We start from the raw sequence: 66,264 nt of genomic DNA, 5'->3' as shown, positions 1-66,264 counted from the left end.
CAAACTAAAGATAGCGGATCTTATTTCGCTGAAGTTGTAGTGGAACAGATCAAAGCTACGAGTTATAAATCTTATCTCCCTAAAGTTGCAATGGAGCAAGTTAAAATCAAACAAATCTTATCTCCCTGAAGTTGCAGTGGAGCAAATTGAAAATAGGCTACAAATCTTATCTCTCTGAAGTTGCAGTGGAGCAGATTGAAGACAGCCTACAAATCCTATCTCTCCGAAGTTACAGTGGAGCAGATTAAAGCCACAAACCTTATCTCCCTGAAGTTGTAGTGGTGCAGGTTAAAATTAAACAAATCTTATCTCCCTGAAGTTGTAGTGGAGCAGATTGAAGACACAAATCTCACCTCCCTGGAGTTGCAGCGGAACAAATTGAAGCTACAAGTTTTATTTCCCTGAGGTTGCATTGGAGTGGATCGAAGCAACAATTCCTATACATTTGAAGATGCAATGGGTTGAAATAAGGCTACTTAAAAAAGATAAGCATAAAAATAAGTCGAAGCTCGGCAAGACCAGGCAAAATTAGCCTTTTCAAAAGTCTTTGCTCCATTCCCGTTACACTAATGAGCAAAGAAGAGCAGCTTTAGCAGACCAATTTTAGCCCGGGCCCATAAGGAAATAAAAACCTAATAAAATATTAACAGTCCAGTTATTTTTACAAGAAAAAAAATAAAAAATAGGCCCAAATACAAAAAAACCCTAACGGCCAATTTGGCCCAAAACATAAACAAAAAAGAAGGAACCCTAGCCCCCTAGCTTGTCTGTTGCCGCCCCTAGGCCTACTGCACTGCCTCTGCCCACTGGCCACCGCCACTTGCAAAATCAACAGTAGAAGGACAATGGACAGTAGCAAAAATAGAAAATATTGTATTGAAATCGGGCTATAAAAACCTCAAAAAAATGTAAACTTTTTTTGGGACAGAATCAAAACAGAAACAAAAAATTTTCACAATAAAAAATAGCAAAACCGAGAAAGAGATCGAATCAGACCAAGAAGGTTTTATATTTTTTATTTTTTCTTTTCTTTTCTTTCTTCTTCTCGAAACTGTTTTCACACATATATATAATAATAATAAAGGGAAAAGGGGGTTTACCTTTTTTTTTCACCGGAAAAGGGAAAATTTTGCGATTTTTTGGTGCGCCGTCACCGGCGACAGGCAACAGGTACGGCAGTCGATGGCCGGAGCTTGGCCGGAAGGGACAGGTATTTGAGAGAGAGGAAAGAGCTTTTTTCAGTTTTTTTTTAAAACAAGGGCTAAATGATTTTTTTTGTCAAAAAAGTAACTTATATAGACTCTCAAAACGACGTCGTTTTGGGACTGGCCTCAAATGCCCAAAACTACGTCGTTTTGCATGACCTGATTCGACCGGACCCAAGACCGCCTAGGATCCGCGTGTTTTTGGACAAAGTGGCTATTTGCGCCTTTAATCCTTCCGCTTTTTTTGTGTTGTTTTAATCTAGTTCTATTTCGGTTTTATTTTTATTTTTAAATTTATCCCGCCTAATTTTAATTTTTCTATTTTGGCCCCCCTAAAAGTTGCGCGTAAGGACCAGGGATATTTTCCCTATTAGTCCCTATTGTTTTCAGCGCATTATTTTTTTTTAAATCCTTAAATCTTTTTTAAATTATTTTAATTTATACCTTTAATTTTACTTAAATTTCAATTCAATCCTTAGTCTATTTAATCTCAAATTTCATTTATTATTTTAAAAAATATTTCATGCATTATTTCATTTAATCTATTTATTTATTTTCAATTTTTTAAATCAGACTTTTATTAATGCGCTTTTTTTTCTCCTTCATTATTCCTTAATATTTTAGATTAGCTTGTATTTTATTGTGCGTTCTTCTTGTTTATATTTTTATTTATTTCTTTTATTATTATTATTATTGTTATTTATTCACATACTTATTTATTACTTTTTTTATTTATTATTGCTATCTTTATTATTGTTGTTATTAGTATTATTATTATTATTGTCATTTTCTTTATTTTATTATGCATATTAGCATCGTGATTTATTATTGTTATTATACTTTATACCTTATTACTATGCTGTTATCACTACAAATTCATGTTACATTAATTTTTACCCGATATATAAAAAAGAATTTTTTAAAATAGGTAATGTTTCGTATTTATTGAAATGTCGTTCCCTAACTTACGGGGTTTTGATTTTCTCGATAAATCTAAATAACCGAACATCCTTCTTTTTTAAAAAATATGAGATTTTAATTAAAATATTATTCGGAATCAAGAAAAATTATGTTATAACTTACAGAATATGGTTTCTTTTTGAAAACCGAGACAGTCAAATCTATTTCAAAAAAATAAAATTTTTCGTGTTTATTCTTGTTTCGAAAATTTAAAGCATTGTGTCCTAACTTACGGGACGTGATCCTTTTTCTCAATTAAGTTAAAAATAAAGTCATTTTCGTGTTAATAATGTTTTAAAAAAAGGAGCGTATTTTTAAAATTTCCTCAAATTTTTAACTTTCGACACTAAAGACACCAAGTGATCAATTAGGTACTAATTTTGGGCATATCGAGGGTGCTAATCCTTCCTCATGCGTAACCAACTCCCGAACCTATTTTCTGGATTTTGTAGACCAAAAATCATCGTTTTAGTAAATTTAAACTTTTATTAAAATGATTGAATTACGATGTGATCCAATCACACCTAAATAAAAGGATTGGTGGCGACTCCCTTTTTTGTTTTCAAATAAAAAGTCGACCTTTTCAAAAAAAATGGTTTCGACAAAAACTAATTTACGAAAATCCAAATTTAGATTGTACCACAGTCTTTATAGATGTTTATAGTTCAAAATAGTTCACAAATTTAAAAATCTGAAAAGTCCTTTTGTTAGTCCGGCTTAAAACATGTTACTCCGAGACCTCCAGCATGCCAAGTCTAGCTACAGAAAACAAGGGTACCTACAAAAGAAAAAAGTAAGAGGGTAAGCTACACGAGCTCAGTGTGAGTTCAAAAACGATAGAAAAATGAACATTAAAATGTCACAATAAAAAATAAAACTCAATAGCAATCCGATATACAAATAGTCTTCACAAATAAATCAAACGTATCAGCACTGAAACACCTCAATCTATAAACAGTTAATCTCGCAACCGACAGACAAAATGCGGAATAAATGCAACAAGTAATAAAAACCCACCCAACCAGCCAAACACCTCTCCGTCCCCTAATCACACCCAAAAAAAGCTAATTAAGCTTATCCAACCATGCACAGCACCTAGGACCTCGAAAGGCGCATCCAACCCTACACACCAAGTATGTGGACTAAGCTGCTCAAATGTTAATATGCAGCAGAACTGACATATACGTCGTACTTTGCATTGCAGTAAACCGCTGTACAGACATGTTGCAGTTGAAATTGCCAAAACAGATCAAACTCCTTCTCTTCGCAACCAAACCTAAAAAGATTAATGCAAATGCAAAATGCAGACTATTTGAAGATAGACTTACAGAAATAGAGTATGGAATCAGAAATACACACATTCAAATGCCCAGAATCAAAATAAGATATAACGTAACATCAATTAACATTCAACTGAATCGCTTAATTAGAGCTATGATTGCGAATAACGCATAAGTCCAGGCCGAAACAAAGTCCTGACCACCGTTACAAAGACCTAGCCAAAGGTCGGAACACACAAAATCATAATTAAATAAAAAAAGACACAGTACAAAATCTGGCAACATAAGGCTGCCCCAGCCGTATAGAAGTGCCCAGGCCGTGTGGGGGTCTACACGCCCATGTGAGGGCCACACACGCCTGTGTGAGCAGCCATGTAACTCACTTTTCAAAAGTGCTAAAAATAAAGAGCAGATGAGACACGACTGTGTGGAGATCTCACATGCTTGTGTGGCGACACATGCCTGTGTGGAGAGGCCGTGTGGTATCAAAACTCATCAAAAACCTTAAATTCCCATTTGCACACTGCCATGTGGACCATCCGTGTGCGGCACACACCCGTGTGGCCACTCGTGTGGTCATGAAACCACACCGAAACAGGCTGCAAAATGTGTCTTTGATGTCGAAACGATCCCCAACCCTCAATTACGCAGAAACACACCAAAAACACTCAGAATTTCAAGCAATTCCACAACAATCAACACTTCAACTGGTCAAATTCAAAAACACATGAAATATGTCGAATTTCGCAAAAACAAATTAGAAATTCGATAACGAAAAAAGAGAGTTTCTGACACACCCCTTAGACGCGATAGCAAACACTAGAATCGTTCGATTCGCTCCTCCAAACTGATTCAAAAACATCAATTAACATACAAATTAACGAAAACTTCAATTCAATAACAAAATAGAAAACGAAAGAGACATTATCAAAACCCCCAAAAGGAAAACCTACCTTCTTCTCTTTTGATTTACCAAACATCCGAGAACAAAACTCCCTTGACAACCGACAACAACGATAAAACGGAAGAAGAAAAGAACCAAAAGAAACTAAATATTTTCCTTTTAGGAAGAAAGAAAATTAAAAAGTCACAGAACAAAATGGAGAAGAAAGGAAGAAAGTGCAACTCTGTTTTTTCCTTTTTGGGATTTTTTTCTATTCTCAAAATAAAAATAAATTAAAATAGCTAAAACTAATAAATATTTTAGCAACTAAAAAAAACAAATCTTAAACAAAATTACTCCCATAAACACACGCGAAGATTCGAACCTAGAACCCAAAGATAAATTAACACACAACAAACAACCAAACCAACATGCCTATTCTAATATAAAACATAGCAACAAACTCAATTGTTCAATCTAGCCACTAACTCTATCTACAAATCTCAAAACTTCTAACCCCAAATTCTGGGGTGTTACATTAAAATTTCCCGAACTATATCCACATATTAATTCTTCATTATTTATTGTTCTAGCTTTTAAAATACAACCCCAATGATTTTGTGAGGCATCTGTTTCTAAGATTAATTTATCACCTTGTTTAGGTAAATAAACTTTTGGAATCTAATTGATTTCAGGTTTTAAATTTTTTATAATTTCCAAATCTGCTTTAGACCAGATAAAAGGTTTATCCTTTTTTTTTTAATTTTTCATATAACATACCTATTTTTTCAAATAAGTTATGAAAGAAATTTCTTCCATAATTTATAATTCCTAAAAATTGTTGAAACTGCTTTTTATCTTTAATTTTTTAAGGAAATTCTTTTATTTTTACTATAATATGATCTTGTAGTTTCAGACCATCTGCAAATAATTTTAATCCTAAAAATTATATTTCTATTTTTTCTAGCTCTATTTTCTCAGGGCTCAGTATGATTTCATGTTTTATGAATTCTTAAGAAATGATATTTAAATATTTTTATGTAATTCTAATGTATTTGAAAATATCAAAATATCATCTATATAAACTACAAAAAAATTTATTTTTATTAAATATAGAATCCATCCATCTTTGGAAGATTTGTGGCGCATTGCATAATCTAAATGGCATTACTTTCCATTGGTAATGTCCATTAAGTGCACTAAAGGCTGTCAAAGGTTTGGACTCTTTTATTAGCATGATTTGCCAGAATCCCGATTTACAGTCAAATTTACTAAAATATTTCACTTGTTTAGCCTGATTAATTGAAACATCCTTTCTTGGAATGAATAACCATAAAAAATGATATTTTGATTTGATCTTTTATAATTAATGACCATTCTAGCTTTTCATCTTTTTATTTCCGCATGATTTCTAACCATAAAGGTTAGACTAGAATGTGGACTATTAGTTTTTTCTATTAATTCTTTTTCTAATAATTCCTTAATTTGTATGTCAAATTCTTCTATATCTTGTTTAGTATAGATCATAGGTTTTACTCTAATAATTTTATTGGAATTTTCTAATTTAATATCACAATATCTAGGGCTATTTTGCCATAATTTTAACGGTTCTTCACTAAATTTATTATCTAATATTTTAAACAACCAATGACTTGTTTCAAGTTGTTTAATTTGTTCCTTTCTTGGTGATGAAAATTTTTTATCACACACAAATTTATGATTTTTTACTAATTATATTTCTATAGAAATTTTTCTATAGATAAAATAATTAAATTTCTATCAATAAAAATGACAAATATAAGATTATTACCTAATAATATATCTCCATGCATTTTTGGAAAACATAATATTTTAGGTATCACAAATCTTACATTATTTATGTAAACTGGTACGTTTCTAGCTTTATATTGAATTATAGTTTCATTACCATCTATTCCTATGACTCTTATTAATGCTTCATAGGTTCCCGTTTTTCTAAAAGAATGACATTTTTTTTGTAACTACTAGTTGTAACTCCAGTATTTAGTAAATCATGTAAATAATATGTTTTATATCCTCTAAATTAAAATGTAATTTCAATATATGTGTAATATTTCCTGGATTGAAAATTCGAAAATGTAATCACATCACTTGTACAAAGTTTCATTTGTTGGAGTATTATTGAAGTTTGTATTTCGTTCATTCTAGTTTTTCTAGAAGATATAGAGTTTCTACTTGGTTCTGTGGGAAAAATAGGAATATGAATTGTTTTCGTTCCTATTGGTGTTGAAGATATAGAACTTCTGCTTGGATTTTTCTCATCTTCCTCTAGTTGAGTATTTGATGGTAAAACCGGATTATCATTTGTATTTGTTATTGTCGTATTTTTAAAATATAATTTATCACCAAACTACACATATTCTATTGTATTAACTGATTTAGAAGTACTTGCACTATTAATTCTTTCTATCATCCAATCTCTTGGAATTGATAGATCTCTTAAATGTAATAATTTTAGCTGTATTTCAGTTGTGATTTTATTAGGTTCAAAGAGTTCAATAATTTTATTTTTAATTTCTTTAATTTCTACTTATGCTATATTAGTATATTTATTAATAGAAATCCAACTGATTGCTAGATCTTCAGCTAAATCATTTATTTCAATTTTTTGTCTGAATTCTAGGACATAAATAGTCTTCTATCAAAATATCTATAATAGATATAAAGTTAATAGATATAAAGCAATTTGGCTTTAATTTTAAATCCTATTACTCCTGAATGTAAATTTGATTGAATTCCTTCAACAAGTGCTTTTATTAGATTTTCAAATTTTTTATCCAATAATACCGCTATTATTGGTATATCATGTCCTCTTCTAAATAATGCACTTATAGTTATCATTATAATTCCTAAATGTATATATCTAACTTAGGGATGTTTCTTTTTAATCCTCTTAATTTTGTCTTTAGTAAATAGTGGGATTTCTATTAATCCGCCTCTAGTGTCTTTGGCAATTGTATTACCAATTATTTTTACTATATGTCTTTGACACTAGATTTTATATTTAGGTATTTTATAAATTTATTCTTTAGAAATATGATGCTTATTAATATTTTCTATCATTTCATCAAAAAAGTCTTTTTCTTCTCTGATTATATTTCCTAATTTTATATATTGTTGTTCATTCTTAGGAATTTCTTCTAATTGAACTACTTCTTATATTGAACATAAACATATATTCTCCATCATCTGTATCAGAATCTGTTTTTGATATTAATTCGTATAATATTTTCTCACGATTTATTTCCTCTTTGGAACATATTTCTAGATCTTATTCTTCAAGTGTTTTAATAATTTTTCTTGCACTTTTTCCCTTATTAGGACAATTTGGTGCTATATAACCTTCTTCATCACATATGAAACATTTACATTTTTGTTTTTTTAGATTTTTTTAGAAATTTTTCTTGCACTTTTTCCCTTATTAGGACAATTTGGTGCTATATAACCTTCTTCATCAATATGAAACATTTACAATTTTTTTTTTCTAATGAAATTTCTTTTTTTATTATAACCAGAATTTTTCTTATTTCCTAGTTTCCATCAAACTAGCTTATATCTTCTATTTTTCTTTTTTTGTTTTCTATAAGTTTTTGGACGTATTGATTTACATCTAAATTTCCATCCATTTTCTAGAATTTTTGTACAATGTTTATTACTTAATTTACGCTTAACTTGTTTAGAAGCTTTACTTTGTAAACAATAACTAATTATTCTTGCTTTTGCAAAATTAATTCTATTTCATATAGAATCTATAGTTTCTGAATCCACATCAGATATTTTACTTTGTTTTTCTAAATAAGAATCGTATTTAAATCTCATCTCATGGTGGTAATAATTTATGGAAATATAATTTTTCCAAAAATCTATATTTTCATTACATAACTAGACAAACTATCTTGATTTTTTTATTAGTATAGCTACAAAATTATGTTTTTAGAATATAAGTTAACCCTTTTAATACATCTTTAAGAGTTTGGATCTAGCTAATCAACTGCCAATTTTTGTTCTTTTCCTTTTTTTGATTCTCCCCATCTTCTTAGTAATTGTAAACATTTTCCTTGAAATAGTCCAACAAAATAATTAAAATTTTTTTTTGACCAAGTGTTGTTGTTAATAACTATAGCCATAGACTCTGCCCGATCAACTGTGGTTTTTTATAGTCTACCATAAAAATATTAGTTAGATCTAACTACATTCCTCCATGAGCAATGTTTCTTTTATTTAGATCATCTATCCTATGTGTGAGACAAATTGAGTAGATAATTCTCTTAAATTTTCAGATTTTATTTTATTAGCAACTATTTTTAGTTTGATTACCAAAAATTCTAATTATATTTTCAACTTGTTCATATCATCTTCATAAGCTACTAACCTAAACTTGTTCATAAGCTACTAACCTAAACTATAGCTGACATCAAGACAATGAAGCACAAACCACAAAAGATTAATTCCAGTTGTTAAAATCCATTTCCTTGTTAGTATCTTTTGAAGGTACATTGGCGATTGCAAATGCCAACGGTAGCGTTTGCCACATTCTCTCTAACAAACAGTCACAAAATTAACTGAAAAGCAATACAACTTATGCTACAATTGCTACTTCGAATCGGTGTTCAGTGCTGGGATTTTCTATGTGGCTCATGACCTTTCAATTTTTAAAAATTACCCTTGTTAGCCACATATCTGGCTCCTCAAAGAGGGTTATGTTTATCGGGTATGACCGTGCGTGATCCCATTTTCATCATCACGCTAAAATCTGATCAACATCGGTAAATCATATCATTGAGACTCAAACATATATCATGCATGAACAAATAAATGGAAATTTAGATGGTGAGTGAAAGACAAGATTTTGGGGTTTCCGGCAATAGAAAACAACCTAGGGGAAAAAAATAAAAATAGAAAAAGATAAAAAAGGCAAAACAACAAATTGAAAATTTGTGTATATCCACCCCTGGTCTAAAGTACTGCTCGGTGACAAGCTTATCTCAAATCAAGCAAGGGGCTAACTCATCGACCAAGTGCAAATATGCCTCGAACTAGAAAACAGCAGACTAAACACCTAGCTCTTATTCCATGCAGAAATTTGAAATTCTATTTAACTATAGGATTCATAAGGATGTCCCATACCATAAGACTTCATATTAGTACAAGTTATAAACTTGTGGTAGAAAAAGATGACAGGATAAATAGTAATAATCTAGTCAAAGAAGTGCACTGCAGTTCAACAGGCGATTTTAAGGAAGCTAGTTGCAGACCAAATCTTAACATTAACTACAAACAAACAACTTCAAGAGCATGTGCAAGGTCTTCAACTGGATTTATAGTTTCATTCCACAAAAGAAGGGAAACAGGTGGATGAGAAGCCAACGATGGATATCACAGATACCACAAAATCCTTTATGATCAAAAGATTGACATTCATCCAGCATGTAAGGAAAATATAGCATGAGTTGAGAGATTATGAAGTTAGGAAAATCAACAAAACAGAATTTGCCCTAAAATTTCAGAAAGTCCGGAGTAAAACTAAGTTTCAACCTTGGGACTTACCACTCGCACAGGAATAAATGTGTTCTACTGAGTTTAAATGATACAGACTTTGCTTCATTAACTATCAAAACTGCTTCCTCTTGTTTCTAAAAAGTTTGTCCCTTTTTGCATACACATAAGAGAGTGCAAGGAAACCAACTGCGGAAAATGATAATGCAGCCCACGGGAATGGTGGGTCCTTGAAACAAACAAGTGATGCTTCAATTTCTTGTGATGAAGTGTATACGAGATCGTGAATTGCATAAAGATCGTGATCTGAAGACTTTATGTAATAGAATGCCATCTCGAAGTCAAAATGTGACAAAGCAGAAACTGCTTTATCCAGCTTGTACCGGAACAAGTGCCACCTCTGTATGAACTCAACATGCTGCTTCTGTTTAAGGAGATTTCTAACCCCACCATGTGCATCAATAGATTCAAGAACATCAATAGCACTTGTTAAACTGTAATTCAATGATGTCAAGAGAAAATTTCTCCGAGCTGCATCCTTCTGCACAAAAGACAATGACATAACCTCTGAAAATGGTCCAAAAGGTGTCTGACCAACAGTCCATGTATAATCCACAAGTGTACTGTTATGTGTAGGGCTCCATAACAAATGAGTAGGCGACACTCCCCACATACTCTGTAAAATTGAACCAACAAGCGGCCTCTGCAGCTCCCTTGTACGAGTGAAAACATGACGACCATTACAACTGTAATCACTCACAGTTTGAGCAGTCCTTGTCCTAACAGCGATAACCATATCTCTAAATGCAATAGACTGATGATACCGATCCAGCAACAAAATGGTATGATAATCCAAATCAAACACATAAACAGGAAGTACCCTACTACCAAATTCCTCCTCGGGCAAGCCTGCGACCCTCCTAAACTCCTCTGCCGAATCAGACAATATCTGATGCAAACGTTTCGAATCCAAATACTCGCTCACAATCAAAGTGTAGTTATCAAACAGAAACCTCGAAGTAAAGGAATTGATCGACCTAGAAACCGCAAAAGAACAAATCGAACACTCCTCGTAGTTAACACTATACCTTTTGAACTCTAAACTCTGATTGCCAAACAACAACTCACCATCATTTGCCTCATTACGGAAGGATTTTTCAATCTCATTCCAATCCAAACCACTTGAATCCACATTTTCAGATGCGTGAATATGGATAAGCTCAACAGTTAAAGTATTCTCGAAATGAACGGGAATTCTCAAAGGAGGAACAACAAGTACCTGATAAGCACTGTATATCAAAGAAGCCAAGTCGGCAAGCAAGGTTTTTTCGGATTTGGGTCTTCCATGTGCGGCTGCCAAAGGGTGAAACTCGCCTCTCGGGAGTACCCCATCACCAGATAAAGCCGGCCCATAGTCAACGGGACCAGCCCCGAGATCAATCCAAAGATACCTTTTGTTGCCAGTCCAAAGGGTCCCTAAACAATTGGTGTAGCCTGCGGAAGACTCGGAATGAGAGTAAGAGTAGGCATAAGGTTGCTTGGGGGTAACACCCAGATTGAGAATATAAACGTAAACGGAATTATCGGTTTTCTCGGAGTCAAAATGGCGGGAAATGATGGAGTCGACGGTGGAATAGGGGATGGAAAGGAGAGGTGAACGGAGGGAGGAAGGGGTAGAGGAAAGGGCGGAGGAAAGAGCGGTGGAAAGGGTAGAGGAAAGAGAGGAGGGAGAAAGAGAAACGTCGAGATGGAGGGAGTGGCCGATGGAAAGAGAATGATGGGAAGAAGAAGAAGAGATGAGGTGAAAGTGAGAGGAAGTGACGGAGGATTGGAGGAAAGAAGTGAGCAGAGAAAGGGAGGAAGAAGAGAAATTGAGGCCAACGAGGCGGATATGGAGAGGGATTGGGACGGAAAGTGAAAGAAGGGAGGAGATCAACGAAGGGATATGTAGAGGGGCAGCGGAGGAGGAAGAGAGGAATTTCTTGAGGGAAGAAGGAAGGGACTGAAAGGGGTCGTTTGTCGATTTCGGGTCGATGCGGGACTGTTGGGTTAGAAAGGAGTCCAGTCCAGGGATCGGTGCAGCGGAACTGTGGAGGTTTGTGGTGGCGGAGAGGAGGAGGAGGAGGAGGAAGACAGCGGTCGGCATCTTCATTTGGGGCCTCAAAAGTTTGTTGACTGCTTAAGTGGTTATATGTTGAAAAATCATATTAGATCTTTCAAAGATCCAGAGAAGGGGAAAGTATGTTCCGATTACAGACTTTAGCCTGCTACTGCTTTGATCTATCTACCGATACGCGTAAATAAGATTTTTGTGTTTTCAATCTTATTTTAGGTCTAATTAAAAATAATCTCAATTTAATTTATTTATTCTTTCATATCAAAATCCAACACTATTCATGTTGTTTTGAGTTATGCCGCTATAGCCTAAGATATTTTGGAAATTTTATGTTACTATTAGCTCGATTCAAATCATTTGTAATTATAGCTTGTATTAAAAAGAGCACATATGATAATAATTAATGTTCAAAATAAGTTTAGATTTTATTCAAGTCTAGATGTTTTTTTAAATTATTAGTTTAATCCTATTTGTAATGATTATAATTTTTCTTTCTTTCTTTTTTTTTCGATAATTTTCACTTTGGTTTTATTTATGGGATAATGGTAAAAAAACAAACAGAAACATAACGATGAAAAAACACGCGGCAACATCTCCTAAGCCTATTAAAAGTAAAGCTAAAACTAAAAAGTCAGTAAAACAACTCAGAAAAATCCAAATCAAACAAGCTAACACAAGTTAAAACCCTAAATCGAACAGTAAAAAACAATCGGCCATAATCTTCCATTCCGACCAAAATGATGAACCTCCCCGCTTAACTCACCGAAGTTATTGTAATAGGAAGGGAGATGGAGGGAACCCTTTTCCCAAGTCATAAAAACCTTAATCCTAGCACCAATCAGAGCATTCAATCCTCATGGTGGGTCGAGTTAACGCTAATCTTTCGCTACCACTTCCCAAACCTCTGAAGGAACATACTCCACCCAGAACCGATCAATGGACCCCTTCCAACCCAAAGTTGCCGTTGCATGCATAGCAGTATTACATCCTCGAGGTGCGAATTTGAAACAACAGAACTTAAATCTTTTCAATAGAGCTTTCACATCCCAAGTAATAGGTCTTAGAGCTGAGTAATCTTCAACATTTGATTGTAATTTCAAATTTATAGTCTTCGGATCACTCTCCAAGATGATTCTCCAGAAACTCATTTCTTGGGCAAATTGCAGTCCATGCAGGACCACTATTGCCTTCGCCACACAAATCGTATGTGTAACACCTCGTAACCCTTATCCATCGCCGGAACTGGGTTACGGAGCATTACTAAACTTTTCAGATCAAATAAAAATATTTTATAATCATCTAACATACACATCATAATTTAATCATATTGTCCCTCTTTTGAGCCATCGAGGCCCAAAATATGTGTTAGAAACAAATTGGGACTAAATCGGGTACTCCGAAAATTTTTTGCTAAATTTCAAAAATTTTCATAGGTGCAGGGGACACATGCCCATGTGGCCAAGGGACACGCACGTGTGGCCATTAGGCATGCACGTGCCTTAGGTCGTGTCTGACCCCGTGTAACTTTTTGACTTAGGTCACACGACCAACCACACGCCCGTGTGCTAAGCCGTGTGGTCAATTTATTTTTCAAAAATTTGGTGCAGGTTTCACACGGCTAGGGCACATGCCCGTGTGCTAGGCCGTGTATCTCACACAGCTAAGACCCACACCCGTGTCTCTACTTGTATGAAAATACCTGAGCATTCTGTTTTAAAAATTTTAAGTTGCAGGGGACACACGGCCAAATCACACTCTCATGTGTTAGTCGTGTGTCTTATACGGTCTAGCCACACGCTCGCGTGTTTCGCCGTGTAGACTCTGAACTTTAAACATCAAGTTTACCTTTCCCTAAAACCTTGAACATCAAGCAACTCAAAACCAATTGTTCTAACACTTAAAAACACAATCAAATACCTTTAAAACATGTCTAAATAATCAACCTAATGACCTAACCAATGTACCCTCATAGATACTTCACATATATTATCAAAACAATCCAATAAAACTTCATTCAAGCCAATTCTAAAATCATGCCAATTTCAACCCAAATTTGTCTATAACATACTCACTTATGCATCGACCTAAACATTTCATATTAAACCTCAACATAACACATATATTTATGTATATACGTAACCAATATCATCTTATAACATCATTTACATTCACTTCTCAAAATGACAAGCATAAGACATCCTAGGTACATGCCGACACAAAAAGAAACATACATCACCACGTTTTAAGTTCGGGATTGTTGTGGATGTTGAATCGACGATCAACTTTAAGTACCTAACTTGGGCAAGGAAAACAAACCATACGCTGAGCATGAACTCAATGGTATTTCTATAATCCGAATAATTTAAAAATAAGAAGTTACAATATTTATACATTTAATCTCACCATAACAAAGATCATTCAAATAATTAATTTCATAAACACATCATTCATGACATTTCCAATTCTCATCACTTGTTATTTCAAATAGCTTTCTCAATATGATACACAATTCATTTTCATTTCACATTCAATGTTTTTCAATACCAATCATAACATTTTTTCCATTATTTTCTCCTATTAACATAACTCGGACTCTGACAGATACATGGATCCAACCAAAACATACCAATTTGGCACCCAGTGCCTCATCGGATAATTCAAAGAAATAAGTTAACACCCAATGTCTCATCGGCTATGCCGAAGTAAATTGGTACCCAGTACCTCATCGAATTTATTCGAAGTAATAAGTTGACACCGAGTGTCTCATCAACTCAAAATCAAAGTATTTCTAAACTCTTCCAATCCTATTGTATGCCATCTATATCCGACTCAACCCAATACAGTTAATAGGGTTTCAATTTCATTTTACAAATACCACAATCATCCAACATTCAAATATCATAGTTCACATACTTTCAATTCAATATCATAATGCTAATTACTTACCTTATTCACTTGCCACAATCATTAAATAAAAAATACAACAATTAATAATGAGATTCAGATTATAGAAATGCAAACCAGAATTTCCGAGCTACTCCTCGATGACTTTATCTTTTCCTTTCTTAGCCGAGGTTTCTGGCACAACGTTAGCTACGGAATTGAAACAATTGGAATTTCATCAATACAATACAATTTCACATTGAATATTTCAATTTTTATTCAACTTTTGCGTAAATTTCAATTTAGTCCTTAAACCGAGACTAACTCTATTTCTTCACAACTAATTTCATATTATCATTCAATTTTCACTTTAGACTAAATTTAACTCTCTAATTTCACTTAAATTCCTAAATTTTGATTTTTTTTCTCAATTTAGTCCTTATTACTCAAAACTTATAATTTATTTTACAATTCAATCCCTTTTTCATTTCTAACTTAAAATTCTATCAACTTGGTCTCAAACAGTCAAATTATTCAAAATGAACAACATCTACAAATTCAATATTTTCTAAAATTTCAACATAAGTTATGTAATATTTAATACTAGGATTTTAAAAACATAAAAATTACAAGAAAATGAACTAAATTGACTTACCAATTAAACTTTGAACTTGAAACCCTAATTTTACTCCTTTTCTTTTTTTTTCTTTCTCCCTTTTTCCTTCTATTTCGTTTCTTACTTTGTTTCTTTATTTCTTTTTCTATTCTTTTATTTACTTTATATTCTAATTATAATAATAATAATATAATGATATACTGATATAATAATATTTATTTAAATAATAAGTAAATATATAATATAATTTAATATATGAATTTTATTTTGACACATTTTTTCATCTACACCGTCCACTTGTTAATTAAGGTTTAATTATTTATTTAGTCCTTTTACTTTTTTTAATCTATAATTAAACTTTCATCCTTTATTCAATTTAATCCTAATACCTAATTACTCTTAATTTAAGTAAATTCACCTAATCAAAACCTAATTAACCACACAACTAAATTCATAAATATTTTTAATAAATATTTACGAATCTGTTTTACAAAAATGGAGACCCGAAAACACTTTTTTGATTACCCGTTACTATCAGTTCGTTACAGTATGAGCCCAGGTATGGACACGATAACCTGATCCCATTATTTTTCCCATATCATCCCAAATAACAAACCCTGAACTGACTTGAATTCTTAGTCCGAAGTAACCCGTATCCACATTTACCTTAACCCACAACGGCGGGGAAGGGGACCAATGGGCTAACAAAGCTGGAGGAGAGTGCCTCAAAACAGAACTCAGCCTCTAATATTCTTGTAATTACAACAATTTCATTTATACTTTGTGAAATCCTTGCATGGAGGTATTTATTTCGTGCATACCATAACGCCCAAACTGTAATTGAAGCAATTTCTTTATTATATGTGGTTAAATGCTAAAAAATCCAACACAACCAGTCTAGGAAACTTGCCTCGACCACCACTTCAGGCCACTAAAAACTCAATTTCCCCAAATTTGCTTTGCAAAAAAGCAGTCACGATTAGCATGAGTGGTAGATTCAGCTTCCTGCTGACAACATGGACATAACTGGCTTGCTGTAATTCTTTTACAGTATAAAATTTCCATAGTTGGAACATAATCTTTAACAAACTTCCAAAGAAAATTTTTTATCTTCAACACACAATTTAAATGCCATAATTTCTTGTAAAGAAAGTGCTCAATCATACTCATAGAGCACGATTGTAATAAAGCTCTATATCCATTGCGCACTAAATATTCACCGGTATGCTCGCCAAGCCAAATATGCTTATCATTCTGTTATTATTTGATGATGGGATGCTCATAATAACATCTGCTTTATCTTCTTTGAAAAGATATCTAATTAAGCTAGTATTCAAACAGTTCAATTCTTGTAAAATTAAGTCACTAACTCGATCTACCCTGCTACCTGCTTTGTTGTGACCTTCAACATTTCCTTACCCGAAAACCAGTAATCTTCCCAAATTGACACCAAGTGGCTTGAACCAATCCTCCATTTTAGCCCCGACTTCAACAGACCTTTTGCGCTCCAAATACTCCTCCAAGTTATAGAAGGGTTTGAACTTAAATTTGACTCAAAAAAGCTCGTGTCTGGGTAATACTTCATACAAATCAATCTAGCCGAGAGAGAGCCAGGGTTATCAAGAAACCTCCATCCTTGTTACGCCAATAGTGCAATGTCGAACTTTGCCAAATCCCGAAAACCTATCCTCCCATCCTCTTTCAAATAACAGTATCTTCCAGGAACACCAATGCATTCATTTCCTTCCTCCAAATTTCTGCCACCAAAAAAGGGCCATCATCGATTCTAACTCCCTGCAAAAGGAATTAGGTAGCAAAAAATTTGACATGGAAAACATTGGGATTTCTTGTAATATTATCTTAATGAGAACTTTGCGACCTCTTATTGATAAAATTTTTGAACCCCATCTATTTAATCGACCCATACATTTCTCCTTTAGCCTCCTAAAAGCTTTCCTTTTATTCCTATCAATAATCTACGGGAAACCAAGATCCTTCTCAGGGTTGTTAATAGAATGCACCCCTAACGTTTAACACACCTCTATTCTTTAGGTTTGGGACACATTCGCACTAAAGAAAGACATAGATTTATCAAAGTTGACCAATTCTCCCAAACTATTTGTATACTTCTCCAACACCCTTTTCAAAGTATTCACCCCTTCTAACGACGCCTTACTAAAGATCATATTGTCATCAGCAAACAGTAAGTGAGCGACTATAGGAGCATACCGATTAATGCAAAGTCCCTTTAAGTGACCATGCATGGCTGTCATTCGTAATAACGCTGATAAACCCTCACTGCAGATAAGAAATAAATATGGGCTAAGAGGATCCCCTTGTCGCAGCCCACGACTCGGATGGAAAGACTCCCTCACTTCACCATTAAGCACAACCGAGTACTGGACCAACTCCACACAATGCATCACCTTTTTGACCCACAAATTCAAGAAACCTATCTTCCTGAGCATCCGCTTTAAGAAACCCACTCAACTCTATCGTAAGTTTTGCTCATATCTAACTTTAAAAGTAAAAGACTCCAATCTTCCATTCTTCTTGTGCTTTAAGTAGTGTAATGTCTCATATGCCGCTAGAATATTGTCTAATATAATCCTTCCAGGCACAAAAGCACTTTAAGCCTTGTCAACACAATAATGAATCACAGACTGAAATCTATTCATAATCATTTTACAGATAATGTTATAGAAAATATTATACAAGCTTATTGGTTTGAATTGAGTCAAGTTTTGTGGGTTACTAACCTTGGGAATCAGAACAATTAGGGTACCATTTATCTCTGCTATGTCATGTTCACCATCTAAAACTTTTATACAATATTCAGCCACCTTCGTTCCCACAATGTGCCAAAATATTCAATAAAACACTACATCAAGTCTATCCTCCCTCAATGTCTTTAGCGGACTCATGGATTTAATTGCGTCACTAACATCCATAGCGATAAGTCCGGCAACAAATTCTCATTCATATTTGACGAAATGCAAATCTCAAGAGAAAAGAGAAGTAAAATAGCTATTGGAAATGTTTAGCAAATCCAAATTAGCTTCATACAAGATGCATCAATCATCTCTTAGATTTGTCATATGATTTCTCCTTGTCCGACGTGAAGTAAAATTATAAAAATAGGTAGTATTTTTGATAAAGGATGAGAAGGATGAACGCGAAAGCGGATCGTAAAGTTTGTCAAAGTCTTGGATTTGACTTAGGGCTCTAGACGTTCAGAAAGAAACTTGGATTTTTGACACAACCTGAAACGAAATTAAATCCAAGTTAGATAAAATAATTAAAACAAATAATAAATCAAAGATTAAGAAAGTGAATAAAGAAGATAAATGGAAAGATAGAACGTGGCGTGTAGAAGTCCTAAGAAGCCTTGGAAACACGAAGAATCCACAACCCCTTTAAGCGGCTCTAATTTCCCCTCCAAGATAAAAACCTTGGCAAGAAAAAGTTTGAAGATGATCCCCACAATCTAAAAAGATTGTTAAAACACTTCTAAAAGAAACTCAATAGAAATTCTTGAAAAGAAAAATTCAGAGAAAATTTATTAACTCAAAAGAGAAATAAAATAATAATGAATTGTCTGTTTTGTATACAATGCGAAGGCCTATATATAGGCTAGCTAAATAAAACTCCTAAGTATGCTAGAACTCTAATTTAATCTAAACAAGAAGTAGTTTTAAATTAAACTTTCTTGTTAACATAAAATTCCTAAATAACTTTAAATACTTAATAATTATCAAAAATTCGGAATAAAACAATAATAAAATAATAAGGGCTGATAAATAAAATATTGGGCTCATATATAATAAAAATTAAGTCTAAAACCCAAACTCAATATGATTTAAACTCAAATTAAAAGCCTGAAACTCGTAATTCCCGTCATAATCCAGTTCAGAAATTCTGCTCGTGCAGTCTTCACTAAAACGGTCATAACTTGAGCTCCTGAACTCAAAATCGAGTGATTCAAAATGCGTTTCGAAGTTAAGAGATAGATCTTCAAACGCCATAAGACATCTCAACCCAAAAATTCCAGGATCCCACAAGCTGATTTCCCAAGCCTGAAAATTGACAATTTTGATTATTGAAATCTAATAAATTTCACCCTATCTGTGCATGTATCAATTTCTATCTCCATTTTTCAGCCAGTTGGCCTTCACTCGTTGTTCCCAATAAACCTCCTTATCAACCTCTAAATTTAATGATAATTTCACATCGACAGTCTCCCCCAATACCTTATCTGTAGGATAGGACTTGTTTAACTTCTGGAGTCTATTTTGCAATTCATGTCTTGTTATAGATCAAGTTTTCCGTAGCATGTTCAACCATTTATCAAGCCCAGCTCCTACCTCTCTTAACTATTTCGGAACCCCACCAATAGTGAAATCTCAAAGCCATCGCACCTCATTTTCACAGGACTCTTCCATAATCCAAGCAGCTTCAAACTTAAAATGCGAGACCCAGTTGTTACTCCTCATTGTATCCGTAGCTAACAACAAATGACAGTGATCAAGAAAAGAATGGACCAAATGGTCTAGACAATAATTCAGACCCTCCATTCATCATTTGCTACAACTCTATCAATCTGCTCTCGAATATTACTTCTTTCGAAATGCCCCCTCTCCCACGTGAACCACTGACCCCGATAACCGAAATTTGACATAGAGCAGTCCTCTAACACTGTCCAAAAATTCCTCATCTATCTATCTTGACAGGGCAAGCCACCCTTTTTTTCAGTTGAGTATACAATCTCATTGAATCTCCTATTATTATCCAAGGAACATTCGGTAAATCATTCAACTGTCTCAATAAATTCCACAATTCCTCTTGAAATCTCTCCTTAGGTGTCCCATAAAAACCTGTACATCATATAATATTAACATTATATTTATATAAAATTAATTAATAATTAAATTATAAGTAAAATAGTAAATAATTTCTGCTTATATTTTATTTAAGGTCCTTAAACATTGCATTTATTCTTGTTTTATTTAAATTATTTTATTACTCACGAATACGTGTGGAGATTATGTATTTAGAACATAGAAGTGTATTTGAAAATAACATGCAATAAGTAATAAAACATATGATTTATAGATTTGAGATTTTACTAATGCAATTGTCATGCCTTCAAATCCCTCTATGTGTATTTTTATTATTTTTTTAATAAAAAATAATAAAATATCCTTGAATAATATAATTTATTATAATTACAAAAGGATATTTCTATAATTTTTCAAATGAGTTGGTGCTCGGTTGACTCGGGAGACCAACTCAGTTAGGTGCTTAAAATAATAGTATAGATATTTCATATAGTAAAAGATGAAAATACTATTATATTAATATTCAATCATTGATTAAAAAAAGGTAAACTACACTCATGGTCACTGAACTATTAGTAGGTTTACATTTTGATTACTCAACTTCAAAAATTTACAAAATGATATTAAATTAATCGAAACTCTAAAGTTATAAAAGTTATTGCCGACGTAACCAAAGTGTAAACTTTCATATAGTTTAGCAACAATTTTATAATTTTTGAAGTTGAATAATTAAAGTGAAAACTTAGAATGTGGGCTTTTTAAGATTAACCGAGACACTGAGCATACAGAGATTTTAGATTTGCAATAACTGACAGAATATTTTTAAGTTACTGAATTGGGCTTAAATACTTTTATGTTTGATTTTACTCTCTCTTTTTTAAATAATATTTGATTAACTCGTGGAATTAATTTTTTATAATATATATTATTTATTTTTAAAAACTATTAGACATTTTGGAAATTAAATTTTTTACTTAAATATCAAATATTTACCTCATCACACTCCTAAAAGAACCCAACTATTATATTATTGAAGTACAATTTTAATAATTACATGAACTTAATTAAATTTAAATTATTTAAATTAACTAATTTGAGTAATTTAATTTTCATTTCATTTAACTTGTTCAATTTTTTTGAACCAACTTAATAACTAATCCTCTACACTTAGTAAGTCCATTAAAAGGAAAATACTGATCACGAATTTTAAAACTATTTCATTCTTAATGTGAGGATCGAACTCTTGACCACTAATTAATTTATTCAATTTTAAACTTGATTTAGTACTTTTTGCCTTTAGAATATTAATAAAAAGTGTCCATTAGAGCATATCAACGAAGAAATGCCTCGAGTTTCTTTTTAATTTCATAAAACTCCATATACATATGCCCCAATAAAGCATCTCACTGTTAACCTTATAATCATCTGCATAAACCAATGTTATGTTTAAAGAAGAGAGATGCAAGGCAATCATTCATTAGATCCATCTGAATCACTATATGTTTGTGTACCCCAAAATTTCCAAACATCCGCTTCTTGCTCATCATCATTGCATTTTGAAGAAGTCGGACGAACTGCACCAGAGAAATCCCGGAAACTGACAAGTCCCTGACTTTCACCATAACTAGTGGTAGCGATTCTGCACGCATTCACAGCCATGGCCGAACATCCGATATTGGTATTTCCGAGCTCCGGACGATTACAAAGCAAAGAGTTTGTTTGTTTGCCAGTGTCAATCTCCCAAGCATTAACTAAGTTATCTCCCAGCCCTCCAGTAACTATTTTATATGGATCCATATGTAATAGTGTCACTGAACCTATGTGACCATCCAACTCTGTAACCGCTTTCGGTTTTGATGCCTCTTGGCTTCTTCTGATATCCCAAAGCAATGCTCTGTGAATCCAGTGTAGGATTTCGAGTATTAGTTTCAAAACCGGAGATAAAACAACCTTAAGTTCGTATTAAAATCGGCTTTCAACAAATGGAAAACGAAAATCAGGAAAAAAAAATTATTTAGCATGAATAGAAGTCAACATAACGATCCATTTTCCGGTAAAAGTACCATTGAGGCCCCAGTAGTTACTCAAAAAATGAACAAATTAAACCTTGTACGTTAAACTAAAGAGCAAATTAGTCATTTCTATTAAAAAAATTCATCCATTTGAACTGTTTAAAACTAATGTGGCTGTTGGAATAACCAAACGGTGATATGTGACGTGCCACATGTACATCATGCTAACATAAATGACCAGTTTTTAATAGTAAAAATAGATGGAATTTTCAACGGAATGACTAGTTTGCTCTTTGATCTAACTTACAGGAACTAATTGACCCATTTTTTTGAATAGAGGGGGCAAAATGCAATCTAACTCCTAGTATAAGGGCTTCCATGGTACTTTTACCTCCATTTTCCTTTTTAAAATGGATCTCACAATGCCTACATGCAAAATCTTTTACCTAAAATGTCGGCTAGGCATTATCTCGATAAAGTGTAAAAACAATCTCATTCATACTTTCTTTACCTACCAAACAATCATACCATGACAAACGGAAAACTAAAGGGAAGGATTCATAACAAGGAAAAAGGTCTTACTTGCCAAATCCACCGGTACAAATTAAAGATTTGGAGGGCATAATTGCAAAAGAGTACAGTTTTGGTTGGCATATTGCTACAGTGTTAACCTTTCGCATTGTCCTCAAATCAACTACCACAACAGAGGAACCAGCTGCAATGTAGAGCAATGCTTCATCGCATTTCATGTCCACAGGTGCACCCGGCAAGGAAGTCATTCCCACGCAACAAGAAGAACGAACAGCTGATGATGTATTTGTATCCCAAACTCTCACCTATGAACCCCAAAATGGTCAGGTAGTACATAACTGCTGAAAAATATACGAGTACAAACATGAAAGTAAAACTCGGGTGGTATTAAAAGTGAATGCTCAAGAAGAAAGCCAAACAAGATACCTTAGAATCCCTTGACATAGTCACCAAAAGGGAAGGTTTGTGCCTGGAAAATGATAGGCAAAATCAACTATTGATTATAACTAAAGAAAATATAATCAAATGTGAAGAATATAAAGCTCAGACTTCGATGACTTTCTTCCTTAATTGAAAAAGGGATAAAAAGACCAAGTATTCTTGAAGAAACAGATTCATACCCTGCAACTGACATCAATGAAACAGGTTTCTGATGCCCATAAAGTGTAGCCTTTAAAGCTTGTTGGCCACGTTTTCCACTAGAGCTAAGGGACCAGAGGCGAACAGTGCCATCTTCCCCACCACTTGCGAACACTTTGACACCCCCAGCACCTAATAATTTATCTGACAAGGTGGAAACAGCACCATTATGACCTCTAAAGCACCGATGACAAGCACCCTACAAACAAAGCATGCAACCAGGACATTCAACAACAACAGAGGCTAAGAAAGATAGCTTACATCCTATTCATAATACAAGCACAAAAGAAATAATAAATTGATGATAATGAACAACCAAGACAACGCCCTTCTACTTAAAGTAATGCAAGGAATAAATTGAGGTTACTAATACAGCTCTGTCAAAATGGAGAAAAGCAAGGGAATGCTCAGGATAATACCTTCCACCATAGACGAATTGAGTGGTCACAGCTTGAGGTTACCAGAACGTTTTCTTCTCTTTGTATCTCACTTCGAACTAAAGAAGTTTCATTAAGTGGAAACAATCTGCAGAGCAATTACACAAGGCATATTAAAGGGAACTCAAGCTTTTGCATACGAGCATAACCATTTCCGATGCCTAGTGTAAATAAGTAAGCCTAACTTGAAAATAAAAACATCACCAAGTACATCGACAGATTACAACCAAGAACACCATGCTCTCTATCATAAAGACAATGCCGCTTATTCTACAAGGATATCCATCAAATATTGCTCACCTCATGCATGTAATTCTTGCATTATGATCACTCATCCTAACAAGCGAGCCACCGCTCAAGAAGCTGTCGGTTTTCATCATTCTTATGATAGAACCCTTGGCAAACAAACTTAAGTAAGCTTTGCAATGATGCTCAAATGTAAAGCATCATATAATCAAAAACCACGACAACAAAAACTAAATGGCCATACTTGAGAAAAGATAATATCATTCTTATCAAGAAGTATATTATCAAAATGCCTTGCTTCAGTATATAAATCGAGGACGAAAGGATCAGAAAATTTAAACTGATGCAACGCCGTACGCCAATCCAAATACGCCTGCCTCACTCCTGATGAAGAGCTGGATAGCATTTCTAGCGGCCAACGCAGGCTAATTCAATCAAAAACATAAATTATGAATATTAAATCGAAAATTATTTAAAAATAAGAGAAAATGAAATTCGAGCCTGCAAATAATTTATTCATATTCATCTATTTTTAAATTACAATCGAAAATTTTCTTTTCTGAAAGCGAATCATATAAACATTTTCCAGAGGAAAAAAAAAAACCTGAAGCGGTGGAGCCAGATGGAGTCGGAGTAAGCGATTTTCTTGAGAAATTTGGAGGTCATGGCGAGGTTTGAAAGGTCCTGTAGGCTGAGGTAGGTGGCGCAAAGAGCCAATGAATCTTCGTCCAAATCGGTGATTTTTGTTTTCGCCGCCTCTGTCGTTGCCGTTTGCGGCTGTGAAGCTGGTGGCTCCGCCATTTTTTCGAATTTTGGAGAAAAGTAGATTTTTTTTTTGGCCAGAAAATAAGTAGAATTTATGGCCCTTTCAACTTCAGAGTAAGGTTGTTCTGTAATGGCAAAAACCATATAACCATCAAAATGTTAATTTTCAAGAACCCATAAGCGACAATAGAAAGCTCTAATAAGAAATGTTTTCAGAATCGACCGGTGATTGAACCGGTTAGAGGTTCGACCGGTTCAACCGGTTCGCCCTCAACAATTGCAATTGCACCAGGACTACCAACTCTGCTCAGTTTCCAAGTTTTATATTATTATTTAATAAAAAGTCATTATACTTTTCATTTTCAGATTTCTTTTCCTATGTCCTTCAATTCTTCTTCATATTTTGTTTCTGTTTTATCGTTTAGCCTTTGGTTCAAAGCTCAAAGGTTTAAAACAAAATAACAGTGGATGATGGCACCGGCAAGCCAACAACCACCGATCTGAAGCAGGCGAAGGCGAGCAAGAGGAGAGGCGAATAGAGGGCTGAATTTTGACTGCAGAGGAACTGTCGGCAATGGCCTTACGCATGGGTGTGGGGTGTGGGGGGTGGGGTGTTTGGGTCATGGCCAGGTTTAGGTTTTTTTCTCCATTTGTTTATGAAAATGGTTTCGAAAATGATTTTGCAAAATAATAATAATTTTCTCGTCAGAAGCCTTTATAATCTTGGTAAATTTGAAATATACTCTATATACTTTTATTTTTGGGTTAATTCTATTTTTTAGAGATCAAAATTTAAAATATTTTATTAAATTAATATTCATTATAACGTTATTTTTTAGTTATATGAATTATGAGTATTTTTTATTTAAAAATGTGACATCAACAAAATTAATAAAAAATTTTAACAATGTTAACAATTAGATTTTGTTTTCAAATTTGGAAAGTAAGGGATCTAAGTTATTAAACATAATTAAATTTTAAATTTGTGAATAATACATAGATTTAAAACATATTTTAACCTTTATATTATAACAATTTATTATTAATATATTTATAATTGTAATAATTATTTATTATTAAAATATTGAAATTGAATATTATTAAGAAACATATTATTTAAAATTATTATTTTTAAAATTTATTAATTAAAATAATTTATTAAAATAATAAATTACATTAATAATTGATTATATGAGTAGATATTAATAATTAAATATGTATGTTAAATAATATTAAAAATTATAGTATTTTATTAATTTTAAATATTTTTAAAAATAAAAATAAAAACTACTAATAATATAATAATATTAAGTTTGACTTAAATTAATTTTATATAAAAATAAAACCACATATAAATTAATTCTTTTCTAGAAAATGGCTTATAATTTTCAAAGCTTACTTTCTGTTGATTAAGTTATTTTTCGTGAAACAAATATAATAAAATTTATTTTTTAAAAGTTATTTATAGTGAAATAAATTAAACCTTAATTTTTGTTTTGTTTTTTTAAATATTTTTATAATTTTTCTGTTCGGTTGAATACTTTATTAAGAAATGGCCTTTTGTATTGTTGGGCCAATTGGGCCAATCGGTTTTTCCTATGTGTGTGATTATTGGTTTTTTTATTAGTGTTTGGGTTAATTATTTAATTGATTTTCGATTCAACTAATCGGTTTGGTCTAAATTCGAAACATTAGTAATAGGTTGAATTTATTGCACTTTAATGTAGTTTTATAGAAAATATAAAAAATTATTTAAAATTCTTAAAAATCTAATTCTTAATAACTTTTAAAAATAATTTTTCTAATTTTTTATAATCATTTAATAATTATTTAAGAAATTATTCCAAAATAAATTTAAGATAATTATTTCTCTAAGTTCATTTTTGCCTGAATAGTCATTTGTCTAGGTTAATTTTGAATGTAATTTTTAATAAATTTTAAAAAAAATATTAAAAATTTAATAATTTCTTATAATTCTTAATAATTTGAAAATAATTTTATTTAATTTTAAAACTTTTAAATTTGTTTAAGGATTGCCACGTTAGCATGAGGTGCACATGGCACTCCACATATCATTTTCTAATAGCTCTGCTAGTCATGTTAACATTTAACAGTAGAAATTGGTAGAATTTTAAATAGAAGGACTAATTTGTTATTTAATCTAATGTATATGGGCTGATTTGCTTATTTTTTAGTAGATGTTCAAACATACAATCCGACTCTTAGTATAGGGACCTCCATGATACTTCTACTACATTGGATTTTATGTTTTATTTTTCAAATAAAAAAATAATACTGCCTTAAATATTACCTTCTATGTTATCGTTTAATGCTAATTTTTAACAGAATGATTATTTTCTTTTTCTAATGTACATGGGCTAATTTTTCCAATTTTTTAATATAAGAGGCAAATTACAATTTAATTCATAATACAAGGACCTCTATAGTACTTTTACCGTAAAAATATGTTATATTATCGTGGAGGATTTTTTTAAAAATATTTTTATATAAAATAAATAAAAATAATTCATGATAAAATTTGAACATAAAATATTACGATTTTTAAGTCTTCAATTTTATCCAAATCTAAAGTTTTTATATAAATTTTAATAAATATATTTTTACATAATTTTTTATACACATCATAGATGTTTCATAATCTAATTTTTTTAAATGTTTAACTGAATTAGCGTCGCCGGTCAAATCTCAACTTAGTAGAAAAATTACCAAAAAAACTATTATTTTAAAAAATAATAATTAATATTACCATGATTGTGTTTTTATCTTTTTATATTTTCATAAAAATCTAAAAAAATACATATAAGATAGAATTTGAACCCAAAAGACCATAACTTTTGAAGTCTCAAATTTATCATTCCAATTAAAGTCTCAATTGTTTCTATATCAATTTTTTATAAATATATTTGTTAATTTTTTTTTTCATCCACACATTAAGTGTGCCAAAATACATTATAAATGATTCTAGAAAATTTCAAGTACTTTTTCTTTATTGAACAGAAATATAAGATAGAATTTGAACCCAAAAGACCATAACTTTTGAAGTCTCAAATTTATCATTCCAATTAAAGTCTCAATTGTTTCTATATCAATTTTTTATAAATATATTTGTTAATTTTTTTTTCATCCACACATTAAGTGTGCCAAAATACATTATAAATGATTCTAGAAAATTTCAAGTACTTTTTCTTTATTGAACAGAAATTTTCTAAGTATGAATAATAAATTATTAATATTTTGATACATTGATAAAAATTATTTATATGAAATTTTCTAACTTCACAAGTTAGAATAAATGAAATTCCACCTCCCATGTATTTGCTAATATTTTATTATATATAAATGGACTATTATATAATGTCCAAAATCTTAAAAATTAAAACCCTATAAATAAAAAAAAGTATGTATAAATTTATTGTATCCCAAGTAAAATTGAATTATTCTTTCCCTTTTATGTTTACTCTTCTCTCTCTTAGTTGTATTTGCTAATAGTATCTAAAACATGAGACCAAGTTATAAATCTGCTAACATATTGAGTTTATTATATTAGATTAATGTATTTTTGTAATTTTTTACTTATAATGATCTCTACTTTGAATTCCTAAACCCAACAAAAAGAAATGGTTGAATTACAATTACATTGCCGATTGAGTCTTAACTCGATTAGTATCTGCATTGTTGTCAATATAATAGGATGTAAATTTGAATACGCTGAAACGTATTATCCTTCTATTTATGGATTAAAAAGAGACTATAAATAATTCTAAAAATTGTATAAAAAAATAAATATGATTAGAACATGCAATGAAATTGCTAAAAAAAAAATTACATGCCCATTGAATGTATAACATTTAATTCATACATCGTGAGAAAATTAAACCTGTTGAGAAAAATCAACTATTTAAATAATTGAATCTAAATTCATGGCAACTCAATTTGATTAAAAATAATTACAATAATCGAAATATTATTTTTTTGCAAACAAATAAGTTACCAAAAATTTCCAAATAAAAAACTCAATTTGATAGTATATACCAACAATTCAAATTCAAAAAGAAAATCAAAAAAAAAATTTATACTTTTAAACATGATACAAAAGATCTGATAATTTAAACATGATACAAAATCGACACCAACATGAAGCATTTAATATCCATGACCTTCTATTGTATTCATGTTTAAAATTTCAACCTATTTAATCATTTATTGTTATTACTTATATATAAAAATAAACAAAAATGCACCTACACACAACATGCATGTCATATGTGTTATTCATTGACATTCAAAATATCAAAAATGCTCATGAAACAGTAGCATACTATTACATTTTAAGGAAAGAAAAAAAAGAGCAAAATAACAAAATTGAAAATTAGAAACTCAAAAGTAGAAGGGGAAATTTCCTGGAAATTCCTTAAATAAAAGATTGAAAATAAGCTCAAGAACACAACATTATATATATCCTCAATTAAGAAAGAAAACATATAATAATATATGAAGGGATTTATTCCTCAGCACACAAATAGTTGGGATAAAGAGCGGCTAAACACACCACTTAAATGAAAATATGGGTGGAGAATTTGAGGGAGGACAGACAATGTACAGCTGATCAAGCAAAAGACATTACCATTCATTGTTCCTAACCAACTTCGGCTTGGTGGTCAGATGGGTCATTTAAAATATAAAGACCACACTGTCATGAACCCTAGACTTTTGGTTTTGAGCCACACATTCAGAGATCCACATCAGGTTCCTTATCTCCTGCTCCCTTAATCTCATGTATGCAAAGAAAACACCGTAATGGAACTGCGCCCGGGGGGGGGGGGGGTTCATTGTCCAAGAAAACAAGTCAGAGAAAACTAAATGACCTTATTTCATGCATGAAAAGAAGTGGGGAGGATATTTTCACTTCACGAAAACTAGATAACTGTTACAAAAAGAATGGATGACCGCGGTAACCAGTACAAACCTGTTGCTCGAAAGCTAAGCAAAGCCTTTTCACTTCCTCCTCGTAAAATGCTTTGTCAAGCATTTGACTTTCTCCATATGATAATTTAGAGAAAATCGATTGATAGGGAGGATATTTTTCCATTGCACCACGAACCTAGAAGCAATCCAAGCAAAAGACTAAGAACTACGAGTAACTTCATTTAAGCAAGCATAACGTTTGAAACACACCTGGTCAATATCTTCACAGACAGCAAGTTCCTCGTGACCATAAGGATAACTGTTTAAAATGAAGCAGCATTGTCAGAGAAGACACTCCACAATTATCTAATACCAAAAAGTAAAAACAGTACGATCAGGCCTGGGAGAAAGAACTTACAGCAGACCGAAATTAGAGTATAATTTCCTACGATCATCACGAGTAAGTTCAGTTCCAATGCTGCAAAAAGTAAACAAGACCAAACATGTTTATTAGAAAATCCTTGGTAAGAAAATATTGAGGGTAAAACTAAAAAACTTTAGGAAGTAAATGATATCTATAAGTAAAAATACCTGTTAATTGTAATATTGACAGCTCTCCTATCAGCTTCAAAGGCTAAGAGGTCAGACATTATCTCTGCAGTTGCACCGCCTAGTTTCTATAGGGTAAAGCACATTGAAGTTAAAAGGAGGTCCAAAATAAGAACAATCTGCATAACCAAATATAAAATGCCATCTTTCTTCTGTACTTAGAACCTTACCTGATATATTCAAAAAAGAAAAATGACCTTACCTGACAAAACTTGTAAAAATCTTCAAGGTATGCTTTGTAGAGAGTGTTCCTCATAATTTCAATGTTCATGTCATCAAGGTCCTAGGAGAGAAAAAAAGGCGAATGACTCCAAAAATCGAAGTCATAGAAATGATAACATTCAACAAACAGAGTACTCCTTCAGCAGGGTTGGTAACAGTCTGACATGGATGCTTATACAGAGAGAGAGAGACAGATGGGCAGACAATCAAATTTGGTGAAACATTATTAGAGAAGTTGTTAGAGCAGTGTACCTCAGATGTAATACATTCAGAAAAGTATGGAGCCAGTGGAGTGTCAACGAGAACCAACCTATAGAGTTCACGCATGTTCTGAGCAACTGCCAGGGTTGCAATGCTGACGCAGTGAAAAAGAAAAGTGAGCATACATACTATAATAATAATAATAATCTAGTCTCTCTATAGGGGTTACATTACCTATCAAACATGCCCAAAGGATGGCATTTCTCCAAAAGCTCTTGAACATCTCTCTCATGCAAGGTTCCAGTAACAATCAAGACAACATTGTCTATCATGTGACCATATCTGAATGAAGCAGTCAAAATGTTAGTTTTTTGCTGGTTGTCACTACCAAAAAGACCCGTTAATAAAACTGCATCTCCACAACATCTAAACAGAGTTCTAGATACATCCCAGGAGACATATTGAAGCAGCCCAACCATTTGGGCAGCTATGTTCCACCCGAGCCTAATACTGATTAACCAGATCAAGAGATGAGGGAAACAAACAACCCCCCTCTAACTTCAAAGAAAATAACAAAACCTCATGGCAGCGTACGGATGTGCACAATTAATACTTCCATTTCAGAACCACCAGCACTTTGATGCTACTGAATTAACACCTAACATTTTATGCCTAGTTCTAAGAACAACCTAACATTTTATGCCTAGTTCTAAGAACAACCTAATAACATTTCAGAACCACCAGCACTTTGATGCTACTGAATTAACACCTAACATTTTATGCCTAGTTCTAAGAACAACCTAATTCACACAGAAAGCTGCCATTGCCAATAAGCAATTAAATCAAAGGTAGATCATAATACCGAAATAAATCAAATGCATGGCCATATTAAATATGTCTCAATAAATTCAAACAAAGAAACAAAAAGGACAAATCTTTACATACGTGATATACTCTAAGAAGGTGGACAATGGCTCGGTAGCCTGGCATAGCATATGCTTATACTCATCAACGAGTTTAAGAGTGCATTTCTCCACAATAGTAGTCGTATGCAATGGTGAAGGTTCTGCAAAGCATCAACAAGTGGCATAATCAAATTATTAAAAAAAAAAAAAAGCAGATCCTCTATCAATTAAAAAATCAACAATATGTGCTTCAAATTAACTCTATAAAGTTATAATTGAATCAATTTAGATTCAATCCAATTAAAAATCAATGCATTACTTAGTAGATTCGAAATTGAAAAGGCCATAAAGATTGGAAGGGATTGAGATGTGTACCATTTTGGAGGTAAGGACCGTATTCGGTGGCGGAGAGGTGCATCTTGATATCGTCAAGGGTCTCGCATTGGCAGAGATTGTTGTAATCGGCGGCGGTTAAGAGACCGGCCCGGTGACCTCTCACGATCGCTTCTAGGTAACCGCCGTGGATGTTGAACGTCATAGCTTCGAATCCGTACATTTTGCTGGGTTGTTTTTTCAGTGATTTGAGTGATTGAGATCTAAATTTGCAAATTTGAAGCTAAGAACGGAACCCTACAGATAAAGAATTGGGAAATTGGGAGATTTTAGATTTATGGGTCCAAATGATGATTGTGATGATGGGAATCAAAGGGAGCTTGGAGAAATTACAGTTTAGATTTCTGACGGGATTCTTTTTACATAATTAATTAATTAATATTTAAAAATGAATTTCAAAAATATAACTAATTAATAAAATAAAAATAATGTGTCCGATTTGTGTTAGAGAATGGCTTCCGGCCGGTTATTCACATTATTTCGGGTTTGAATTTTGTCGGGTGTAGATAATTTTCGGTTTAAATTTGTTTAAGTTTAGATTTTTTTGAATTAAACCTTTTCTAACTTGTTTCTATGGATTTAGATCAGGATCGAACAGGGTTAGATAGATTCAAATAATTTTGATGTTTTTGGATTTAGATCAGCTCGGAGCAGACAAATTAAATAGATTTAAATAATCTTATTGTTTTATAAGCTATTATTTTTTTTATTTTTAATATAGTATTCAATTTTGACACACAATACAAATTTATTGCCATAATTATTTTTTTTTCGTGTGATACACGGCTAATTCCGTGTATTAATTAAAATATATTATATTGAATTATTAAAAAATGGTACAAAATTTCTAACATTTCATAAATACTATTTTTGAAAAGGTAAAAATAATATAAATATTTAATTTTTATAATGATAGTAATTTAAATTATAATAAATATAAATTAAATAAAAATAATAATATTTAAAATAAACTCAAATGATTTGATGCTACTCTTAAATATGATTTCAACTTTAATCTTAAAAAAATTAGAATATAATTTAGAAATTTAAAGAGGAGAAAAACGATGTAAATTAAGTTACTAAACAAAAATTACATGATGGAAAGATGTATAGAAAAAGAAAAACATAATTGGAAACTAAATTAATAAATTAATCTATACTATTTCAATATTTTCATTTTTCTATTAAAGAAAGAAATATTGTATATATTATATATGAAATTCAATTTTCAATAATTAAAAATAATAATTGCATGAATGAATGAGCAAAATTTAAATTTTAGAAAACTTCAAACACATATTTATATTTTCTTATATTGGATATTAACAATCATATGTAATGACTTAAAATTAAGAAAAAATTAAAATTAGATTAAGTGTGTATAAATTTATATATATATATAAATATATTTTTATAACCTACAATTTAATGATTATTGACATATATGATCCTTGTTATATGAATGAGTATTCACAGTTGATATATTTTTATAAGGAAATTAAATTGAAATAATATTCATTTTAAATTTTAATCAATGAAAACACGTGGCGAATAATTAGTGTGCCAAATAACAGATTTTTAGATATGCCACATAAGAATTGTTTCCTTTTATTATAACCTTAAATTGCTATCGTGTATATATATAATTATTATATTATGTAATATTTGTGTATATTATAATTTATAATTTATCTTATACTATAACTATTGTAACGACTTGATTTTTAATGGTATAAAAAATTATGGTTTTCAGATTTCGTTTCTGTAAATATTAAATAGGGATATTTATAAAGTTAATATGCAGATGAATTGAAATTTTGTTAGACAATTTAGTCAAAATTGTGATTAATTAAGGCCTAAAGATAAAATTGTAAAGTCCAATTGCTATAGATTTTAATTGACTAAAAATTTGGGGACATAAATTGCAATTATCTAAAGGGCCAAAATGGTTAATAAATTATTTTTAGATATGTGTTAGTGTACGGTAATGATATATGTTAATTTAACTTAACAAATTAAAGATTAATTAGTTAAAACGTGATTAATTAAGTAATAAACTAAGTATAAATAGCTTTTGGGTGGAAAGAAAGATGAAACTGTCATCTTCTTCACTCGTACAAAGAGAAAAAAAAATGGAAACTCCATTTTTAGAGTTTGAAGTATTTGACCATTAATTGGTAAGTAAATTCAAGGTTCTTTTCTTATAATTTTTATAGATTTGAGGTTATGGGAGCTTGATTTAGGTACCTCATGTACCAATTTGTAAGACTGTTAAAGTTTTAGAAAGTTGTCATTGTTGCTAAGAAAAGGATTAAATTGTAAAGTTTAATTGTTGATTTCGTACATTAAATACCAAATTGAATAAAATGCAAATCTATCATGAAATTTTAGTAGGAATAGAAATTAGAAGGTCCCTAATGAGTATATGCAACATTGAATTTTAATTTGAAACTCTAGATCGAAAGTAATGATTGTCTCGGGTTTAGGGACTAAATTGAATAAAGTGTAAAATATGATTGATATTGCATTTGATTGTGATTTGAATGGAAAATTGATGGTGTTAGATGTTTTGAGATTATATTTAGCTAACGTCGACATCGAACTTGTAACAGTCTGTTTTTCAATGGTGTAAAAAATAATGGTTTCGGGACCACAATTCTAACATGTCAGTCTGTAAATATTAATTATTTAATATTTACAAGGTCATCAGTGTCATATTAAATTTTGGTTAAGAAATTTTATCGTTTAGATAATAAATTAAAAATGATTAAATTGTAAAAGAGGTAAAAGTTAATCGCTATAGATTTAAATTAGTAAAGGGACCAAAATGGTGATTAAATCATGGTCAAAAAGTGCAAGCGATGATGGACATGATTACTCCAATAGCTTTTGGGCTATTTGCTTATTTAATCCTAATTAGTTTAGTGTTAAATTGAAATTAAGAGTTTTGTTAAAAATTTTAAAATAATTGAAGGACCAATTGTGCAATTAAACCCTCATTCAATGGTAATTATACCATTAGTTAAAACAGTGGATGATTTAAGTAAGTTGAAGTTGAAATTTCATTAGAAATTAAAGATTAATTTAGTAAATTGATAAATCAATTAAGTAAAATTAAAGAATAACAAAATTGAAAGGCATCATCATCTTTATTTTCTTTCATCTAAAAATAAAAAATCCATTGCCAGGGGGAGTAAGCTTTGGTCAATTAGGGTTCCTTGATTAGGTAGGTAAATCTTATCCGTTTTTAGTAATTTTCATGTTTTTGAGCTCGAATTAACTTGATTTAGCTAATTCGAGGACTAATTTATAAAATTTTTAAATGTTTTGGATTATTCCATTATTGATTTTGAGTTATTCTTGAAGCTTTATGAAAGAATATGGAGTTTGGTTGTTAGTTGGACTAGTTTGTAAAGTAGTTTTTAATGATTTTAATGTTTAAGGGTTAAATTGTTAAAATGGTAAAATTCCAAGGACTTGATATGAATTAATTATAAATATCGGCTGTAATGAAGTCCTATAAGATTCGGCTAGGTTGAGTTTTAAATAAAATTTGGTTAAATTGCATGTTTGGGACTTAGGGACCAAAATTGCATAAATGTAAAATATTGGGGGTAATTTTGTAAAAATACCTAAAAGGATTTAATTGCATAAATGCCAAGCTCTCTTTCTGACCTAGCGAGTTACTATGGTGGATTTATTGATCAAGTACACTGTCGAGAACTCTTTGAGAAAATGCCTTAAAGGCATACCCAAATTTTGCCACAAATGCGAACTAACAACTTGCCACTTAGGCGTTGCAAAATTCACCACAAAGGCTTCCTAAACATTACGCCACATATACTTTTAAGATAGTTCACCATAAGAGTTTCCTAGATAACCTCGCCACAAAGGCTTTACAACTAACTTGCTACAAAGGCTTCCTAGACATTACGCTACAACGGCTCGGTTTGGCTTACCACCAAGGCATCACACAAACTGTCGTGTTTGACGATATGGATTCACTTAAAATCAACATCGTTTTAGGTTTGCCCATCATCGCCTCTAAGATATGCAAAAACCCTAGTAGACAAAAGTGACTCATCCACCATTGTCAGAATGTGCCATGGCCATGGTTTTTCCACATAACTGCCACACTATCCTTTTCTCATTTTTACTGTCCCGACGGACCTCGTGTTTACAGTCTTGACGGACGTCACTCAAACACCACCACGGGGTTTATTATCATATCACATATTTTCCCAACACCCTACCCGAACCCCTTGGTCACCAACTAAAATTTGGCATGCATCACTCTAATAACATGTTGGACACATTTACATAGACTTCATACACACGCACAACAACAACAACAACAACCTTCAAGAAGATATGTGCATCTATATGAACATCGACTGTACAAGGAATCACCAAAAAATATGATACAGAAATTGGTTCTAGAGACTCACCAGAAACCTACCTTTATCTCGACATAGAGCTTCTATTTCGATTGTCCTTCCCAATCCAGCAGCAAAAACTACTTACAAGATCATGTAATTTCCATTAGAATCCCTATTTACAGATAGTTTACTAACGTTTGAACTATGTGCAACCCCCATGTAGGGCTTTTCACTCACATCCTACTGTTTTCACACCTTTTAACATCCTCACTCCTCAACAATCGTAACATACAGGGCTATAAGACTTAACAGAAGGTTGAATAATCCATTGGTTAAACGAGGTCTTAGCTCTATCTTAACAAAGAAGAAGAGAACATTTAGGTTAGAAAGAAGAACCTGAATGTTAACTAGAAAAAAAAACCATCTGGAATGTCCCCTTTTCTTCAATAGATATACTCTTAATCCCCTCAATTTCCCTGCCAAATTTAGGGGCAGGTAAAAGAAAATCTGATGAAGATCTACTTTACTGTTGACTAATCATAAGGAAGGTTGAATCAATCCAATTGAATCTCGACTAATCCCATTACAAAAACCAACTTGAACAATGCTTATAGAACCCGAACGTACTATACCTTTGTGGTGTCTTGCGTATGGCATGGTCTTAAAGATAATTAAGTCTCCTACAACTTTCTCATACACTTGATAGGCTATTCATGCTTAGCCACTACTAGGGCGTACTCTTCCGTAGGCGTAATCTTTCTTCACTTGAAGATATCACGTAACTAAATCCTTAGGTACTGTTAACGGGCAAATACTACAATGTTGGTATGCACCAATACTGTAACTCACCAGCAAGTCAGCAGAGTGGCAGTTTATACTACCATAGTGCCAAAACAGTTTACATACATACCTTACCTTTTTGGATTTGTTGTTTTTGGGGTGTGACATGAACAATTAAAAAGCCTTTATATAGGCTAGCTAAGGACATCCAAATAAAACTCTAAAGTATATTGAAACTCTAAATTATCAAAACAATAAGTAATTTTAAACTAAACTTTATTCTTTGACTAAAAAACAAAAACTCCTAAACAATTTAAAATACTTAAATAATATCCAGAATTCAGAATAATAAAATAATAAAATAATAAAATATAATAAATACAATACTGGGCTTATATATAAAAAAATTAAGCCTAAAAACCAAACCCAATAGGAAACTCGAATTAAAAGCTAGAAACTCATAATTTCCATCATAATCCCGTCAAGAAATTCTACTTGCGCAATCTTCACTAAAAATGGTCATAATTTGAGCTCCTAAAATCAAAATTACGTGATTCAATGTATGTTTCAAAGCTAAGAGATAGATCTTTGAACGCTATGAAGACAACTAAATCGAGAAATAGATGGATTCCATCCAAAAAGTCATCGCAAGTCGGCTGATTTCTCAAACTTGAAAATTGACAGCTTTAGTGAATGAAATTTAATAAATTTCACCCCATCCGTGCATGTATCAAAACATATATGCAAATTGAAAAAAGGGAAGACACGTGGAGTGAAAGAAAAGAAAATAGGAAAAGAGGGTTGGTGGGAGGAGGAAAAGGCGATGGTAGCAAGCCCGAAGGTAGTAACTGCCGCTAGGAAAATGGGCATAAAAGGCAAATGGCTCTAGAGATAGAAAAGAGAAAAGTTTTTAGAGTTTGATTTTAGATTTTATTCGTACTCTTTTTTAATATATACAATAAAATCAAAAGATATTCTAAAATATTTGATTTTTTGTGATAAAATATCTAAACTACCTATAAACTCCAATTACCCATAAATCAAAGGTAAAACTCATTTAATCATACTCAAACCCACGTCCTCTTTGTTATTGCGACAACAATGATGTCAACCTAGCTGACACTCAATCATCATAATTGATTTTTTGGTGTTGAGTTTTTACCCATTTTTCTTTTTTATTTGTGTTTGTTTGTTTAAGGGGCTTCCTGTATCAGGTTCTTGGTTTGCATTGTGTTTGTATTTTAAACCTGCTTTTGAATTAATAATTTTTATTGTCGAGAACAAAATGCATGCAACACTTTCATTATGGAGAATTAAAGTAATTGTTTTCCGAAGAGGAAATTTCAAGTCATATTCAAACGATATTATCTCCTAGGAGAGATGAAAGATCATTTTAATCAATGGTGAGGTCAAATTATGGTATTCTTTCATCATCCTTATTTAGTTTATTGTACTAAAATTTATTTTAAACTTGCCCATATTCACTTTCCCCTATCATTTTATTGTTTAGTGTGAAAGTTTCACCTTATAGTTGTACATTCTTATTAATTTTAGTTGTACTTTATGTTTCTTTTTTCTAATTACTATTTTAGTTATAATTATAATGTTATAAAAACCTCAATTTATAACAATAAATTCTTATTATTTAATGCTACAATTTTATATATTTGTTTAGGAAATTTGTAACTACAAATAAATTAATTCCATCAAAAGTCCAGTGTTGATCGAAGATGGTCAATTCTCTAAGGACTAATCAACAAATTTGTCTTTTTCCTCGATTAATTCTGTTTGATCTAATTCCCGATCTATACAATTATTCAATTTAATTTATCAATTTCAACCCTCTTATTTCATCCAATTATAAACATATATCAGCTCAATTTAGTTTTTTGGATGCTCTATAAAGTTTTGCATTTTATTCAATTTAGTCCCTAAAATCGAACTTATCATATCTTCCGAATTTGAACTCCAAATTTTAAACCCAATTCAATTATATTCATATACAGCCTCCTATTATCACAATTTATAAAAATTTCATATCAATTTCAAGATATTTACAATTTAATCCCTAAACTCAAACTAACAAAATTTACTTAACAATTTAATCCTATTTTATTTCTAAGCTTCAAAACCTACCATAAACATTCAAAAACTTCAATTAACAAAAATGAAAGCTATAGAAATCTTTAACAGTTTTGAAAACAAAGATATGAGTTAGATGAACCTAATTGCAACGATCTAAAAAAATATAAAAATTACAGGAAATGAATTTGAAATGACCAAACGTCCAAAGCTCCAAGACCCATTTTTTTCTTTTGCTTCGCCAAGAAGATGAGAAAAAGAAGGAAAAAATAGTTGTTATCTTCTTTAATTTAATATATCTTTAATTAAAAATTAATTAATCATAGTTTATTTAATTAAACATGTTTAACTAATATAAACCTCAATTAACAAACTTATTGGATAACAAATCGATTCCACCACCGTTTGACATACAAAAGAAGGTCTAATTGTTTAATTGGTCCTTCAGTTAATTAAAAATGCATAGTAATTGAACTTTTACGATTTAGTATTTTTTTCATTAATTAACTATCAAACCATTGAAATTTCTAAACCAAGCTTCAATTCATTAATACAACAAATCCGTAAATATTTAATTTTAAATATTTACAGGTTTGGTTTATGAAAAAGTGGTTTTGACACCTCAATTTTCAAAACCACTAACTTTCGATATGCACCACTTGTACCTTGACTAACTAACCAATTAATAAAATTTATCCAATCAAAATTCACCATAATACCATATTTCACTCTTAAATATTAATTACTAATATATATAGACTCACACACCAAAATTGTGATCTCGAAATCACTATATCTAACACTACTGAAAATGGGTTGTTATAGGGTTTCTCGTCACGATGTGACAAACTATCCCGGCCTCGTCGTGATGATGGGATTCCTTGTCACGACGTGACAAACTGTCCTGGCCTCATCTTGGTGAAGGGATTCCTCGTCACGACGTGGCAAATTGTCCCACCCTCATCATAACGACTGGATTCCTAGTCACGACGTGGCGTAAAACTCAATCCTCATTATCACGACAAAATTTTGTATAGAAAAATCTTATTATTTAATGCTATAATTTTATATTTGTTTAAGAAATTCGTAACTACGAAGAAATTAGTTCCATCAAAAGTCTAGTGTTAATCGAAGATGGTCACAAGGATGATAGCAAGAATGATACGTGAAACAAAAGATTAAAATAAAAAAATAGATTTATTTGTATCATTATTTTTTGGTAAACAAGAACAACACTAGGCAATTACAATGAAAAACATAAAATCAAAAGCCCAAAATATCTTTTTGAATTAAACCCCACACAACTTGAAGAGGTATGAAGAACACCTAGATACTTGTGAATTCTATAGCAGCATGTTTGGCCTTGCAACTTCATTGTGAGTTTTGAAAATGTGATGGATACAAACCTTCTAATTCATACGTAACAACTTATGAATAACCCGTAATTCTACGATATGACTGATAATAGAATTACCAGCTAACATTATTTCTACTAATAGAGCGTTATCAGATTCAAGTTCAATCGGTCGATAACCCTTGTATCATTATTATTATTTATTTTAATATATATATATTAATTTAAAAAAAAAGTTGAAGTTTTTTTAATTTATATTTAATTTATTTCATATTCTGTTAAAATTAAGTGACCCGAATCCTTATTTAAATAAAATATAGTGGTAAAATAAAATAAAAAAAGAATCCATATAGAATTACACTTCTTTTATTTTATTTTAGAATAAGGTTTTTTAAACCTTATTAAATTCCATCTATTTGATATTGATTAGAATAATGTGTTTCAGTCTTACTAGAATATGGCTTTATAAGCCTATAAATAGACATAGTCTATTCCTCTTGTAATTATTTCGAATTCGACATAGTGAATTTTTTTCTCCTCTGCCCGTGGTTTTTTCCCGAAAGGGTTTCTACGTAAAAATCTGTGTGTTTATTTTATTTTATTTTATTTTCACAAATTGGTATTAGAGCTTCCGGGTTGTTCATCTCGATCACGGTAATGGCGTCTTTGAAGTATGAAATTTTGCTGTTAGATCGTAACACCAGATTTGCGTTGTGGTAGATTAAGATGCAAGCAGTTCTTGCGCAGATGGATCTGGAGGATGCCCTGCTAGGGATAGATAAGATGCTTTCAACATTAACAGATGAAGAGAAGAAGCGTAAAGAGAAGAAGCGTAAGGATCGAAAGGCATTAACACAATTACATCTGCATTTGTCCAACAAAATTTTGTAGGATGTGATGAAAGAGAAGACTGCCGCTGCATTATGGAAGAGGATAGAACAAATATATATGTCGCAAACTCTAACAAGCACTTAACAGTGTTTGGAGGAATATGTATCTGTACACGAACACTTAACAGTGTTTAAAGAAATTCTCTTAAAATTAGAGGCCATGGAGGTTCAGTATGATAAGGAAGATCTAGGGTTGATTCTACTTTGTTCGTTGCCTCCGTCTTATTCAACCTTTAGATACATGATTTTATATAGCAGCGAGTCTCTCACAGTTGATGAGGTTTATGATTCTTTGACCTCGTATGATAAGATGAAGCATATTGTGGTTAAACCCGACTCTTAGGGAGAGGGTCTCATTGTTCGTGAGAGACAAGATCGGAATGCTGATGATGATCGTGGAAGGACACAGGAATAGAATCCTCGCGGTAAATCTAAGGGTAGATCAAAGTCTTCAAACAGAGGTAAACCTTGCAACTTCTGCAAGAAGAAAAGGCACATTAAATCTGAGTGCTATAAGCTATAGAACAAGATTAAACGGGAGGTTGTGAATCAAAAGGGAAAACAACTAGAAAATTTCGGTAAAGCTGATGTTGTAGAAGACTATAGCGATGGTAAACTTCTAGTCGTTTCAGTAAACAATTCTAAAGTGAGCGAGGAGTGGATACTTGATTCAGGCTGTTCCTTCCACATAAGTCCCAATCGAGATTGGTTTACAACTTACGAAACAATGTCTGAAGGTGTTGTTTTGATGGGAAATAATGCTTCGTGTAAAATCACAGGTGTTGGAACAATTAAAGTTAAGATGTTTGATGGAGTTGTTAGAATACTTAGTGGCGTACGACATGTTCCAGAATTGAAAAGAAATTTAATTTCATTGAGTACTCTTGATTCAAAAGGGTACAGATACATAGCTGAAAGTGGGGTTTTAAAGATTTCTAAAGGCTCCCTTGTTGTGATAAAAAGGCAGAAAAAGACTTCCAAGTTATATGTTTTGCAGGGTTCTACTGTTACTGGTGATGCAGCTGTCACTTCCTCTTCCTTGTCAGATGATAATATTACTAAACTTTGGCATATGCGCCTAGGGCATATGAGTGAGAATGGCATGGTAGAATTGAGCAAAAGAGGCTTCTTGATGGGCAAGGAATTTGCAAATTGAATTTCTGTGAGCACTGTGTTTTTGGGAAGCAAAAAAAAGTTCGATTCACCAGAGGAATCCATAACACGAAGGGAACGCTGGAGTATATTCATTCTAATCTGTGGGGGCCATCCAGAGTGCCCTCGAGAGGTGGAGCTAATTATATGCTAACCTTTATTGATGATTTTTCCAGAAAAGTTTGGGCATTCTTCTTGAAGCAGAAAAGCAATGTGTTTTCCGCATTTAAGTCTTGGAAAATTATGATTGAAAAATATATGGGAAAAAAATAAAATACCTCCGCATAGACAATGGCTTAGAGTTCTATTCTGATGAGTTTAATAGATTGTGCAAGTCAAAAGGGATTGTGAGACACTTGACAGTTCGCTATACTCCACAGCAAAATGGCGTTGTAGAACGAATGGACAGAACGATCATGAAGAAGGTTCGATGTATGTTGTCAAATGCCAACTTACTAAAGTCGTTTTGGGCAGAAGCAGCTTCTACTGCATGTTTTTTGATCAACCGATCTCCATCCGTTGCCATGGAGAAAAAGACTCCGCAAGAGGTATGGTCTGGTAATCCTACTAATTATTCTGATTTAAAGATTTTTGAGTGTCCTGTGTATGCTCATGTTGATAATGGAAAATTAGAACCGAGATCCATTAAATGCGTTTTTCTTGGTTATAAAGCTGGTGTAAAAAGGTATAAGTTATAGTGTCCTAAAAATAGAAAAGTTGTGATTAACAGAGATGTTGTTTTTGATGAAACTGCTATGCTACCTAACTTATCTCTTAAAGACTCTTCTAATAAAGAAAATCAAAAGTAGGTGAAGCATTAGATTAATACAGAGTCGACTCCTCAAGCCAGTACAAAAATTGAGAATAGAGTTGCTTCTTCACCGCAATACTCTATCACCAAAAACATAATTAGAAGAAAAATTAAACCTCTAAAGAAGTATACGGAGGCTGATCTAGTTGCTTATACTTTAAATGTGGCTGAAGATATAGATGCGAATCAAGAGCCATCTAATTATTCTTAGGCAGTTAGCTATGAAGACTTAGAAAAGTGGATGTTTGCTATGCAAGAGGAGATTGAATCACTCCACAAAAACAAAACATGGGATCTTATGAAAGTTCCTAAAGATAAAAAGGCTGTTCGTTGTAAATGAGTATTTAAAAAGAAAGAAGGGACTCTAGGAGTTGAAGAACCTAGATATAAAGTAAGGCTTGTTGCAAAGGGTTACAGTCAAATTCCAGGAGTGGACTTTACAGTTGTGTTCTCCCCAGTTGTTAAGTATAGTTCGATTTGAGCTTTGCTTGGTATTATGGCCATGCATGATTTGGAACTTGAGTAGTTAGATGTAAAAACTGTATTTTTGCATGGAGAACTTGAGGATGATATTTACATACAACAACTAGAGGGTTTTACAGTCTCAGAAAAAGTGGACTATGTTTGCTTACTGAAAAAGTCCTTTTACGGTTTGAAACAGTCACCAAGATAGTGGTACAAGAGGTTTGATTCCTTTATGACTTCTCATGATTTCAAAAGAAATAGTTTTGATAGTTGTGTTTACTTTAAGAAAAACAGTGATGGTTGTTTTGTGTATCTGCTTCTTTACGTTGATGACATGTTGATGCAGCAAAAGATAAATGAGAGATAAGAAAGGTTAAAGCCCAACTAAGTGAAGAATTTGAGATGAAATATTTAGGACCAGCAAAGAAGATACTTGGTATGGAGATTCTCAGAGATAGAAAAACAAGTAAATTGTACCTAAGTTAGAAGGGGTACATTGAGAAAGTTCTTTGCAAGTTCAATATGCAGAGTGCTAAACGTGTTAGTACTCCTTTAGCAGTCCGTTTCAGACTTTCATCGGCTTTGTCTCCACAATCAGATGATGAGATTGAGTACATGTCATATGTTTCATACTCTAGTGCAGTGGGATCTCTCATGTATGCTATGGTTTGTTCATGTCCAGATTTATCATATGTAGTTAATGTAGTTAGCAGATATATGGCGAATCCCAGTAAAGAAAATTGGAAAGCAGTTCAGTGGATTTTAAGATACTTGCGAGGTACTACTAATTTTTGCTTACAATTTGAAAGAACTACAGATGGAGTCATTGGGTATGTTGATGCCGATTTTGCTGAAGACCTTGATAGAAGAAGATCTCTTACAGGTTATGTCTTTACAATCGGAGGTTGTGCAATCAGTTGGAAAGCCACTTTGCAAACTACAATCGCTTTGTCTACTACTGAAGCTGAGTATATGGCGATTACTGAGGCTTGTAAAGAAGCTATTTGGTTGAAGGAACTCTTTAGTGAACTCAATGAAGACCTTCAAATCAGCACAGTATTTTGTGACAGTCAGAGTGCCATCCTTCTTACAAAAGATCAAATGTTTCATGAGAGAACAAAACACATTGATGTTCGGTATCATTTTGTTCGTGATATTATTGCTCGTGGTGATATTGTTGTGAGAAAAATTAGTACTCATGAAAATCCTACAGATATGATGACTAAGTCACTTCCTATAACCAAGTTTGAGCATTGCTTAGACTTGATTGGTGTTCATTGTTTAAGTTAAACCCTTAAGGGGTTTTATGGAAGAGGTGGAGAACTTGTTCGTTGAGAGTTCACGATGAAGAACTTGTTTATTGAGAATTCGTGTCAAGGTGGAGATTGTTAAAATTAAGTGACCCGAATCCTTATTTAAATAAAATACAGTGGTAAAATAAAATAAAAGAAGAATCCATATAGAATTACACTTATTTTATTTTATTTTAGAATAAGGTTTTTTAAACCTTATTAAATTCCATCTATTTGATATTGATTAGAATAAGGTGTTTCAGTCTTACTAGAATATGGCTTTACAAGCCTATAAATAGACATAGTCTATTCCTCTTATAATTAATTCGAATTCGACATAGTGAATTTTCTTCTCCTTTGCTCGTAATTTTTTCCCTAAAGGATTTCCACGTTAAAATTTATGTGTTTATTTTATTTTATTTTCACATATTCTTTTATAGCACTAATTAAATAATTTAACAAGACTAATGGTTTCACTTATAAAAGTAAACTAATAATAATCATCCTTTCCCAAGCAAGGAACACCCACCATTTTCTGATGATTTAAGAAGCTTCCATTAAATCTATTCATCATTTTTTAATCTATTTTCAGCTTATATTTGTTCTTTGCACTGTTTTTCCAATCTAGTTTTTGGGCATAACAATGTGTATAAATATATATACTTATTTTAATATTGTAAAATTGGAAATTTCTATTTTTTAAATATAATTCATATCAATTATTTTTAACAATGACTATGAAATAAAAATATTTTATTAAAAAGTAAAAGTATAAACATGTACATGTTATAAAAAATTAATATATAATAAAATGAAAAATTATTCTAAAATATTAGAATTACATACAATATTGCACTGTATTTGTGTTTTAAACATGCTTTTGACTAAATAGTTTTTATTGTGGAGAATAAAACCATGTAACACTTTCATTTTAAAAAATCATGTAATATAGTTCCTAATCTATGGAGTACCATTTAATTATCGACACAAAATAATATTCTATTCTAACATTTTAATATGTCCGTATTGAACCAAATGCTTGTTTTAAACTCTGATCAAAACGCTCCAAAAATATTAGTATACAAGCAATGGTGGAGCAGCCAGGAGAAGGCAGCGACATCTACACGCAGAGTGGAATTAGAGTAATTGGGAAAAACGTAATGGCTCAAAAGATGTTGATGGTGGCGGTCCTTGTGATATTGGGGACGAAGATGGCGACGGTTACGGTTGCGAATGCTTCATGTCTTGTGCTCCTTACTTCAACAACGCCACTCTCCAACTGCAAGACAATTGCTGTGACCGTCTCAAACAAGCCGTCGCTACTCAACTTGCCTTTGCAGCCTCTTAGACAACCCTACTTTGCTTACTTCTTTCAACATCCCCATCGATGGAGCTCTTAGGATCACTCGTCAGTGCGGTGTCACTGATGAGATCAACGGCTGCATCCCCGGTCAGTGTTTCTAGCCATCCTCTTTATTTCGTAGAAAAAACCGAAAATCAGCCGCTATATCGATTTAGACAAAGAAATTGAACCGATAATTTAAAAATATAGCTTTTAAACTTTTTATTTAAAAATCTTAATTTAATGGTTGCTCTCATTAAAATTTTTAAATCCATCCTACTACTAGTTAAGAACTTTAAAATTTTAAATAGGAATATAATACCTGCTTGAGCACGTTGAAGCTCAAGTTTTCTTGATTCTTGAAATAACAACAATAGAATTGAGCTAGAGATCCATCAATAATTTTAATTTTACTTTTAATTTTAAATAGTAAGATATGGCTGAACCATTCATATAAATTTTTTTTATCAGAGACTAATTATCCATAATATCATTATATGTTCATACTACAGCTACTTCCACACCATCTCCTTCCCCATCAGTCAACAAAGCATATCTTTTATTTTTATTTAGTTCTTCATTCATATTGTTTGTACTTTTTGGCTTTTTATTTGTAAGATATGGTTGAATTTTTCATAATTTTGATCAGAAACTAATTACTTATACATTGGATTATGTTTTGTTGCTATAGCTACTTCTCCCACATCTGCTCCACCCACTAGCTAACAGGTAGCAAAGCATATCTATAATTTTCTTTTTGAAAAAAAACATTTTCATTCTTTTGGTATTTTCATTGGGCATGAAATGAAAAACTTAACTCAAATACATACAATTTGAGAAGGAAATTTATCTAAACTTAAAATTATCTGAAGCTTTTAAAATCTAAAAATAATATTAATTTAACCTAAAACCAACTCTACCCGTCGAATCGAGTTGTCTAATTTAAGGATAAAAGGGGATCATATATTGGTATTAGCATGAATTACCTTTTCCTAGTGCTAATTCATCGTAATTTTCTCTCCCATTTTCCATCTTAAAATTTATAGGAGGTGAAAGTGGAGGCATTGACAACATAGCTTTCACTGGAATCATCACTTTATTCTTATTTTTAGCTTTCCTACATGAGTTGATGGGACACCACTCTAATTTAGGCATTTCGAGTTTGGATTATCTCTCTATGTTTATTTGTATACTTGTTTGGTCAGTGTTATTAGCATATACATTATTTATTCAGTCAGTCTTAATATTTTTGTTTGTACTATCAGCATCATTTTGGGTGTCTAAAGTTGAAACTACATATTTCTTTGTACTTTCATTTCAAATTGGCATACTTGAATCTGATTTTTTATATATCATTTTTCTATATAGTCTTTGTTGTTCACTTATTTGTTTACTTTTATGTTTATTGGTGAAATTTGATTCACAATCTAGCACAGGTGAACCTAAAATTTTATATTAAAGATTGAAATTGAATTATAATATTTTAAGAGATTAAAAGTTAATTTTTATCTTAATATTATATTATAATTTTATAATTTTTTACATAAATTTAAAATACTAATTTTTCATTTTTGAGAGGGGTTAAAGTTCTTACTTGTCCTCTAATATCAATATTACATATATCCATCAACTATGTACACCTAACAACATAATTGCCCCCTTGCTTATATGCATATATGCATCAACTTTCTAGCACCAATGAAGTTAAGGGTCTTAGGACATAGTCTAATGGGAAAGCTTATTGGCTTGGGATTAATTTGTCGTACTTTGCTTTTTTTTGTTTTGTTATCCTTTTAATAGAATTAACAATTTTCCTTAATATATATATATATACATTGTTGGGATCTAAAGTGGTTAATTGTTTGGACTGTCTAAGTTTAAAAATGTCTGATTACCTTGATGATAAAAGAGTGAAATGCATTTTCATTTGTTATGAAAAAGAAGCAACACATATTGGACTATACAACCCTCTCATCAAGAACGTTATTATTTCAAGAGATGTTGAATTCGATAAAGCTGATTACTAGACATGGAGCAAAGAAGAAAAAAATTACTACAGGAGAATAGACTTTTAGCGGCGTTTTCACAAGCGTCGCAAAAAACGCCGCTATAGTTTATTTAAAAAAAACGCACTCCACTATATAATAAACCTTTAGCGACGCTTTTTTTACAAACGCAGTTAAAAAATATAAACTTTAAAAAATATATTTTAATTAAATAATATTTATTTTTATATGATAAATATTATATTATGTTTTATTTTTGAAATTTGAACTTTAAACTATACACAATTTTTTAAAAATCATTTATATATAACTCAATAGAAATTATGTTCAAAGATTCGTTGTGTCACTAAACAGAGAAAAATGATTTATACAAATAAATAAAAGACAAGAGAAAATGAAGGTTCTAATGAGCAAACTATTTTATAAGCAAACAGAAAGAATAGTACAGGAAATTCTTAGTATCCTTCTTGAAGAAATCATTGGAAAATATAAACAGTATGAGAATGAGTACAAGGAAGCATCTTTAAGTTGAACCATTCTTGATGTCAGGTTCCTTGCATGTCTCAGGGAGAAAACACTTGCACACAACAAGGAAATGATATCCCTTTCTCCATTTGACTTAATCACCCATATTCTCTCATACCCTTTCTGCCAAGAGCAATTCTTCATGTTCTTCTCTTCTTCTTTCCAATTCCTGCATATAAATGTCCATGAGATTATGGTATTTGATGAGAAAATTAGTTCACAGCTGTGATACTCAACTCAAAATCACAGTTCTGAAGCCTTTGCTCAATTCTACCCCAAACTATATTTTACCTCCTACTGTTGTTTAACGTTATATATATAGAAATTATTCTTTAGTTCTAATATCTAAAATTACAAGAACAAAAGATAATATCAGGGTCTGATGAACAGTTAGATTTGACTAAAAATACCAGTAAATCCAATAAGCCCTAATTATAAATCTAAAAATTTAAAATCTAACTTTGGAACAAATTATAACACAACACTAACAACAAAAAAACACAAAATAGACAAACAATCACACAGCAAAACTAGAGCAAATACAAGAATTTAAAAAAGAAAAAAAAAAGATGATAAATAGCAGCAAAGCTAAAAACAAGTAGCAAAGTCAAACTACGCAGCGATAAGAAGAAAAGAACTAAAATTTTAAAATTTAAAATAGTACAGGGCCTAAAATTAACTAATTCAAAAAGTATTGGTCAAATTAAAATATAAGAACTAAATGCATAACTTTCGCAAAGTATAGGAACTAATAATAGAATTAACCCGATATCTTTCTGTTGATTTGAAGTTTCTATCTACCTTTACCAATTCTCTGAAGCACATACAAGATGGAGATTTCTAGATTTAATTTCGAGTCTTTTCGTGTTCGCGTTAAACTTTTTGGCTTACTGTTCCAAAAATAGTAGCAGAAAAGTATTCTAAATCCACTATGTTACTTGGCAAGTAATGAATTTCAGATCAGTTATTATTTGATATAATCTTCGATTTGAATAAAACTCATAAAATCGATAAAAACATTTATAATTATATTAAAAAAGAAAGTCATGTGTTCAATACTTAATATTTATATTTAAATCTATATTGTAAGTAATTAACACTCAAACATGAATAATAATTAATCATCCGTATTTAATTTGATCCAACCTCTGCGAGGCAACTCCATTTAACCAAAGTATTACAACTGCTTCTTGACATCACAATGCTAGTGGTCCAAGCTTTTACTCTGCTTGGCTTTAAGATGGGAAAGCACTGGAGTTGGAATATGGGCATCCATTTATTTTAATGGGAGTTGAACCAATGGACAGAATTCATGCATACTTTGCAGTCTCAGTTCTAATCCAAATTAATTGATTTGGAAAGACTCTACCAGTAGGGATATAAACTACTGCTGATAGCATACTCAATTAAGGCACCTATGGTTTGCCGATGCAACTAGGGACAACAAGCAAAGTTTGCATTTCAATCACTCTTTAATGCTTAAATTAATAGTTTTTGTTTAAGAAAATGAATAAAGATAGAAGATCATGAATAATTAACAGAATCAAAAGGAATCCTTAGAGACCTTTTAATGTTCATCTCCTCAATGAAGATCATGAGTATTTTTTAAAGTTATGCATTTAGTTCTTATATTTTAATTTGACCAATACTTTTCGAATTAGTTAATTTTAGGCCCTTTCAAATAAAATACCGATATCCAATGCTATAAAGTGCACAAGTTAAATCAAGATATCAGGACAGGCAAACTAAAAGATATAAATTACATTATGCAAGTAGATTATGAAAGAGTAAGACAAACCTTTACTTGCTTTACGTATGGAACAAGAACAATGAACTCCCCAACATCCATATCAAGTGTAAAAGAGAAGCTTAAAATACCTTAAATAGAAGAAGAAAACTGTGAAAAATCAGTGCATTAACAAGTGTATTTTTTAAGTTTATTTTAAATTTCTGTAATTTTTCAATAGAAACAATCTGCAAATAAATGAGTATTTTAAAATGTTAAGTCAGCAAAATTTAAAAAAATATTTAAATCTGAATTTTAAAATATTCTAAGAACTTCCATTCAAGCACTTTGTTTTTCTAAGCAATCAATAACTGTTTGATTCAACAAAATTATACACAAATAAAGACAATTAGGATTCAACAACACTCTTAGCATACGTGATATAAAAAGAATGAAGCAATCTAATGAACTAATCCAAACTAGCAAAGAGTTTAAAAAATCTACACCGAAACAATTGCATTGCTAGTTGTTTCTCTTACAATTTTTTTTTCCATCTTTGCTTTCTGCTTCCAATATTTCTTATTTTTTGCAGCAGCCTAAACATCCCTATCTTCGTCATCTTCAGAGTTGAAAGGCAATGGTATTGATGCACGGAACTTGCCAACATTGTTCAAATGTTCATTCTCCAACCTGCTCATTTTCAATAGGAAATGGCTATCACAATGTTCAAAGGCTTCGAATTCTTATACAGAATCTTTATATTGGTCTGAAAACATAAATGGTTCTAATTGAATAAACACAAGGCTGATCTAAAGGTTAACCTGAAGAAATTCCAGATGCCGCGACGAATGATCTCTAGACTGGCAACAATAGCAGCTAATGTTTCTCTGTGAAAGACACCTTAACATTCAACACTGTTTGCATCCATGCAAATCTCAGCAATATATTCAATGCCTGCATCCACCAATTTAATTACTTACTCAATGCTGCAAAGTCTCATTATCAATTAGAACTAGCACATGTTTTTCTTCTTACCATGGCCCTAAAATATATACCTTTGTAAGGAATAAGCAATTTATCTCTCAACCAACGGTTTTTAGAGCGGCGTTGAAGAAGCCCCCAGTCGACAACAAGGTCCCAATACATACCATAGATAGCTGCTATGGTTGAACAGATCTAAGCTACAATTCTCCACCCAGTTCCTGCATTCAGGCTATAAGCAGTCCTTGTGCAAACAACAATAATTGTCAAAAAGTACTTCAATCCATTGTATGCTTGCATTGGATCTTTCTATTCATGTAGGCGTCTGAGGCACTGATATTACACAAGGAACTTAAGTTTTTAAGTCTCCAAGGCTGATAAGAAGCTTAATAATTTCATCTAAGATGGAAGAAATACCTGAAGTAAACGGGACCAATATGGAACTACTGCAACAACTAAGTAGAAAGTGTTGAAAGCATCGTTCATTTTGCAAGTGTTCTGTCTATGTTTATAGTCTCCCCAACCATAATAGCAAATATAGAATTGCAGGCTTCTCAAGGCTTGCACCTACAATAAAACAGTCATAACTACATTTCCTATAACCCTTTTTTCCATCTAAAGATGTTAAGTTGTAATTGTAGAAGATTCATGCTTAGATCAGACCACACTCTTTTACCTAACTAGTTAACTGATCTGCCAAGAAGAAATCTTAGAATTTGACCTGCAACAAAAAGATATGCACCCATGAATATGTATATTTGTTTGGTTCTTAAATTCCAGCCATTTCTTTGAGCTTTAGTCATTTTTCCTTCAGTAATTTATCTTGTAAAGAGGAGCACAAATACCGTGGAACAGAGTTGTGAGAAAAAAAAAGCGACTTGAATGGTATAGGATGTTGAATGGGAAGATTAATATAACAAGTGCAAGCTGCAGAGACAAAAAACAAAAAAAAAGAAGGAACATGCTGAGTTTCAAGAAAGGTTTAAAATAAGAAGATTGATCAAGGAATGTACATCAGTTTAGTTCAGTAAGTCTTACTGTGACCAATATTAGGGGAAGCAGTTCAGTTAGTGCTTTGTAATCTCCTGTTTTAGGGTCCATTTCCATATCAAGATTTGAGATGACACTGGCCAGTGCTAAAGCTGCAAGACCAAAACTCAGGAGCAAAACTTCTCGATAACCAAGCTCGGTCCCTTGTTTGAAGCCAAATATGGGATCAAAAGAAAATTTTTATTAAAGAAATCAAATCTAAAGAAAAGGAATAAACGGAAGGTACCAAATGACTAGAGAGGATGACTTTAGAACCATGACCCATCAAATACTTTCTTTCCCTTCAAATCAGCTTCCTTTAAGTCCCCAACGCTCTTCTTTGTAGCCATGGTAGTAGCACTTCTTCAACAACAACCAAACGTATAAACAACGCTACACTTGAAAAAAGGATTAGAGAACCGATCTGCAAAATCAATAAGAAAATGGGGGTATTCAAAGTGAGAGTACTTATGAAGATGAGAGAGGCGGATATATCTAGACAGTGAAAAGAAAAAGAGTAACGAGAGAAAAAGAGTAGCTAAATTTTATTTGGGAGATTTAGGGCGAGCAACATAGATGACAAGAACAGGGAGCAACGAGCGGGTAAGCAAAAGTTATTTTTTAGGAGTAGAGACCGACGGCGATGGCGACGCAGCAGAGAGGTTAGTCGAGGGCGATGCACCAGGTGGTCCGGTCGGCGTCTTCGGTGGCAAATGGTTTGGGAATTTGGAGATGAAAATTTAGGGATTAAAAGAGAAGAGAAGGTATGGGGGAAATTTTGTTAAGGGGAAAAAGAATATCTATCGGGAGCACTTGGAATAAATTGGATGAAACTAAGACGAGGGAGTTTTGGTTAAAAAAAATGACGGTTGTGGCGTTTATAAAAAAACGCCGTTAATTCCACTCTTTTGCGGCGTTTATATGCTAGCGCCACTAACTCCTTAAAATTATTGTTAAAATCAATTAAACCTATTCAAATTAAAATAAAATTTTATTAATAAAATACTGTTGCACATTACATATATAATAACAAAATTAGTTTATATAATTTTATAAAATCACATTTATTAGTTTCATATAAAAATATTATTTTGATAAAAATAAAAAAATCTTTTTATCATTAATAACATTATGTAATATAAAGTTAATCATGGAAATTATGCATATGTACTAAAATAAATAAATATTACGGAAATTTTATTAATACAAGCATTATTCTTTTAAGTATGGTCCGCATTAGTTGTTTAGATTTTTATATAAATGGCATACTGGTTATTACATCAAATTTTATTAATTTTGTTACATAAAAATTCAATGAGTGTGCCATATTCTAGTATGATTATTTTACTTTACGAATTCAAAACATCTTTCGAATCGAGTTTTAAATTAAATTAATTGTAATTTTATAATTTATATCAATTTGAGTGCAATAATTGTTTGTCTATATAAATTAAATATTAAAAATATTTTTAGTTGAATCATATAAATGGAAAGAAAAATTTATAATTATAGTTATTTTTTTATTAAGTTGGTGTTATGGGTTAATCAGGTATATTAATTCAGTTGTGAAATTATTAATTTACCCTCTCACGTATAAATTAAGTTATAAGAATGTATATATATATATATATAATAAAAATTTGAAACACAATTAACTTTATGATTATAACCAAAATAACAATTAATTTTTATATAAACTTTTAAATTAATTTTTATATAAACTTTTAACAAATATACGAGTTAAATAATATTTGTTCGCATAGGAGTGTTAAATCTTAAAAAAGAAAAAGTAATTCTCTTAACATACTTTAACAAATTGAATACTAAATCACTTAATCTGTAAATGCTAAAATATGAGATAAGTATTTGTACTTTTCGTAAAATTAAAATTTAGTCATTATATTTCTATTCTTAAGAATTTAATTCCTCTATGTTTCAAATTTCTAAATTTAAGTTTAATTGTTAAAATTACTTTTTTATTATTATTAAATTCGTTAGGGATTTAGGATGTCGAATTTGGGAATGGGTGATAATACTTTAGGGATTTAGGATGAGGAAGAAGGGGGAAATAGAACTGGGGAAAAACGGGAAAAATCTTAAGTGTATCAGGTATGGGTAAAAAATAAGACAGCTAAACGACGAAGTTTTGAACAAAATAATTTAACACTAGCAGTGTTTATAACCTAGCGCCATTAAAAATGCACCTATTGCGGCGTTTAGGGTTTTAGAGGTTATAATTTAGTGTTTAGGGTTTGTTAGGTTTAGGGGTTTACTATTTTAGGGGTTATAAATTAGTGTTTATGATTTTTTTGGGGTTTGGGATTTTAGGAGTTATATGACTTTTAGCGGCGTTTTACCAAAAGCGCCGCTAATGCTCGGTTTTTAGCGGCGTTTTACCAAAAACGCCGCTATTGCTCTGTGTTTTACAATTTTTGCGGCTTTTTTTGATAAAACGCCGTTAAAGCCCTATTTTCCTGTAGTGAATATTGAAGGATTATTTTTCAATGATGATAAAGGCGATGACTTCATCAATCAAGATGAACAAGGTGATGATCGAAGTCCTCCACCAAGTCCTATTGCAACAACTCCTACAACAATATCATCACTAAGCAGCAGCAGTAGCTCAGAGGAAGCACCTGTAATAATGTGTAGTTTACGTGATATTTAGGATATCATAGAAGCCATAGAAACAACACTTGATTATTCTTTATTTTGTTTAATGAAAAAATATGATCCAATAAAATATGAAGAAACAATTGAATATGTCAAATGGAAGAAGACAATGGATAAAGAAATTGTAGCAATAAGAAAAAATGACATATGGGAGTTAACAAATTTGCCAAAATGACATAGTCAAATGGGTGTACAAAATGAAGACCAATAAAGAAAGAAAAGTGGAGAAATACAAAGCAAGACTAGTTGTGAAAGGGTACAAGTAAAGACATGTAGTGGACTATGATGAATTCTTTACTTCAGTCATTAGAATTGACACTATAAGACTTGACAACAATTGTAACACAAAATAAATGGAAGATTTATCAAATGGACATGAAGTAAGCATTCCTTCATGGCTACCTAGAAGAAGAAGAAGTCTACATCAAACAACCACTTGAATATAGCAAACAAGGATAGGAAGACAAAGTCTATCGCTTAAAGAAAGCTTTATATGGACTAAAGCAAGCCCCAATAACATAGAACACAAAAATAGATGAATACTTTTAGAAGAACGGGTTCATGAAAAGTCCATACGAGCAAGCCTCATATATGAAGAAATATAGAGTTGGTGACATAATGATCGTGTGCTTATACGTGGATGATATCATTTTCACGGGAAACAATTCAGATATGTTCAATGACATTAAGAAGCTATAATTAAAGAATTTGAAATGACAGATATTGGTGAAATGTCATACTTTCTAGGAGTCAAAGTGAAACAAATAGAAGATGATATATTTGTGTCTCAAAAAAAGTATGCAAAACAAATTTTAAAATAAATTCAGAATGAAGGATTGCAAGCATGTAGCCAATTTTAAATAAATTCAGAATGAAAGACTGCAAGCCTGTAGCCACGCCAGCAAAACAGGGCATGAAATTAAGTGTTGATTCAACTAGAGAATTGGTAAATCAAACGTTGTTTAAAAGCATTGTTGGAAGTTTAATGTACTTGACTATTACACGACCAGTCATCATGTACGCAATGAGATTAATTCGTAGATACATGGAGAAGCTAAAACAAAATCACTTGATTGCAACAAAGAGAATTTTGAAATATGTCAAAAGTACGATGGATCATGGTTTATTTTATATGCACTCACAAAGTTCAAAATTGGTTGGTTATTCAAATAGTGATTATGGTGGTGGCTTCGATAATCGCAAAAACACATCTGTATATTTATTCCATATTGGCTCTGCAACATTTTCGTTGTCATTGAAAAAGCAAAAAATAGTAGTTCTCTCAACATGTGAAGCAGAATACAAGGTTGTTGCAACGTGCATGTGCTAAGCTATTTGGTCGAAGAATATTTTGAGTGAATTATCTATTATACAAGAAGGTCCAATTACAATTTATGTTGACAAGTACACAATATCTCTTAAAAGAAATTTAATGTCTCATAGTTGAAGCAAACATATTAATACAAAGTATCATTTTATTTGAAAGCAAGTGAAGAAAAAAAAAGTGGAATTACTTTACTGTAGAATGGAAGATCAACAAGTAGACATTTTTATGAAGCCATTGAAAGTAAATATATTTCACAAACTCTTGGAATAAAAAGCTCGGTTTGAGGGAGCGCGTTAGAAGTAAAACCGACTTCCCAATGTCGGCAAAGCTTGAAGCCAAGAGTGGCTGTATAAGTTGACTTAAAACATGGCATTAAATTGGTTTACAAAGGTGGCAAAACAGCAACAAGGAAGCTTGTTTAAAGTTTCCCTAATGACAAGGATAAACAAAGAGTTGGCGTTGAAGCATATTGGATAGGCATGGATTTGCTGGAAGCTTCACAAGCTTATTACACCAGCCTTTGAGTCGGTTTAGGAAAACTATAAGGTTAGTGTAATATATGTAGTGAAGAAAAATTAAAAGTGTGAGATAAAAACTAGCAGCAGCTAGTATAGAGAGAAAAAAAAATTGTATTTGTATTGTGTAATATTTGTGTGTAATAAAATTATTTTCGATTATTTGCATTCTTTTCTACCAGTTCTTGAAATACCGAAGATCGAAGGAGCAAACTTAATGCAGTAGGCGATGAAGACTTGTATGATTTGACATTGATTACTGGGAGTTTGGTTTCAACATGTTCTTGCTTTAGTGAGTTGAAGTGATCTACAGCAAAAGGGTAGTGGATTGAGGGCTTAGATTGTTCTAGTCGACTGTAACAACTTGTTGATTGTACTGATTCTGTTTCCGTATTATTGGTCAATTCGGGCCTTAACCAGCCAGCATAAGTACTTAAATCGAAGTTGGTCACGGTATTAATCCCTCTACATTTGATTGCCGCAATATCGTACACACGAGCAGCCTCCTCTTGTGTGTCTGCAGATCATATAACCGTTACAGTTTTCAACCATGAACCATGGCTGAAAAGTTGACATATTTTTAACACAGGAAAGTATAGGAACTTACTGTAACTGCCAAGGTTTAGATATTTGTTTCCAAACACTCTCCCTATTCTAGCTTCCGATCTTCCATTGTGATAGTAGTGCCTGCAAGTTTTATCCAAAGGAATCTTTAGCTTGCAATACATGTGTCTCAAATGCACGAGGATATGATCCTCCAAATATATAAGAGCATAGGTCACCAGATTATCAAGAAAAGTACTTTGCAACTCCCCTGTACTTGGATACTCCTCTTGAGAACCCATTGCTCTTTCTGTAATAAAGAAAAACCCAATGGATATTAACTATTTAGCCTTTAGATAAGTATGTTAGTTTATGACTTGATAGATCAAGTGTTTACCTTCTTAATGAGGCCAAGAACTCCTCTTTGGTTACAGTTTGCATTATTTCAATCTCTTTTTCATAATATGATATCTGCAGAAACCATTGAGTGAGTTAGATCTGTTGTTTAAGTATACTACTTTAATTAAGACTATGTTGCTCCAACTAAATAAAATTCGTATCCAACAGATTTTTGGACATGAATACGAGATATGACCCTCCAAATACATTAAAGTAATTAGAAAAATGAATATAATGGTGTTGAATATATGTCTGTATCCAATACTTTAAACTGAATCTAGAAGATAATCAAATTTGTTAAATGAGAATATAAGATATACATACTGGAAAATTGGTGGAAGTTGGTGTACCCCAATACTTAAGTGCAGCTAAATCATATGCTCTTGCAGCAACTTCTTCATCATCATAAGCACCTGATCAAATTTCATATAAGATATCATTGTCTTTTCACATTAACATATATAAGACTTTTAGATTGTGTTTGGTTGAGAAGAAAAGTAGAGAGAAGGAAGGAGGGAGTATAAAGTGAAAAGAAAATAAATTGAGCTTGTTTGATAGGGAAGAAAAGTTAGAGAAAAGAAGATAAATGAGATGATCATTTTCCATTTTAATGAATAAAATTAATTTTTTCAAATTGAAATGATGAATAAAAGAGAAAATGTGAGAGAAATATATGTTAGATCAAAATGATGCATTTTTCAAATGTTTTATTTTATTTTTTTAACTCTACCAAGCAACAGACTGAAAGAAAATTACTTCTTCCTTCTAATTTTTCCATCCTACCAACTAAGCATCTATTTTTCTACCCTTTCAAATTTTCATCTTTCTATCTTCTTTTCACCCTATCAAGTAAAGCTTTAGGATTGTACATGTGTTAGAAAAGTGAAGAACTTGTGATGTACTCACCAAGGTACACTGCAGGATCCCGGAGCCGATTCCAAAGAACGAAAGAAGGGAAGAACATAGACAAATAATGTTTATAAGCATCCGAAATTGAAAATTATATTTAAAAAAGAACTAAAATGCAATGTAGATACATAGTTTACCTTGTTTGCCTTTCTTCTTTTGTGTAACATTCCATGAGAGCTTATCCCACAAGTGGGCTTCATATTTGCCAGTCCATCTATGCCTGTTGATTTTTATTTTTCATATTGATAGAGAGCTAGCCATGGATGAAAAAACATCGGAAATACTCGAATTAAAGGGTGGTATTGGAAACCTGCTGACTCCACGGAACCGGGAGCTTCGTTTCACAGTGGTTGCAACATTGCTGCTTTGATCATTTTGTTGCATACCTTGATTGTCATCATTTTGTTCATCCTTAACCATTATCATTTCCATTCCTTGTTTATCTCAATTGTTTTCTTCCTCCTCCTCTCTTTTGCTGGCTTTTGATGTTCCTATGGATGCTTGATCCCATAGACAGTATAAATTCATGTCCACACACATATATAATATGTTATCAATTTTGGAGCTATTGTGTTAGGTTAATTTTTGCATAAAATATTGTTGAAATCAAAACAAGTATGTCGATGAATTCAATAAACAATTAAAGACAAATTTACATTGTCCATGCAAATTTCACATGTCCATATTCTGTTTTCCAGCTCTAATATATATGTAGATTGTTTATTCCTTTTAAATTTGGCTGGCAAAGTCGGTTTGCTCTTTGGAAGTGAACGAAGGAAAGGTTAAATATATGCTGCCATTTAAAGAGATGTTAGTGTTTTGCTAGATTTTCCTATTCCTAACATCAAGTTGTGAATTTCTGGTTAATCCCTAAAAGAAAAAAAAAATCAAAGATCAATAGATTTATTGTGGTTAAATTCAGCCCATGGAATTTATTACTTTCTAACTTCACTAGTCACCTTCGGTTCACTGAAAATAATTTTTGGAAAATAATTTTCAGGAAATGAATTGATTTTCTGGAAAAGTACTGTAGTGTTTGGATGATTATGCGTTAAATATTTTCTGTCATTTTGACATTTTTTCTTGAAATCATTTTTTTAAAAGTTATTCTTAGTGAAACAAGCACAACATAAATATATTTGTTACAAAATGATTTGGCAAGAAAAGTTTATTTTATAATAACTAATATCATATATAAACTTGATAACTAATTAAAATTTAATTTAGAATAGATGTATTACATATATGAGGATGTATAGTAACATATTTGAGTTGGAAAAGATAAGTGAAATTAAATATGTTTTAAACAAATATTCATATTTATATAGTATAATATATTAATATATTATACTATAAAACATTTGTTATTAAATATTTATAAATTCTAATATATATTTATTATTAAAATATTATTAAAATATTTTTTAATAATATATTAAGAATATTATTTAAATTTAAAATTATTATTGTCAAATTTTATTATTAAAATTGTCGAAACCATTTTTTTAAAAAGGGGGTTGTAGACTTTATATTTTGAAAATGAAAACGAAAAAAACGGGAGTTGCCACCAATCGTTTTTATTTAGGCGTGATCGGATCACCTTGTAATTCAATCATTTTAATAAAAGTTTAAATTTACTAAAACGATAATTTTTGGTCGACAAAATCCAGAAAATAGGTTCAGGAGTCGGTTATGCACGAGGAAGGATTAGCACCCTCGTAACACCCAAAATTGGTACCTAATTGATTAATAAATGTCTTAGTGCCGAAAATTGAGAATTTTGAAGAGATTTTAAAATACGATCCTTTGTTAAAATGTTATTTAGTTAAAAAAATTTTTACAAAAAGAAGGGCATATTTAATGTTAATCGAGAAAAAAGATTACGTCCCGCAAGTTAGGATACAATGCCTTAAATCCTCGAAACGGGAATAAGCACAAAAAATTTTATTTATTTTAAAAGATATATAATTATTTCAGTTTTAGAAAGAAATCATATTTCGCAAGTTAGAACACGACCTTTTTAATTACCGAAAATATTTTAATTAAAATTTTATGGTTTAAAAAAGGACATTCAGTTATTTAAATTTAACGAGAAAGTCGAAACCTCCTAAATTAGGGTATGACTTTTCAAATTTTCAAATGCAGATCATTGCCTTATTTAAAAATTTCTGTTTGTGTATAATAAGAAAGATAGTATTTAAAAGGATGTATTTATTTTATTTGGTACAATATAAAAATGAATAAACATTTAAATATAACATATAGTATAATGATGATGATGCAATAATATAACTAAAACAATAAATAAACAACTGCATTAATTAATTAAATCTAAAATTAATTAAGTGGGATAATAATAGTAAAATGTAAAAGCGCATAAAAATATAAGTAAATGAACTTTAATTATTAAATAAGGTTGAAGAAATAATAAATAAATGAATAAATAAACTAATGAATAAAACAATTTAAAAAAAAAGATTTGAGGTTAAATAAATCAAGTATCAAATTAAAATTAAAATGACATTAGGGGATATAAATTATAAAATAATAAAAGTACTAAGGATTAAAAACAACAAAACCGAAATCGTAGGAAAAAAAAGAAACAACAAAAAGGACCTTATTGTAAACCCTTTAAAATCAGAAAGACCAAGACAACAATTAAGCGAGTAGATCTCATCTGGAAAAACAAGTCGGGGTTCGGGTCATTGAAAACGGCACCGTTTCAGGCGTCTGTCTCTTCAAATGGTCTAAGGAGCAAGTTGAAAATGAAGTAAAATTAGGTGATGAAATTAAAAAAACAGAAAGGTATTAAATTGAAGCAGGCCGAAAATGCGGAAAGGCTATTTGCACAAATAACCCATTTACCAGAAACACGTGGATCCTGAGACTTATCCGGGTCGGTCAGATCGGGTCAAGGTGAAACAGTGCCGTTTTGCCCATTTAATGCTTGCCCCAAAACGACGCCATATGGGGTATTATATAAGTCAAAATTCTATCAAAAAATTTATTTACCACTCACTTTAAAAAAAACCTTAAAACATTTCACAAAAGCTCTCCCCTTCCCCGATTTTCGGCCATCGGTCCGGCCTTGCTCCGGTCACCGGACCGCCACGCCTCCGCCGTGGTAGCCGCCGTCCACGATAGCTAGAAAATCGAAAAAAACCAATTTTTAGAGCTTTCGACTTCCCGAGCCCATTAATAATTGATTTTCATCGGAATCGACGGACCTCAACCGCTTACGGCAGTGCAAATGCAAAAAAAAGGTAAGATTTGATTCTTTCTTTTTTATTTTCCTTAAAAACTAGTAGAAATATAAGTAGAAAAGAAGAAAAATAAGTAAATAATAAAAACTAAAATGACCACCTTTTCCAAATTTTGTTTCCAATTGCTCTTTTTTATATTTGATTTTTTGTATTGATTTCGTGTGTATTGTGTTCGTAAAAAAAAATCGATTGTTTTTGGCTTTTATAGCGAAAGAAAAATAAAGAAAAAGAAAATACAAAGTTTTTTTGCTATCGTTCTTTTTTCTCTGTGCTGTTGTTCTTTTTGTTTTACTTGCAGGTACGGAGGCTATAGGTGGCGTGTGGACTTGGAGGCATGAAGAGGAACGATGCTGGAGGCTGTTGCGGCGCAAGAGGAAACCTAGGGTTTCCGAAAATTTCAAATGTTTTGGGCCTATTGGCTTTTTTTGGGCTAGTTTTTTTTATTATTTTGGGCTTATAAAATTTTGACATTTTTGTAAATGGAATGTTTATTTTATTTGGATTTGGATTTGGTTTTATTTTTTATTTTTTGTTTTTGTATGGGCACGAGCAAATTGGGCTGATTACAAAAATAAAATTATATTAATAAATAATTTATTGAAATAATTGTATTAATAATTTATTATATTATTAAATATAAATAATTAAATATGTTTGTTTAATAATATTGAACATTATAATATTTTATATTAATATTTTAATATTTTTAAAAATAAAAATATCATTTTTTATTATTAATATATTGATATTAGGTTTGATGCAAGTTAATATTTATATGAAAATAAAATTACTTCATGTAGGCAAAGGCGTAGTCCTTCCCTCTAAGGTGGAAAATTTTTTTAAAGCACCTCCTCAAAATTAAAAAAAAAAATAGTTTTTTTAACATTTGGTTAAATAAAAAATTTGTAATTTTAGTTTTCTTTTTGAAAAATTAATAGTTTAATTCAAATATTTTTAATACAAAATTTTTAGTTGTCCCTAAAAATTTATAAGTTTATCTCTGTAACGTCCCCTAACCCTATACTGTCACCGGAACAAGGTTACGAGACATTACCAGTCAGTACAGTCCAATTCCGGTCATTAATTAAAATAAATATTCACACACATCCTAGTTTTAAGATGTAGTCCCTTTAATGGGCCCTTGCGATCCAATATGAACAGTAAATTCAATTCGGAACTAATTTAGAATCACTACGAATTTTTAGTAAATTTCAAAATTCATACTATATACCGTTGCCAACCATAATTTACTTATTTCATCAATACTTTTACAACCTAAATGACTCTCATTAAACATCCTGGGTACATGCCATTATCAATACTTAACATACTTTACCTTAATGAATTCGGGATCGTCCTGGGATACTGATTCAACGTACTATCTTTACTTAACCTGCGTACGGAAACAAACCGTACGCTGAGTATGGTATACTCAGTGGTATTTCTATAATCCGAACATTTAATAATATAACAAATACTTAAGATCATAATAACAATTACAATTATGCAATTATTTATTCATAGATAAATTTCAACTACTTACCATATAAATTTTATACAGTTCATATAATAAACACAATAACATAATTGTTCAATTCTTAAATAAATCCATTACTATTTACTCCGTTCTTTCACTTACTATTCGGTATAGCTTTCCTCAATTTATTCACAATTCAATATCATTAAACTATATTCAACTATACACTTATCAATCATATTCCATTTTAATTCATTTCAATAACAGTCAATTTCATTTATATCATATCAACTTACTATCCCTGATAGCTTTCAGTATATACATACGATTCATATATCTCAAATCAAATTTCAATTCGTCAGGTGGCATCATATATCATCAATTCGAACTCCAATCATTTCATGAACCTTTGGTTCATATTTTCAATTTCATATCTAAATTTTCAATTCTCAATTCAATTTCTCGTTTCATTTCAATAGCTTGATCAATCAAATTTATTCGATTTATCTTTCACTTATTTACCCCTATTAACAAACCCGGACTTTGACGGATACATGGATTCCAACCCAAACACACCAATATGGCACATTGTGCCTAAAACGGTACATAGTACTTGATCAGTATACGACACATAAAGTGCCTAAAACGACACACGAGGTGCCGATACGACACACGAGGTGCCTGAAATACGACACATAAAGTGCCTGATCGGTAAAGCCGGCAAATCCCGTACACTTCCATATCCTATGGCATGCCAACTATATCTGACTCAGCCCGACTAGTTAATAGGGTATTTCATTCACTTTCTCAATTTAATAATTCTTTCATCAATATCTCATTCCGATAATTACACATATTTACCCATTTTCACAATTCATACAATTTCATTCAATTCAACAAATATATTTCAATTATGCACATTAATTCATAATTCAATACAATTCAATTCACTTTTCAATACCAAATATTCAAATATCACAATCTCATATATTCATATCAATTTCCTCATATTTCCAATCAATATATTTTTCAATATAACATTCATTCAATATTAAAATTTCTACATAAGTCATATATATTATATAATCCAATCAATATAATTTCAATCAATATAAATTCAATAAATTCATCGCATACTAAAATCAATCTATTTCAATTATAAAACATCATAATTCAATCACTAACAATTGTCATATGTATATAAATATAATAAATAATGACTAAGTTCGGATTATAGAAATACAAACCGTAATTTTCGAGCTAACTCCCGTTGACTTTGTCTTGTCCTTTCTTAGCCGAGATTTCCGGTACCACATTGACTACGAAATTAATACAATTCATAATCATTAATACATTACTAATTCATATCTTGAGTTACAGAATTCTAAATCAAGATCTGCTAATTTTTCCTGAAACTAGACTTACAAATCTTCTTACAATAAAATTTCCAGAATTTTTGGTTTAGCCATTAAGTACAGTTTATTCTTTAAATTCACCCCTATTCTGCTGTCTGACAGTTTCGTCCCTTCTTCACTAAAAATTAATTATCTCACAGTGCAGAACTCGGATAATATTCCCGTTGATTTCTCCTGAAAATAGACTCATTAGGAATTCTAAACATATAACTTTAAACCTCTAATTATTTTTCTTCAATTTTTGGTGATTTCCCAAAATCAGAACAGGGAAACCCAAATTCATTCTGACCTTGTCTCACAAAATTCATTATATCTCATAATTTACAATTCAAGTGCTTATACCGTTTCTTCTATAAGAAACTAGACTCAATAATATTTAATTCCATATTTTATTCATCCTCTAATTCAATTTCTACAATTTTTGGAGATTTTTCAAACTTAGACTACTGCTGCTGTCCAAAATAGTCTTGGTACAAAATGTTGATTTACTTTAATTTCAATTTAATCCTAACTAAATTCACTTACTTTTCTATCTTAATTCATACTTTATTTCTACTCAATTTTTAACCAAACTTAGACATAATTATCTATTTTTCATCATAAAACCATAATTTTGAAATTCTTTCAATTTAGTCCTTAAAGCATAAAACTTATGAATCACTTTACAATTCAATCCTTATATCATTTCTAACTTGAATTTCTATCAATTTAGCCCTTAATTCATCAT

General features: G+C 31.5%; 4 protein-coding genes and 1 pseudogene across 5 annotated transcripts; all 5 read right to left on the bottom strand.

The window, feature by feature from the left end:
- Window positions 1–9,750: 9,750 nt before the first annotated feature.
- On the bottom strand, window positions 9,751–12,194 carry LOC107892368 (uncharacterized). The gene has a single exon (XM_016817436.2). The coding sequence runs from the start codon at window positions 12,013–12,015 to the stop codon at window positions 9,979–9,981; it is 2,037 nt and encodes a 678-aa protein (XP_016672925.1). The 5' UTR covers window positions 12,016–12,194; the 3' UTR covers window positions 9,751–9,978.
- Window positions 12,195–21,649: 9,455 nt separating this feature from the next.
- LOC107892367 (uncharacterized WD repeat-containing protein alr3466) lies at window positions 21,650–25,638 on the bottom strand. Of its 2 annotated transcripts, XM_041077478.1 has the most exons (9): window positions 25,300–25,575; window positions 24,786–25,071; window positions 24,426–24,606; window positions 24,236–24,330; window positions 23,918–24,023; window positions 23,480–23,697; window positions 23,286–23,328; window positions 22,911–23,164; window positions 21,650–22,210 (listed from the first exon to the last, which is right to left on the bottom strand). In XM_041077478.1, the coding sequence occupies exons 1-9, from the start codon at window positions 25,304–25,306 to the stop codon at window positions 21,787–21,789; spliced, it is 1,614 nt and encodes a 537-aa protein (XP_040933412.1). In that variant the 5' UTR covers window positions 25,307–25,575; the 3' UTR covers window positions 21,650–21,786. The 2 variants fall into 2 exon arrangements, with proteins under 2 accessions (XP_040933412.1, XP_016672924.1); XM_016817435.2 differs by having other exon boundaries at window positions 24,786–25,638.
- A 3,759-nt stretch (window positions 25,639–29,397) lies between these two features.
- LOC107892365 (V-type proton ATPase subunit d2) lies at window positions 29,398–32,700 on the bottom strand. The gene is made up of 10 exons (XM_016817434.2): window positions 32,185–32,700; window positions 31,850–31,970; window positions 31,139–31,246; window positions 30,956–31,058; window positions 30,684–30,764; window positions 30,464–30,549; window positions 30,291–30,350; window positions 30,143–30,191; window positions 29,934–30,068; window positions 29,398–29,770 (listed from the first exon to the last, which is right to left on the bottom strand). Exons 1-10 carry the CDS (start codon window positions 32,363–32,365, stop codon window positions 29,639–29,641), a joined length of 1,056 nt encoding a protein of 351 aa, XP_016672923.1. The 5' UTR covers window positions 32,366–32,700; the 3' UTR covers window positions 29,398–29,638.
- Window positions 32,701–49,150: 16,450 nt separating this feature from the next.
- Window positions 49,151–53,366, bottom strand: LOC107893977 (phosphate transporter PHO1 homolog 3-like; annotated as a pseudogene).
- A 3,847-nt stretch (window positions 53,367–57,213) lies between these two features.
- Window positions 57,214–59,858, bottom strand: LOC107892364 (AP2-like ethylene-responsive transcription factor At1g16060). The gene is made up of 8 exons (XM_016817433.1): window positions 59,693–59,858; window positions 59,520–59,602; window positions 59,380–59,388; window positions 58,798–58,886; window positions 58,472–58,545; window positions 58,334–58,384; window positions 58,139–58,218; window positions 57,214–58,048 (listed from the first exon to the last, which is right to left on the bottom strand). Exons 1-8 carry the CDS (start codon window positions 59,812–59,814, stop codon window positions 57,681–57,683), a joined length of 876 nt encoding a protein of 291 aa, XP_016672922.1. The 5' UTR covers window positions 59,815–59,858; the 3' UTR covers window positions 57,214–57,680.
- Window positions 59,859–66,264: the final 6,406 nt, after the last annotated feature.

Source organism: Gossypium hirsutum, chromosome A09 (genome assembly GCF_007990345.1).
Source record: "Gossypium hirsutum isolate 1008001.06 chromosome A09, Gossypium_hirsutum_v2.1, whole genome shotgun sequence".
NCBI lineage: Eukaryota > Viridiplantae > Streptophyta > Magnoliopsida > Malvales > Malvaceae > Gossypium > Gossypium hirsutum.
The sequence above is the reverse complement of the archived record's forward strand: the minus strand, read 5'-3'. Positions and strand labels throughout refer to the sequence as shown.

Coding starts and splice junctions, on each gene's coding strand:
- LOC107892367 (XM_016817435.2), bottom strand. CDS start 25,090: ATGGTTTTTGCCATTACAGAACAACCTTACTCTGAAGTTGAAAGGGCC. Junction 24,607..24,785: donor ATCTGGCTCCACCGCTTCAG/GTTTTTTTTTTT, acceptor TGATTGAATTAG/CCTGCGTTGGCCGCTAGAAA. Junction 22,211..22,910: donor TGTACCGGTGGATTTGGCAA/GTAAGACCTTTT, acceptor CTGGATTCACAG/AGCATTGCTTTGGGATATCA.
- LOC107892365 (XM_016817434.2), bottom strand. CDS start 32,365: ATGTACGGATTCGAAGCTATGACGTTCAACATCCACGGCGGTTACCTA. Junction 31,059..31,138: donor CCTTTGGGCATGTTTGATAG/GTAATGTAACCC, acceptor TCACTGCGTCAG/CATTGCAACCCTGGCAGTTG. Junction 30,550..30,683: donor ATTTTTACAAGTTTTGTCAG/GTAAGGTCATTT, acceptor TTTACCCTATAG/AAACTAGGCGGTGCAACTGC.
- LOC107892364 (XM_016817433.1), bottom strand. CDS start 59,814: ATGGAAATGATAATGGTTAAGGATGAACAAAATGATGACAATCAAGGT. Junction 59,603..59,692: donor CGGTTCCGTGGAGTCAGCAG/GTTTCCAATACC, acceptor AAAAATCAACAG/GCATAGATGGACTGGCAAAT. Junction 58,219..58,333: donor AAGTACAGGGGAGTTGCAAA/GTACTTTTCTTG, acceptor TAAAACTTGCAG/GCACTACTATCACAATGGAA.
- LOC107892368 (XM_016817436.2), bottom strand. CDS start 12,015: ATGAAGATGCCGACCGCTGTCTTCCTCCTCCTCCTCCTCCTCTCCGCC.